Here is a 72,089-nt window from a genome sequence, read left to right as displayed (position 1 = left end):
GGAAAAAGAGTATATAGATCTTGCTCAAGATAGGGAAAGATGGAAGGCCTGTATTGCTGCAGCCATGAACCTTCGGGTTTAAGAAGGCTAGAGAGTTAGTTATATTTATGTTAGAGTGGACAGTCAAACTCCTTGAAATTATAGGGACCAATACCAAACATTTTACAGACTTTATGAAAAAAAAATTCTCGTGAGTCTGTTGTGTTGATTGTAATGAAAGAACTCTCTCAACATTTGAATTATGACCTGTAATGGCAAACAAATATTCAGCAATTACCGGAATTTAAAATGGTTCCAGATGTTTCATCTTGGGCAGTTTTTAGTTCAATAACAGGGTATCTACCAAAATAATACTTCCAGAAATCTTGACTTTTTCTGGACTATTCTAGACCCCTACTTAGGTAAAGTTGGAAATTAGTAATTAAGAAAATAAATATTTATTTAATGAAAATCCGTACCACAGGGCCAGTTAAGGTGAAAACTGAAGCTGAATAAAGGTCCCGGGTTCGATCCTCGGCCGGTTCAAATCCGGGAACATTTCTAAATTTGGAAGCGGCCTCGGCGCCCACCCAGCGTCGAATAACATGGGTACCTGGGGGAAACCCTAGGGGGGTAAAGGCGGTCAGGGGCGTGATGCTGATCACATCACCCCCACTCACGACCGGATCAAGAAAGTGTGGGGCGTTACCCCTACACCCCCTATACGCCTTCATGGCGTGGTGCTATGCACAGGGGAACACTTTACCTTTACCTTTTATTAGATCTGCTATCTCGTATTAATGCATCCTGAACTGTGTTTGGCAGACAAGCGAGTATTTGGCGTCTGAACTCACAGCCAGTATAGTCTTATGTGGGGCTTGTGTCGGTTGTCCCTATATGTTTGTGACTATCCATTCATCCATCTTATCTTACCACCATTCATCCACATCTTCGCGATTAGCCAAAGGGACAGAAAAAAAAGTGAAGTAAAATAAACTAAATCAACCAATCAATAGCAAAAATTCTTGACCACAAGTGTTCGGCAAAATTAAACTTTTTGTCGCTCCCATGAACCAAATTAGGTGATTCTTATAGATTTCGAGCTCCTGAGTTCGAATCCGCAACCCGTTTTTCTCCAAGACGTACCAGTTTTGAGGGAGGGGGTGGGGGTGGGTTTCAATTACCACGCAAAGGTGCTATTCTCCCCCCATATAAAATTGCATGCTATCATCAGAATTTCAATATAAAACAAGCAGATACAACTACATAAAGAGTAAAAGTTCAACATTTGCATGTCAATTGGTGTTCCTGCTCCTCTTGTAATTTGTACAGGGTGTCTCGCGTGTCGCATTCCAACAGAAGTCGGCCAACATATTCACACTCCATTTCCCACTGTAGCGCCTCTCCATGGTAGCTATTTGTTGATGAAACCTTTCACCGTGTCCATCGGAGACCTCACCCAAGCTGTACTGTTGAGGGAAGAAGTCCAAGTGACAATGCAGGAAATGTAACTTGAGGGACATATTAAATCCCATGGTACGAAATGAAGTAATTAACCTGCCCACAATGTCTTTGTAATTAGGTGGCTTATGATTCCCGAGATAATTCTTCAGTGATGTAGTCAAATTTCAGTTGTTCCATAAGCGACGGAATGTCACTGCAATACACCAAATCACCATCCTTTGTAAAATGAGGAACTAGGCTGACCTCTCTTTTTCTGTACATCGATATATTCACATCTCGGTCAAGTAGATTCCATTGTTGAAGTCGTGATTCAAGCAACAGGGCCTTGGTCTTCGGAAGGTTTAAGTCTCTGATCAGATCATTCAGTTCTTCCTGACTTATCACATGTGGTTCCTTAGTGTCAGACACTGGGGCGTAATTGGGATCTGAATGCGTACTCGAAGATTGTGCAACATCCTGACAAGTCGCAGGTTCTTCGTCGGATGAAACACTGCTCAGTGTGTATGAGTCTGGTGGTACGGGTACAGGCAGAACATCATCATGTGGGAGAGGTCTCCTCGCGGAATCCAAGTCAGGATACTGTATTTTATGCTTCGTGCCTTTTCAGAAACCTGTAATATTGGTCAGGCAGAAATAACAGTCTGCAACATGATCCCGGGGCTCGCGCCAAACCATAGGTACAGCGAATGGTATCGATTTATGTGTACCTTTCAACCATCCTTTTAGAGAACGCGCACACGAGTTACAACTTTGTTTGGGAGCCCAATCGCGATGCTGGTCGCCGACTTTACACCCAAAGTACAGGTGGTACGCTGTCTTTAGGAACGGTGACAATGCCCTACTTTGCTCCTTGAAGACCACTTCCCCACATATGTAGCAGAATGAATCTACCGAGTTTTTGCAAGTTCGTGGCATGTTGGTTTAACACAAATGTCAATATTTCACGCAGAAATATTTTTCCTTAACGATATAAACAGACACAGAGTAACGCGACTCTCTTACACCACGATCACCTCGGAAGTAAAATATCTGCTTCATGGGACAACGAGGTGGATGTCTTGGCACCTTTTTCCAGCCACATCCTGTTTGTCGTCTAAACAAGGGGGTGCTAACGAATGACCACAAGTTGATTACGAATCCTTTTACCTTGAAGGAAGCCGAGGTGACAGTGTAGGAAGAGTGTAACGAAAATAAAACGTTGAACTCCAATGTACACAAATAAGCCTGTCACACATAGTTAAAAATTGTAAGATACCATTCATTTTAGAGCCAGTCACTTATGGCTCATGGGACATCGTGAAAATATTTCTTCCAGTAGTAATGTTAAAATGCAATATTATTCACAATTTTGTTTTGACATTTATCTGAAATTCTCAAAAAAATGTGTGTTGTGGCAGAATTCACTGTTTTTTTTTGAGTGGGTGGGGTGTATTTGGAATTTTCTTCTATTTCGGGAGGGGGGTTGGGGGGCAGGGGAAAGAATGTTCCTAGGATATAGTAACAATTCTTGGATTGAGGTAAAAATACACAATTATGCATTCCAAGCATAAAAAGTACAATTTCATTACAAAAATACAATTTTTCGGTAATTTTTTATGGAAAATGCCCCCTAAAAAAAAAACCTTACGTGCTGGAACTTTTTCAATGCGATATTCGTAATCAGCGACTCGAAATCTATAAGGTACACCCTTTCATCCTCGTGGGAGGATTTTCATGCCGATCAGTGTAATGTATTGCCTTTTTATTGACTTCTTGACCTACTTGTTGATTTTTACTTTTTCTTGACTTCCATGACTTTCTTGACTGGCAAACACCCTGAATAACTTTGTTCTCTATACCCCTGCTTTACAATCAAATTATATTGAATATTGAATAAGAATGGGCAACACCTTGTTCCATCAGTATAAACCCTAAGGCAAGAAATTCTGCTCATGCATTGAACAGTGACGTTATCAGAAAGTGGTCCCAAAACTTTGTTCATTAATTGCTTCCGTTTTCCCGTTTGTTTAATAGCAGGACAAACGTTTTACTTTTTGTGTAATGACTGAATCAAAATAAATTTCACTCTTGAGTTTGGAAGCGCAGTCCACAGACTTGTAACTTGCATGATTTTTTTTTCTGTTACGTATTTTCCTAATTAATATTATGTGACGCTCAAAATGTAGGACATTTATGATATTTTAAAAAATCCTCCCGGACACCGGACATAAAGCTAAAATGTAGGACATGTCCGGGTAAAACCGGACGTCTGGTAACCCTAGTGCAGGGTGGAGTATTTTCGACTACCTATTTTATAATGAAGACAGAGGATTTGCTGATTACATTTACTTTTATTTTTCATTTCTAGAACAAACTTTGCACTTTTGGATTACAGAAAATGTATACATGAACAATGTGCACACAATTATTTCTTGAAAATAACACATTTCAAATGACGTCCCTGGTAGGCAACACATTGTGCAAGACGGTCTTGAAAGCTACGCATGACCCATGTTCTCTGGTGCTCTGACTGTTCTTTTTCTCCCATGCGTAAAGGCCTGCACAAGACCTGGAGCAGACCCGTTCGCGAGACATCGCTCCTGAAATGCCATGCAACCTGCGCAACACCCTCGCTTGAGCAGCTTGTATGCCCACCTGCACAGATCGTTCCTGGCAGGCATTGTAGACCCGCCGGGTACCCGCAGTCTTACGATACCTAGTAGGTCTCAGTTCGTTCTTTCCATCAACTGCAGACCCCTCCCTCTGCATGACGTAGTTGCTTCGAGTAGAAACTGCACCTGGCCCACACCGTTCTGCAGTGTTGCCAACTGCAATAGATTTTCACTACTTAAAAAAGGGAACTCGAAGCTTCGTAAGCCACATCACCAATGAAATGAGATTTACGAATGTTGCTACCCCCCCCCCCCACACACATTGAAATAGGTTTTCCGTGGCACAGGATCCATAAGTATATGTCGTAAACAACCAATATACGTATATATAGTGATATAGGACAGGACTGAAACATGTCACGTTCGACGCTGAGGTCGCGAGTCGAACAACACACTGTTCTACTGCGAACACCAGGGCCGTAGCCAGCCAGGGCCATTGCCGTTACCCTCGTTTGGGGGGTAGGGCCAAGTACTTGGATAAACGTGCCAACAAGAACAATCACAATAATAGTAATAAAGTAGCATGAAAGGCATTATAATCCTCATAAATCACGCAAAAAGGGGGTAGAAGTCGGTTCTCACGCGCATTTGTGTTGAAACAGAGGATTAGAAATATTTTTTTTCAACACGTCAATTTCACATTAGCTAATAATGGAAAACAAGCACACAAACTGTTTTTGAAAGAAAGAAAGTGCATGATAAATGCATTCCGAATGTACAGACATATGGCATGTAAAATTTCCATCTACAATATTTTCTTTTCACATGGAGCGACGTATTACATAATCAATTCATCCAACTCGTAACAAACCAACATTAATAGCAAATAATATCACGGCCAGCCATAGCATTCTCTGTTTTAAAACTTTTCTCACTTAGATCGTTCGGCGCTCAGGGCCGACTCCCGCTACCCCTTTGCTACGGCATTGAACTTGATGAGACTGGATAATATTTTATAATATATTTCTACTTTCATAAAATTTGAAATCAAGGGGTTGCAATTACCCCTCCATTCCCCCTCTGCAGGTGCCCTTGGCCGTCTGGAAGGAAAATGCAAGAAAAATATGAAAATTAATTCCATCTTGAGTACCCTTTAGCCCTGCTACTCTTAAATTCTGCTAGTCTGTTTTTTCTTGTACTTTAATGTTTGACCCCCACCCTTGCCTCTCCGCTAGACTTAATTTCCGTCCAAGGTTGTGAGCAATGCACCCTACCCCTCTGGTTGCGCCACTTCGTGCCTGGTTAAGGCACCATGCAATGAAAAGCAATTAGTTTTCAGTGAGGAGATTTTTGTTTGCTCGATCATTCATTTAAATAAATGAAGCTGTAATACTGCGTGCATTTCCTGGCAATAAGATAAAAACTGCTTACGCTGAACTGAAATCGCTAAGTATATAAATTCTCCTTGGAGGAGAGAGCTCCTCCTAGGACCTCGTAGGATTTACGACCTACGTAAGTAGGCAACACTGGCTGAAGCTGTCCACGTGGTGATGAAACACCTGGAGCGACACGCTGCCGGAGGGCTGTTTCCTTCCAGCAGGTTTTGCAGGCGCCCGGGTCTTGTTGAATGCCCAGTTACCTTGTAAGCGCAGAGCGCCTGGAAGACGAAGAACCCGGGTAAAGACGCAAGTCGACTCGTTGCCGTGGGCAGGCGAGCAGGTATACCTGTCCTCGCGGCAAGCGGGCAGTGGGTAGGTAAAATGCACATTATGCTGGCCTCTGCCCATGCGGTTTATTTTGAACACTTCCAACTTCACGCCATTGTTTCCACCATTCATTGATTGTTTTCCTGTTAGGAACTCGTCCACGGCATTGTTGATCACCATTCTCCCTGCGGAATGCACGCTGCACCGCTACAATTGACTTCGTCAACACTTACTACTCCACACAAAACATACGTTCTGTCGAGTTCAACGCTCCATTGCTACTGAACAAGGAATATAGAAGTATATTAGGAAGAGCATTCCGAGACACGGAGCTCTCCCATTGGCCAGAAGCCGCAACGAGCTCTGACGTGACCGAGGGGATCTGTCAAGTGGCGAGGCTCGCGTAGCAATGGAAGCTTACGGGAAATATTTTCATTTTTAATTGTCTATATCTTGGTTCTATTAACCATTTGAGGCAGAATAATAAGCAAAACGCAAGGAATGAGAACTAGGCAATAATATGAAGAAGTTTACAGCACGCAATTACAATAAATGGCGTTATACAAATCAAACAAAAAGTAATCACGACTATCCTCTTATATCGTCCCTACATTGAAATCTGAAGTTGCGTATGGGTAAATAAATACAATTTTACGTATTAAATATTTCGCTACCACACCAATACTTATTATCCTTCATACCTTCTAATTTTCACAGATGTTTGTTATTAATAATTTGTTCATTATAATTTATATATCTAGTATACATAGGATGTCGCTGTTGTTATATGACGTCGCTTTTCTACGTTTTTAGGGTAACCGCAACAATAAAAATGAATGATGAAATGATAAATTTGATGGGAGCGTAGGCTAGATGAGTGTAGCAAGCACTGGCGTACGCAAGGGGGCTTAAGGGGCTGCAGCCCGCCGAAATTCTTAGAAAATCAAAAAATCAAATGAAGACAGTCATGAAGTAAAAAAAACAACTTTAAAATGACCCACAATAACTATTTTTGTGTTTGAATAACTTTTAAAACGAAGGATTAAAATGGTAATTGGAGCTCGTATCTAATGAAAATAGAACAGCGACAACGGGATATCAGCGAAATTGATTTTCGGCGATACATTCTTTGAACCAATCTCATTCTGTTCAGTAAAGGTTAGATTCATGGCACTGAACCCGCGTACAATTTGAATTGAATTAACATAATTCTTGAGTGAGGTGGAAATGGGTTTTGATTTTTTTTTTTTTTTTTTTTTTTTGTAGATGTGAAAATCTTTAACTAGTGATGCACACATGCTTTCGCTTACATTAAAGTTTACACTATGGTAAAATTGCAGAAATATTCTACCTAAACTGATTTGTGTTTAAAAAACCGTAACATCAAAATATGTTTTTTAGAACTTAATAAATAAATAATAAATGGATAAAATGCAATGTCGTGGGAAAGCGTAATCCCTTAATAAATTCAAGAAAACTCGTGCCAGCTCGATGGCGAATCTGGTCAACCGCGTGTTCGACTTTGAATCCCATCACTGAAGTTCCCGACTTGGAGTCACGTCGTGGGCATTGATGTTCTTTGTGCCTGCCCTTTCATCAATTTTATGTGATCAACACTCATCGCCGCGATTAACCAAAAGTGGTAAAAAAGCGACGTCAAATAACAAATACATGAACAATAGGCCTGGCCTCTGTCTTGGTTTAGCAATGTGATTTGTTAATCACTATAGGGGCTATCCACGAGTAAACAAAAACATATCGAACGGCACAATCGATTGTCGAACTGTAGCACAACAACTTCCGGTTCACGGCGGCCGGGTAATTCAAGCGTGTACTTGTGGCATTTCTTCTCGTTTTGTATACCGGATGAAATGGATCATATAAAAGCACTTGACGAGGAGGAGAATAAGAGATATCAGGGCAAAGTAGAGGCCTTTGCATATCAATTGGATGAGCAACTAGGAAGTAATACGGCATTATTCCAAGATGAGATCCATTTGCTGATCGTCGTTTCATTGGCGATATTTGTAGCCTACATATTAAATAGAAAGTATTTTTTCCTACAGAGCGAGAGCGCTTAAATGCATACATTTATGTTTTAAGTGAAAAAGTGCGAGATGTACGGACATATAAAAAACGGAAAAAGGAGCTTCTTCTCTTCTTTCTTCAGTCAGGACGAGTCAGAGGGATGCGATAATGCACACTTGCTGGTTTCGTTCTCGTTTGAACGCAGAAATACAAAACGCTCATTGTTTTTTTAAGTCAATTTTCTGCTATTTGTGTTAAACATGACGATGAAGATGAATAATAAACTGGAAAAATTAATGATGGGACAAACACAATGACACACCATTGCCTCACCATGGTGTTCAAACCTAGGACCTCTTCTCCATCAATGTTGATTTGATTGATTGAGTTGGTGTTTTAAGTCCACTTTGTGCACAGTAAGGCTAATCGGGACTGGACCTACAGTTTAAATTGGGATCCGAACCACAATATGCCTCCACCGGGAATCGAACCCGGAACCCCTTGATTACAAGGCGACGAGGCTACCACAGCGCCATCGGGGAGGCACTCTATCTATCAATGTTGAAAAGATTTCCATTGCAAAAGACGAAAATTAATAATAGTACCCGCAATTAATTTTCTGGCTACACAAAAAAATATTTCCTCTGGTTACACACACACAAAAATAATCTGGTTACACAAAAATTTAAGACAGTTCGTGTGTACTTCAAGAACTTAACGTGTAACCTATCTGGTCATGACCGAGCATCTTTTGAAAGGAAAAGTAATATTTTTGCTCATATCACTAAAACAGAGAGAAAATCGAGATTTGAATGATTTCTCTTCACTTTTAATGAAGTGCAAGTGGTGCGGGACGCAAAATTTTTGGTTGGGAAGGAAACAGGACGGGGTATTTTTAAAGTCCTGACGTTCAAAACGGGAAAAATAATGTTATTTCCCGACTAAATTGGGAGATTATAGGAGCAGAAAATATTCAACATTACCCGATACTAAAAAAAAAAATAATAATTATACACACAATTTCACCCTCGGGTGATGATTTATTTTGCATTCTGGAATAAAAACTGCTAATTTCAATAAATTTCGGACATTTAGTACAAAAAAATGCAGGGAATAAACTACTTTTAAACTATCATTTTTTCCGAAGTCTGGATCGGAATGTGTTTTTTTTTCGTTCCGTTGTCATTACTGCGCAGTCCACTCCTGCTAATGGTCTTCCAATTTTCACGCCTGACAGCTTCAATGCAATAATTTTGGCGCCTAGATCTCCAGGAAATGGATGAAGAGAGATCCATGAAAGATTATTTAGCCCTGATCATAGTTTCCATCCTCCTTGTACACACCCATTCGTTCCTTTCATACATGACACAATCTCAGCTCCCTTTAGCGGCATGTTGTGAGCCTACGAACCGGAAGTTGTTGTGCTACAAGTATGGCGTCCGCGCGAAGGCACTTCCTTCCGGTGGATAGCCCCTATACGGTGGAGGCCGAGGCGGAAATAAATATCAGTAAGAATAAAAATTCATTACAACTTACCCTTCCTGGAGACTTATGATTTTGAAGACGATGCTACCTACTGTCGTCTTTTTCTCGCTGCACTTGCTTGCATGGACTTGAGTTTCATTAGTTTATTCAAATGTCGAATTCCAATAAAAGTTCTTGTTCTGACATACAGGGAAATAATATTTTCGTTAACTTCAGGAAATTTTGACTGAAGTACTGTCTTTAGAGTGTCCATAACTTTATGTTGCTTGGAAACAGTTGACCCATGGAAGGATGCAAACACAATCTCAAATTGAATAACTTTTTCCATATCCGAACCACTACGTGCCTCCACCGGGTACCGAACCGGAATCCCTCGATTATAAGGCGATGACGCCACCACTACGCCATCGGGGAGGCCCTCAAAATAGAAATAGATGTGGTGCCAGATTCCTTAAAGCCCCAATTGGTACACTCTGCAACAGCACAAGAATGTTTACCTTTGGCACGTTTATTCATGGTACAGACACCGAATAAACGTAATACGACCTAAAATTACTCGTTTTAATATTCAAGACAAACAGCACAAGCACTTCTGTAAAGGAATACCTGATCGCTACTACTGGACCTGCAGATTTTTCTGACATCTGGGAGAAATCTGTGCCTCGAAGTTGGCTTATACCGAACAATGAAAGCCATGTCGCTTTCGGAAACTGGAAGAAATTACTTTCCATTTGAATGTTCCCAACTGCACTTATGAACCCCCTCGGTGTACGTCAAATCGTCTATCGAATATCCCTTACCTGGAGGAATCGCCAGCGTAACGCTCTATGAACTCAGAAGCGAACCTTGGTTGAGGCATGGGTGTGTATCGTTGTGTGTCTTATCTATTTCATCTTTCATTTTCATTGCATTGCCCTAGTTTGCTCTATATGTCAAAAAGCGACGTGAAATAATAAAACAGATGGATTGAATTGGCGTTTTAAGTCCAGTTTATGTACATTGAGGCTAATTGTACCTACAGTTTAAAGTGGGATCCGAACCACTACGTGCCTCCACCGGGTACCGAACCCGGGATCCCTCGATTATAAGGCGATGACGCCACCACTACGCCATCCGGGAGGCCCTCAAAATTGAAATAGATGAGAACGTTAATTGGTTCAGTAACGATCTCGCTACCCAGCGGAGGTTTAAGGCTCGAGTCCCGCCTGGACATTGTGTCCCTTTGCGGGTGTCCATCAATTTCATCTATTCGTTACTCATCCTCGCCTTCCAATTAGGTAAAAGTTACAGGAAAGCAACCCAAAAATAAGAAAAAAATATTTGTCTCGTAATGACGCAATTTGACAAGGACGACCGCAAGATTTTTTCACATGAGAGGCAGCAGTGCTCAAGGAGGGAAAGGTTTTGGAATGCTATCTCTCTAGTTAAGAAAATCCTCTTAAAGAAAATTCCCCCACTAGGATAAATTGCATAGACATCCTCCACCCACTGCATTTTGTCTATGATTTTGCAATATACTCGTACTTATTATGTTATGCAGCAGTAACTTCAATTAATTCTTGTCAACAATAAGTCGCCCCTGCAAAGAAGTTGCTGAAATTCTACTGCTGGAAATTTTTAAAATACAACACTACCTGAATATATGTACAATATATTGACATAATTTAATGCATGTTTCTTCTGTATAAAAAAAAACAAACTACGTGTTAAATAAAAATTAAATGTAAGGAGGATACTGTTATAGACATTCGTATTATTGAAACTGATGGCAATATTCTCATTCATACGGCTTAGACGTTTATTATTGCGTAACTGTAACTTCATAATAATAATAGTTTTATTCACACGCACACAACACCGAAATTTTGGAGCTTCCCGTGGATGCAACTCGACAGGACTCATACCACTGCATTTTACATACTAGTGACTAGCGAGGCTCTGGCGTCTGGACTCGTGGCCATTATAATCCTTGGTGGGGCTCGTATTGTGTTGTCCTTACATGTTTATGATTGTCCCTTCATCCGCCTCATCTTATCACGATTCATCCTTATCTTCGCGATTAGCCAGAAGTAGCAGAAAAACGAAATAATAATAAATCAATATGTATGTATCTGTCGTTCATTTAAATAGGAATTTCTACTGGGTTGATCGCTACTATGAGGATGAATGATGAACTAATGAGTGGAGAATGAGACAAACATTGCTATATGCCTTACTATGATTCAAACTGGGGCCTCTGGCTTCCTAAAGCGTTATGCTGTCATGGAGACCCGTTATATACATGTAGAGGGAGTTACTTAATCCTTTCCGTTCAATCTTACTCTCTCGATCCTGTTGCAGTTATGTCCACACTATAATTAATTAAGTTAGTAAACTATTTGCATGAAAATATGCGCACGAGACTCTACTCCCACCCCCCCTCAAGCACACACAGGCATTTCAAATTGTTTCACTTTTCGATTTTTCGGGTGTTCTCTATTGTGCTCGTCTCAAGACGAGCCTCTCATCTAATAATCATTTAACTTCATTGCTATGTCTCGTAATCAAGGGGTCCCGGGGTCGATACCCGGTGAAGGCACATGGTGGTTCGGATTCCACTTTAACATGTAGGTCCAGTCCCGATTAGCCTTACTGTGCATAAAGTGGACTTAAAACACCAAATCAACCAATCAACCAACCAACCAACTTTATTGCTGCGTGTAGAAGTGTAGACAAATAGTGTTAAAGAACCAAATACATTGATTCCCTTTTTGCTGAATTCAGCATGAATTTGTTCGTTTGCCATCCTCAGTTAACTTGAGAAGGTACGGGAAAGCAGTGAAGAAGAACTACATGTTATAAACATTGCTTCCCAAGAGTTATAATCGCCTCCATGAGGCGATAAACTTGTATGATTTTACATGTTATTAAGCGGCCCGCAGCTGAGGGATCCCCTTTTTGACGTCACTCTAGCAGAAGACCTTCACGTGCCGCCGTAGCGCGGGAAACCGGAATAGCACCCCCTGGCTACTGAAATCTAAAATCCCAGGCTACACGAGGCAGGAGGAAACCGCCCTCCCAATGCATTTGTTTTGCAGTGTTGCCAACCTCAAACTGTGTAGTCGAAAATGCTCCGCCCTGTAGTTGCGTGTCCAAGGAAGAGTGGTCAAAAAGATGGCAAAATTAGGACTGATTACGATAAGAAATGTACGTACGTAACCACCTCCTTTAGAAATTCCTGGGCACGTCACTGCGAACGGGTGACCAAAATCGATTTCTTTGCATGCTTATATTCGGCGACAGTTGACAAAAAAAGAAGAAACTTTTTATACAAAAGTAGTTTTAAATTAACAAACCTATTTAACGAGATGTCACTCTACCCTCTTCACCATTTCACCCTTCTGGAAAGATCCCTCTCCCACAGGAGCATCACATAAGTTTAAAATACGACCTCTCGTGTGGGTGGCCTTGTGCGATTTTACGAAGTATGTAGTGTGTAGTTTGTGCTGCTGTTTCAAACAATTAGCCCCTTGTAAAGTTACATACTCACCCTGCATATATTCCGCTTGATATACAGGGCATTTCGTGTTGCAAGGTTTTCATAAGTACAGACTACATCAAAGTTGTGATAAAATATAAATTTAAAATTATATAAAACATTTCTTAAATTCTTCTCTATTTCAATAATTGGTACAATATTAGTCACAAATAGAAATAGGATAAATTGAAATTGAGTGTTAAAAAATTGTAGATCTCTTTAGAAGCTTCTTTAAATTCTAATAGTGGAAAAACATTCAAAATATCATTATTGGATTTTGTGCATTCTATGGTCATGGGAACCAGGGCCGGATTAAGGTGGGTGCTATTGATGCTGGAGCATTAGGCCCATTCCTGAAATAGGCCCAGATGAAAACAGACGAGAATTTTCCGAAAGCTGAACATTTTTTTTTTTTTTTTATATATTAACCTTAAAATAAATCTTAGAATGAAATTTGGAGCCCCAATCTCGGACGCTTAGACACAGGTAGTAAAATTTTCACCTTGAAAGTTAGTTGTATACAAAAAAATCGACGGTGTGCATCATCAGAAAGTCAAATTCAATGCCTTAAAAAATGAACCGAATGTGAATTTAGACTGCAGAAAAACATAACTATTGATGAGCAACAGGGACTGTGAATTTCACAGGAAAAGCAGCATAAGCGTGAGGCCTTGAAACGAATACTAGGCCTATATGTCATCAAGTATTTGGCAGAACATGATCTTACATTACGGGGCCTGGGGCATAAAATATTCGCGGGACGTACTATATATATATTTCAATTTTTCTTCCTTAGTCTGAAGTACAGGTGTCCTACAAAATCATACTGTAAACACTATTACATTTTCATTTAGTTTTCATTCATTTCATACATCAGTACGTCCTTACCAGGTGGAGGCACATGGCACAGTCGTTCAGATTCCACTTTAAACTGCAGGTTCAGTACCGATTAGCCTCTCTGGGCATAAAGTGGACTTACAACAACAAATCAATCAATCTGACGTTCATTATATTTAATTGCAAAAACAGGAATGTTTAATATCATATTGTTACTTTAACTAAAAAGTAGCAATATTTAATCATATCCAACAACATAATTGTTTTCTTTACTTTCCATTGAATGTTGACACTGTAGTGAATTTGCATTGCTTCCATAAAATAATATTTTCATATCACATTTCAATCTATAAGTAAGCAAACAATAGCCTATATGTTAAATATTTTTGATACAAATATTTGTAACACTATCTTTATGTCGTGGCCACTTTGTTTATGATTTCAGTAATTTTGGATATATTTAAGCATGCAGGCTATATCAAATTAGTTACTTAATTGGAAGCACGAGCATCCTATAAACTCGTTAAAGAAACGCACACAAGCGTTAGAGAATAATTTTACAAGAAACGGATGTTATCGATATTTTAACATTACATAATACAAGGGCCTCGCGTTCCCTAACGGCGGCCTGGGTGGAAGAGCATTCAGGAAGTCCTGGATGAGTTTTCGGCAGATAAGGAGCAGAAGGCAGATACGAGAAACCAGAGCGCGGGATTTTCACGCAGGATGAACGAACTTGGCATAAGACGATATTTGTAAAACATTCGGATTTATCTCGGAGCTAACGTCATTGAGCGTTGAGCAGATCGAGGAAAAAGCAAAGAATCTCGGTGGCTGAGCTGGTACAATTTGCTACATTTATGCGCACTCAGAAACCGGTGACTGTGAACGAATCAGCTGAGCTTACCATGTGCAGGCTTCTGTCATCGTTGAATCTTTCTCCGACATTTCCAAACTTCGAGATTGCGTTGCGCATCTATCTGTGGATGATGGTGTCCAATGCCTCCGGCGAACGGAGCTTCTCAAAGTTGGGAATAGTCAAAGGAGAGCTGCGGTCTTCAATGGGGCAGGAAAGGCTAAGCATTGAGCATGAGCTGCTGCGCAGCCTTGACTTCACTGACACGACACGCTTGCTAAGGCTCGAAATACAGCAATATAGGTAAGCAGCACTAGCGCACCTCTCATAATCATTTCATGGCACATTATCATAATCACAATAATAATAATAATAATAAAAACATAAAAAAACAAGAAAAACATTAAAATAGTAAAACTATATACATACATACATACACACACACACACACACACACACACACACACACACACATATATATATATACATATATATATATATATATATATATATATATATATATATATATATATATATATATATATATATATATTAATCACAGCATGTAAGTGCATCAGGCCCTATTTGCGCTGCAGCATGAGGCTCAATTTCGTCTTAATCCGGCCCTGATGGGAACCAAGACACTACTCCCCCCCCATACGCTTAACTTGGTTCTGTTCGGCGCCTCACCAAATAAATAAAACCTCCACCCATGCCCAAGTTCATTATGTGTCAGAAAGCATCCAGGCTGAAAAAAGAATAATTTATTTCGAATGGTACTATATCTAGCAAACCAAACCAAACCCTTCACGACATTTACAATATTAGGAGACAATTTGATCCTAGTTGTAAGGTATTTATTGTCGAGAATAAAACTCTTAATGGTACTTTACATGCTTAATTAAGGAAAGAAGGTATGACCAAAATAGCACTTGATTCAATGCAGGCCTCTGCTCAACATTTCACTCTTCTTATTGTAGTAGGCCAGTTTCGCTCTTTTAATTTGCATTTCCAGATCGTGTTCCTCGTCCAACACTTCCAGCCTCCTCTCAGCTTCCCTCTTCTCCAGTTCCAGCAAGCTGGAGCGCTGGGAAGTTCCACATGCGCAGGGAGAAGGTCTCTGAGAAGACTTCGACGTCCCGCCTTCCGTTTCTTCTTCAGACGAACTTGTATCATTCTTGAAATAAAGTAATCAATGCTGGTTAGTTACACCACAAAGTACAAATTCGTCGAATCGGACATTTTCGTGGTTTCAGTTCTGAGTAAAAGAAAGCAACCCCAACTAAAACACAAATAATTAATAGTATAAAAGAAATAATAGTTACTAATAAATCCAATATCATTTACTTGAAAAATAACAGCGACAAGGAACATATTTGATCGAAACGTTGATCAAACTGTTGGTATCTAATAATTATTATGTGCTAGTGCAAAATGATGAGAAAATATGCTTATTGTGTGATGATAACTTAAAATGCAGTGCCATTCTTAATTTAAAAGATTAATTTCATCATGTACATTGTAGTGCAATACTGCACTAGAATTATTATCATTTAGACTTTATCTTCTGTTCGTTTATGGACTTATAGCTTCTCGCTATCTATAAGCTATTAATATGTTTGATTAAGCAGCCATGTGTAGTGTGATTTACTTACTTATTTAAAATCATTACATGTGCAATATCAATGTATTTAAGAGAAACTGAAAGAAAGCCGAATGTTATCTTCACTGATTGAGTTTGCACATTTTATGAAATGTACACACAGACAAATTTAAAACATTTACTGCCCGACCCTGTGGTCGAGTATGATGTGTACGTAAGTCGCACGGTGATTCAATGACTGTAAACTCGCGTTTAGTGTTTTGATATGTTTTACATTTAAGATATACATACACGTTGTGAAAACGATGCGTTAACTTGCAGTGATTAGTTGCATATGTATCTTTACTTATCTTAGAAGAACACATGAAGCAATGTACATGATAGTGGTATCCAGCTGAATAATTCTTGTACTACTGGACAAGTTCTGCTGTCTCTAATTGAGCAGTATGTTAAAAAGTTTTCATGTATCCGTGCTAATTTATTTAGTACAAGTAGTACTTGTGACTTGTCTTGCAGTAGAAGCATTTCATGGGGAATCACTTGTTCAAGGGCCAAATATATTACCAGGAGCGAGATTATTACTGTCCTTTCGGCCCCATAGAAATGAATCGAATACAACAATAACGAACAAGTTGCAACAAAGACAAAATGGAAACGAAAAGACATCATCAGGTGATCCACAAGGAAAATATAATGCAACCGGTGAAGCTGAAGTAAAGTCTGAAAATAATTCTGCTGTGAATAGTACCTTAAATAACTTTGTGGGAAAGTTATCTAGAGTGAACTCTGGTGCCGTGCTGCGGGGCTTCTATGTTTTTGTTGGACTGAGTGTAATAGTTGTTGCATATTTTGTTGTTAGGGCTGTGAGGTTGCGACGTCGAAGGACTAAAGTGAGAAAATATGGCATTGTTGCTAACAGGGAGGATTTAGAAATGACACCTCTAGGGGCAGATGAGGAGGAAGATGATAACACAGTATTTGATCTAAGCAACCACTCCTCCAGGCCATAAAAGGAGTGGTTTTATCTTGGGTCTTCGTAAGACTGCTGCAATTTTAAAAGACTGGATCACATTATACCTTAGTTTCAGTCTGTCCTTCTTCACCTGAAATTGCGTGGACAGGTTTCATTTCTTGATGTCCATATACATCACTTTTCCTCGAAAAAAGGATTCCTATGTTGGCTTGCTGAAAAAAAAAGTACACTGTACCATACAGTTGAAGATTGCAAGCTTGCCTATAAAATATTAATAGATAATTTTTTGTCTTCAGTTTATTGTAAATATCTCGAAACTAAATGCTTAACTTGCATTCGCCAACCTAAACATATGGTAAGTTTACAAAATGTGATGAAGCAAGTATATGTTATTTAGTGGTGGTATTTTGTCAAGATTTAACTGTGTAATATTTTTATAATTTATTGTAAAAAGAAAGATGCAAATAAGTGTATAATTGTCAACATCATTACTTGAAATTTTTCCATGTTTACAGGCAGCTTGTTACTTTTCTGAATTCATTTTATGGTGTCAAGTTATTCAGTTATTAATTTTAAACTTTTCACTCTTTTTTTCATTTTAAGATATATTAGTTGTTTATATAGTATAAATTGAATCCTGCATGTCATTATTTTCCCACAAAATGTGGGGCTCTTATTGTATACGCATATACAGTGATAAAATGTTTATCTTTGAGGTGTGTATTTTTTTTTTTCTTTTTAAAGTCCTGTCAGAAATAATGGTCAGTTAAATATCACCTTGCAATGGAAATTTTGTTGGTCATTGTCACATGTTGATTCTTACATAATTTATCAGAATTGGTTCATGTTAATGCATATTTATTGATTATACAAGATAAATATATTCTGTTTAATGAAAAAAAAAGTGGTTAGCACATCGCGCTGCGACGCCAAGGGTCCCGGGTTCGAATCCCGGTCGGACTTGGTTGTTTGTGAATGTCCATTCATCAATTTGATCATTTCATCACTCATCCCCATCTTCGCAAATTAGCCAAGAGGCACAAAACGCGAAGTAAAATAAATCAAATCAAATCAAATCAAATTAAAACATTTACTAGTGTACTCTACAATGTGAGCTAACATACGATACTTATATTAATATGCATCAAGATAACAAGCATGCTACATTGATTAAATATAGGATTTCCAAGAGTTCCTGTACTCTGTCTGTGATACTGAACATGTACCACTTTATTATTATTATTGTAAAATGTACTGAGGAAGCCTGTCTCGTCCTAAGCCTTGCTTCAAGATGCAAATACCTCCAAAGTTCTAAACTCGTTTCAACATTTAATCTTCGATTTCGTTCTCGGCAAGAAATCGAAGAGAAAGTGTAGATCTTGTATCTTTGTTGCCTAATGTCTGGGAATAATAACAGACAAAATATAGAAATAATACAAGTATTAATAAGTTTGTTAAATCAAACTAAAAACGTAACTACTTTTACCATAATCCTATCTGGTATGTCTGAATAAATCGCACAGTAAAGCTAAATACACATAATTCATGACTTTAAATTTGTCATAATACAATTGCCATCATTATAGAAACCTTTGTTTCCTCTAATCAAGAACAGTTGACGAACACTTGTAACTTCTTACAGTACCAAAAACCGAAAATATATGCTTCGATTTGTCAGTCTGAGAACATTTCTCGTAGATAACAGTAAAATCATATTTGTCTCACATTCATTGTACCGAGATCAATTTGTTGCAAATCAATCTTATTTGCAAAATATCATTAAAACTTCGATGGCCAATGTACGGACAAAGTTAACAAAGAAATGACAGCTTGCTTGATGCCAAGGTCAATTATTATAATTTTTCTTTTGTCATGTACACAAGTTTATATCTACGAATTTTAACATTTACGTAAATTAGGTAAAGTAACTAAGCAACTACTTACATCTCCAGTTCTAGTTTCTATTTTCTCTCCTGAACCGGTGGATGGATCTAGAAATGGAGAACAATGATAATTTAACAGATAGAGCTCCTAATGGAAATTTACAATGTTTGGATAAGAAATCTCAATTGAAAATTTTAATAGAGTGTTATTTATTGCTTATAATCATGTTCACTCATGCATTATCATGAATAGAATGTTTCCCCTAAACGGGTCTTTTACAACATAATTTGCAGGCAAACCTAGAGTGATTCTCTGAATGTTAGTGACAATGGTTCTTTATTAGCATGCTATGTTAATTGGACATTATCTGGTGCTTTTATGGCATCCTCTTCTCAGAAAATAGAAGTAGTAGCATAAGAAGAGGAAAATATGGTCACATCTCCTCAGAAAATAGAACTAGTATAAGTGGAGTAAAAAACAGTACAGAATTCCGGAGAATGACGTGGAGTAGATGTTAAACTCATCGGATTTGTAGTAAAATCACAGGTCTGTCTTAGGTTCGATCCCCACCATCGGCAAAAATAAATTTGTTCACCTGAAGACATTCTAAACATAGCGTTAGAACGAATAAGTATACATATAATCACCAGACAATGAATAATGTCCAAATAACATTGCACGCTAAAGCTAGATTGTTTGCTCTAGAAATTCACATAGCTAACGTTTTCTGACCACCGTCATCACATTATTATTATAATGCTTATTATTATTATTATTACTATTTTAATACACTCAGTCACGTATTTAGGATTACCAATAACTTCCATGTAGATCTGTTTGTATATGGTTTCCAAATGGGGGTACTCCGTTGACACTATACACCCGTACATCCCTGAGCTTGTTGTAGTTAAGTTCTTGAGAATGATGTGGGTACCATTTGATTTTTCCTTCAACAATAAAAATAGAAGATTATAGTTAATAAAGTGGTAACTAATGTCCTCATAAACATAATAATTGAATAAAAATTAAATACACATAATTCATGACTTTAAATTTGTTACAATACATTTTTAAAAACTTAAATACGTTTATAACAATATATTTGTTGTCGATCCCAATAACTGGTACTATGACATCAAATAACAGATATAGCTCCAGTTAATTATGCATAAGAATAAATCTCGATTTTACTAGTATTTTACTATATACCTTTGTATTATAGATTGCCATTGTGTTTGTAAACTTATGGTTCTGATATCGAGCTATTCTGAAAAATGTAACCACATGAGAGACACACACAAAAAACACAACGTGGTAACATGATCAATAATGTTGCCAACCCTGAGAAGAGTTGTATAGGGTGAGGCAGTCAAACGGGAAGATTTAAAAAAAATCACAAAAATAGAGAAAGCAAATATTAGTTAATTTTTTAACATGAATGTACTGTACACGAGTTGAAATTACTAGTGTACCTGAAAAATGTTCATTTTTTTAATATGGTGTCAGTAATAAGGCGTCCTAGGTGTTGCACACATTGTCGGAGTCTCAGAGTAAATCCGCCCAGGACGCTTCGTAGCATCTCCAGCGGAATGTTGTGGATCTCTTGCCGAATTTGCTCCTTCAAATTATCCCTGGTTCTTGGGAGGGTTGTCCTTGAATACTTTGGATTTGAGGTAACCCCAAAGGAGAAAGTCAGGAGCCGTCAAATCGGGTGAACGTGCAGGCCACGAAATATCGCCGAATGTGCTGATGAGATGACCATGAAATGCAAGTCGAAGCACACATAGACACTCTGGCAGTATAGCTAGATGCACCATCTTGCTGGAAGAGTGTTTCTTCATCTGGGTCATAGTCATCGAGGACAGGCAGGAAAAAGGTTACCAATATGTCAGCATAACGTAATTGGCGGATTTACTCTGAGACTCCGACAATGTGTGCAAAACCAAGGACGCCATCTTACTGACACCATATTAAAAGAAATGAATATTTTTCAGGTACACTAGCAATTTCAAATCATGTACAGTATATTCATGTTAAAAAATTAACTAATATTTGCTTTCTATATTTTTTGTGATTTTTTTTAAATCTTCCCATTTGACTGCCTCACCCTATATTTAGTTTTATAGCATATTTATTTAGTCTACATTCTGAACTTAGCAAATTGATACTACTAACTTTCTACATTTTGAATATATTCGAATTTTATGTATCGAAACACCTAAAGAGAAGAAGGTAAGAATTGAAGTTTGTCTAGGATCATAAATATTGGTTCACATTGTTACTATTATAATACGATGTAGCAGTGGCGGCGAGGGGGGGCAAGGTGCCAAAACCTGGGGGGGCAAAGACAGTATATTTCTCTTTGTACATAAGGTTTAGCATAGTACAGGGGCAAAAGTGGCGAAAAGTGGGGGTTAACTGCCCCCCTCGCCCCCACTAATCGCCGCCACTGGATGTAGATGTATGCACAAAACTGGGTATTATATTTGGCAAACCATGGAGAAAAACTGTAATATATTCAACACTTTTCGAGTTTTTCAGTAAGGTAAAAACGATAACACTTGAAAGCACTATTTGGTCCTCTACGGCATTTACCAAGGTATACTATATTTAAGAAAAAAGTACTGATTTGTACTAACGCTTAGTTGATGTCTGTTTTTTCCACGTGTAAGATTTCTGACTGTGTTAACAATGCTATGCGTCAAACAAGTTTCATATATACGCACGTTATTCGTTCACTGTTATTTTGATTTTCGACGCGTTGGTCGTCTATCTTCTAGTATATTTATAACAATAGTTCCTTTTTTTACATGAATTGTAGCAAGGTCTTTGCTTGTGTATACAGTACCGTACAAAGTGCTTGTAAGATAATGAAGCGCGCTTGTTAAGGGGTTAGTCATGTGTGAAACGATATACGTACGTGTGCGGTTCGTAATGCAGGACCAGAGGATCGTTATGCGAGATATTTTCCGGCCCGTACGCACGTTCGTTGTGTGAGGCGTTCGTTACCAGTGTATTTGTCTCCTTGTTTCACATTACTTTTGCACCTATTAACATATTGAATACGACACACAATCAATTTACTTTAGATTTCTCAAGGTAAAACATACTTACATCGACATCAATTCCTTCCATAGGGAAATACTTTATGGAAGGGTGATTTCGCGGTGTGTACCTGAAGAATTCATTATTTCCTTTGTACCACTGCAAATTGTACAATGTGTCATTTTGTATTCTATATGTGCATATTAACTTTGCCGTTCCGTGAAGATGGGCCTCTGAAGGGACGACCAAATTCGAAGTCATTGCCGATGTCACTGCAACATAAAAGAACCAGAACTGGTGAAACGCATCAAACTACAGGATCTGATTGTGTGAATGGAACAGGAAATATATCACAGTAGTAGTAGGCATGGGCGTATTTAAGGGAGGGGTTCAACGGGTCGAACCCCCCCCTTATGGTTCAATAAAATTACCAGATTAGGCTACCTGTTCTATCCGCTTGTTCATAAAAATTACCTCGGACTTATTTTATTCTCCTAAATTCGAGACGTATAGGACGGGATACGGATGGGAAGAAAATTACGTAATTTCACACACTAGATGGGACTGCAGACCAAATGTCTGCAATTTCCTGATAGTTTTGGCATTTGTGCTATAAGAAATTGCATTCGCACTGTCAAATCAGTTATATTTTTTTCCTTCGAGTTTTCTTAAAGGAATTTGGTTTTCGAAAACGCAGTGCAAGAAAACCAAGGAAACACCGTAACATTCTCAAGGTGTTTGACGCAAGATGAACAGAAAAGCATCAATACTAAGTAGCGTGGCCTGTGGAATTATATTCACTAATTATCAGAGCTAGGAATTTTAGGTGCTGCACCTTAATTTTTTTTGTGTGAAAATGGGTAAAAAAGTGACTCATCCCCAAAATAAGCACGTATTGAACTCTACTCATGGTGTTTCGGTTGCACCTTTTTGCACCTTTTTCACAATCTCAGAACCTTTTCCACCTTTTTCACAATCTCAGAACCTTTTGCACCTTTTCGCCCTTTTTGCATCTTTATCATTTTTTTAAATACAACTCGCGCGCTGTTTAACCCCACCCACATTCGACACACGGCTTCTTGGCATGCGATTCTTGTTTACCGTACAACAATGAATCGGCTTTCTTCAATTCTTGGACGTTAATGTAGTAAGCGCATGGACTTTAAACAGTGTCAACAATGACGCGTTACAATTGCTAGAAGTTGTGCTCTTTTTGTCCTATGCTGTATTGTTTACGAATTGTTGTAGGAAAGCTGTTTTGTTTTCGTTTCCTTCTCCCGTCTCGGCGACCAAGGTAACTGCAGTCTGTGATCGACTGATCGATGCATCGGATTTGCTTGTTCACCATGCCAAAACATATAGTAAATATTGGGAAACTGCAGGACATCGTTAAACAGTTTAGCGGTGACGGCATTCAGAGTGATGGATCTGTTCTGAGGTGTGATGTGTGTGATATTTCTATTGCTGTTGATGACAAACACCAACGCACTCGGGTTGTGCAGCATCTACAAAGTGGGAAGCACGTCAGGAATAAAGAACTACGAGATGGTAAAGGTGGGAAGCGACAGCAATTCATTGGTGAGGCGCTTGCATCTTTGAGTTCCAGAAATACAAATGAATTTTTCAGTGAGACAGCAAGGACATTTATAGCGTGTGGAATACCTCTTTCGAAACTTAACAATCCTGTCATGAAATCATATTTGCAAAAATATACTGGGAAGTCAGTTCCAGATGAGAGCACCTTAAGAAAATCTTACCTTCAACCTCTTTATGAAGCTAAAATCTCGCAGATCAGGCAAGTAGTAGCTGACCATCCAGTCTATTTCATACTAGATGAGACCACAGATAGGCAAAACAGGTACGTTTTGAACATTTTAGTAGCACCTCTCAATGGACATCAAGTGAAACCCATGCTTTTAAAAACTTATTTTCTCGGCAAAACAGACAATGCAAGTGTAATGCAAAGTTTCAATGATGCATGTTTTGTATTTTGGCCAGAGGGCGTAAAATATGATAGTGTGTGGTTAGTTCTTACAGATCAAGCATCTTACATGTTAGCTGCATTTTCTAATCTGAACAATATGTATCCTAACTTAAAACATGTGACCTGCATTGTTCATGCTTTGCATCGAGTTTGTGAAGCTCTTAAAGATGAATATACATATAGTAGAATGACAGCATTTTGTTCCTACGCGTCAGCAAAAATTTGATGCGCCTGGTGTTATGTTACATCCGGTTGTAGCGGGCCACGAGTGATTTTATTGTTGAGTCAGCAGAACGTGTCTGATCACCTTGAAGACATCGGAAGCGGTGGGGGGGAGGGGGGTCAATGGGTTTGTCACGTTGTTTCTTGATGTATGCTAACCTAACACGTGCCTATGTTTGTGTGTGTGTGGAGGAAATGCGCGCGCAACCATTGCGTATGATTCAAAGACATGAAGAAATGATTTAAAGATGGCGCCGAAGGTGCTTTACCCCCGAAAGTTTAGCGGCTAAGGTTATTGCTCTGTAAAACAAGAGGCGTCGAGGGTTCGATTCCTGGTAGAGTCAATATTGATTGGTTGATAGATTGAGTTAGTTTTTTTAAGTCCGTTTTATGCACGGCAAAACTAATCAGGATTGGAGCTACAGTTGAAAAGTGGTGATTCGGACCACTATGTGCCTCCACCGAGTATCGAACCTGGGACCTGTTGATTACAAGGCGACGATGTCAATATTGAATGGTCTCGATTAGCCTGTGTGTAAATAAAGGCAACAAAATGGTTGAGTTCGAAAATCGAGTTGGGTTAGTGGTTAATGTTGTCACCTGGCAATGAAGAGGTCGCGGGTTCGATTCTCTAGGTAGTTAAATTAGGCCAATTGTTTTGTCCCGCCATTATAGGTCCCGATTAGTCCATCTGTGCATAAATAGTATTTGAATAAAATCAAAATGGCGGCCGCGTTTTGTGTTTAGCGGCGGCGGCGACAGGGGCGCGGCGCGGGGCGGGGCGGGGCGGGGCGGCGCGGGGGGTGTTTTTTATTCCGCGAGATGTTTTAACCAAGTGGTTGAGGGTTCGATTCCCAATGTTGGTGAAAATTGGATATTCAATTGTATTTGTTTAAAAGTTCCGATTAGCTTTTTGTGCACAAAGAGAAAATGAACTAATTGGAAATAGGATGTTTATGCTGTAATGAAAAGGTCCCCGGGTTCGATTCACAATGTCAAATTGGCTGATAATGATGTTGTTTAAAAAAAAAAAAAGAAGTGTGTTGAGTCCCCATTAGTATTTAGGCAGGAACAGATATTAAAAATCAAAACAAAATGCCTTTTGATTACAACGCAAAGACTTTACCGCTAATGTATAAAGATAAATTAGAATCTGTTGTTTTGCCGTGTGGGGCCCCAGTACCGATTAGCTTAAATGCATAAAGAGTAGGTAAAATAACCAAGATGGCCGTCACTATTGTTTTGTGATCAAAGAGGAGTCACAGGTTCGATTCAATCAAAGGAGGCAAGATTCTATGTTTCAATTCCATGTAAAAGTCTAAAGTTATGTTTCGATTAACCTCAATGCATAAAGAGGAATTAAACAAAAACAAGCAAAATGGCGACAGATGTGATAAAAGAAAAATTGAATTAGTTTTTTATAGTGACAAGAAAAAATAGCGAATCATTGTTAGAAATAGAATGAAAATAAAGATACTTGCCTTTGCGTGTCCAGCGCTGTGCAGAAAAGCTCTCATGCTTTATCTCCGACAAGTCCACAATACACATTTTTTTATTGTATAGTTAATTATTAATGTTGTTATTAATACAGATTCTTACCAGTGTGAAGAAAAGCTCTCATGCTTTATCTCCGACAAATCCACAATACACACTTTTTCATTATATAGTTAATTATTAATGTTGTTATTAACACCGAGTTTTACCAGTGTGAAGAAAAGCTCTCATGCTTTATCTTCGACAAGTCCACAATACACACTTTTTCATTATATAGTTAATTATTAATGTTGTTATTAACGATTGTTACCAGTAAAAATATAAACCATGAGGATTTTTAAAGGGGTGATAAGTGAAAAAAAGCCAAGACATATATTTTATCCCTGTTTATTACCAATATTTACAAAATTCAAAAGAGCCGCACACACACACACACACACATACATATGTAAAATGTTTATATTGTGTCACCAGTTTATCAGCATGTTATTTAACAAGTTTTTATTCTTCAAGTTTGTTCACTCACCCACATAAGGAATTGTGTCACTATCATATCCATTTTCTGCTGCAACCACTGAATTAAAATGTTTCACTATTTTTTTCCACAAGCATGTTCTCGCAAAAAACAAACACTTCTTTGGAAAGTCTTTTTCCGTCGATGTTTTGTATAGACAAAGGCTCAGGTTTTGTACATCCATGTAGATGGGAAAGCACAAACTTCTCCTTATGACATGCATGGACAGGGGAAATATCTGTGCAACCGAAACATTGTTCGCGAAGGTCGAGAATGCAAGATTCCACACAGTTTCCAAAATATGATTTCAGATACGGCGACACTGTTTCACACATAACTTTCGCATGCTCGATGCACACAAATATCTTCATAAAGTTCCGCCACGAACTTTCTGCGATGAACACTATCTCCAGGGAACCGTAAGCTGGTTTCTTCCTTATAATGATCTGACGGCGATTGTACAGTGTGGTTATCAGCAATTCATGTTGCTCACTTAGTGGGTAGAAAACACGAGGCTGCTCACCTGGAATAGCGATGTAATTGTCGATTACTGGAAACAATTCCTGAAGAGCGTGCCACTCCTGCAACTGTAGTTCAACACCGGCCGCCCCGCTTCTGTGTAGCCTGACCACAGGTTGGAAATCCAGATGAGAGGAAAGTCCGATTGAGATAACTTTTGTTTTCGAAGCATTCAAATAGTAGACGTGATCAAATAATAGCGACTGGCGTATAAGACTAGTTACTTGTTTTTGTTCTTCAGGTAAATGCTGATCGCTCTCTTTCTGAAGAACCCCCTTGAAATTAGTGTACGGTTGAAATCTTTTTTTCAGCGGCATCGAAATAGAGGATTCCATGACTAAGAACTGCGAGATACTGCATGTCGCAGCGTGCAGGTATACATTTGAAGAAATGCGTGGGTGTGTTTTTGAGACGCATGCGCGCGTAGCAAACCAAGCATGTGCTGGACAAAAAAGGTGGAGGGGGCGGGGCATTACAAAGATCAATGGTGAGAGAAAAATCAGCAGAATATCATAAACGTCATATTGAGAAAATATTGGATAACAAATATTAATTAATTTAATTAAAACATCAACCGCATTGTCGATCTGAAATTAGGTTTATAGACAGGGGGCAAAATGGAAAATATCGACGATGTTCTAGTATTGGATTGTTTCTGTATTTCCATCGGTATAATCCTCCACCACATTTGAAGCATACTGTTTTATCCTCTTTTTGAATGTAAAATAATCCTGCTTCGGACAGAGCTTCTACAAACGGGAATTCTTTTGATTGCCAGTTTCTGAAAGAGGACAATCTAGCATTGAAAGATCCCATCTCTGGATATTGCGTCATTGTTCTGTAAAGACACAAAACAAGATAAATATTATAAGTAAGCTGTTGTAAACTGTAACGCTACAAAATTATTAATATACTATTAGGACTATATGTAACTTGTATAAAATTTCAAACAGTATTTACTGTCAATATTTTCTAGTATACGTACCGAGTATTATAAATTTAATTTACGAGTCAGCAAATAAGTTGATATAATATTGTCGTTTTTTATCGGTACTGGGAATAAAATTTGAAATTTATGCATGGGTTTACCAGAGGCTCTATGGAATAAATACAGAAAACAGTAATGCCCACAGTACACAGACCCGTAACTTTGTATCTGATGAGTGTTGTACGTATAGAATTTAGAGTTATTTTCCAAAAATCGCAAATGGTTATGCACATGTGGAGGTTTTCCGTAACTATCAAAAAATTCCCCCCGGGAGTTACTGTCTATGTAAATTGCTACCCAGTGCTTCCCGGGGCTATCTTTGGGATCTGTATTTACAATCAACGCTGCTGGTAGTTCCACATGTACAGGTAATTCATTAGCTGCGAAAACACCAACATGATGATTGTCAAAGGCTCTATTTGATATTAACCCGTGAAGCAAATTTAAAGTCGACAGCATTGCTGGACACTAAATAGTAATATTGTGCAACTCACCTTTTTATACTTCAAAGTAGACGGTACACGTCACAGTAGATTCCAGAACCAATTTGATCTGGGTCACCAAGCTGTTTATCGTTGTTGAAACAATGGAGAGCTATCTAACACAACGCAGATGCTCGGAATATGTAGGCGGGGTTTACAAACGCGCATGCGTACAATGCTATCTGGCATTTGATGTGCTGTTGTAAAATGAATTTTGTACTATAAGAAAATTGTCTGTATGTGTGTGTGTGTATATATATATATATATATATATATATATACAGACACACACGCATATTTATTTATTGCTGAAGTGTGTGTATATATATATATATATAATACAATACAATATAATATATATATATGTAATTTGAAGATACAACATATCAGTAAAATCTAACAACTAGCAAAATATTCATAACATTCGACTTTTATATTATATGTAATTTAAAACATTCTTCACAGTTTGAGAAATGGAGTGCTTGTGGAAACACCCGTTCTCTGCAATATTGGCTGGTCCATCAGGATGTGGAAAGACATATTTTGTGAAGCATTTTCTCCAGTGTTTACCCCAAATGGTAAATGTAAAATTCAACAATATTTTGGTGTGCTACGGGGAATGGCAATCTGCATACAATGATTTCCCTGGTTTTGTACAATTTCGGGAAGGAATGCCTAATATTGACCAATTTGTGCCAAATTCTGGACCTCATCTTATTATTATCGATGATCAGATGAGGGAATGCGATCAAAGAGTCACAGATTTATTTACAAAAGGGTGTCATCATCGTGATATTAGTCTTTTCTTTATCACTCAAAATCTATTCCATCAGGGAAAAGGGAATAGGGATATATCTTTAAATAGTCATTATATTGTATGCTTCAAATATCCAAGAGACAGAGCCCAAATTAATTATTTATCTAGACAAGTATACCCGGAGAATCCAAATTTTATAAAAGATGCATATTACAATGCCACCGCTGAACCCCATGGATCTAATCAATCTAAACAATTATAATAGAATAAAGCGAGAAGTTAACCGCACGTTTAGAAGTAAAAAAAGAGATTACTTGAAAAGCAAAATTAACGAAATTGAAACAAACAGCAAAAATAAAAATATCAGAGATTTATATAAAGGTGTAAATGAGTTTAGAAAGGGGTGGCAACCTAAAGTAAACTTGATAAAAGATAAAGACGGTAATTTTCTAGCTGACCCAAGCGATATTCTAAATAGATGGAAGAACTACTTTAATGACCTTTTAAATGTCCATGTAGGAGATAAATCAGAAGTGAATGAAGTACACACAGCAGAACCTTTAGTCCCAGAACCTAACTTGACTGAAGTTAAAGATGCTATTAAAAGGCTAAAGAATAACAAAGCACCTGGCATTGATTTAATACCAGCTGAGTTAATTAAATATGGTGGAAATTCATTAATTTGTCAAATTCATAAATTAATTTGTTTAATATGGAATAAAGAAGAAATCCCTCAACAGTGGAAAGAATCCATAATTGTTCCTGTGTTTAAAAAAGGTGATAAAATGAACTGCAATAATTACCGTGGAATTTCTCTACTCTCAACAACATATAAAATATTATCTAACATTCTTTTAACCAGACTAACCCCATATGCTAATGAAATTATAGGTGATTATCAATGTGGATTTAAACGCAACAGATCAACTACAGATCAAATTTTTCACATCAGACAGACACTTGAAAAAAAGTGGGAATATAATCAAAATGTCCATCAGCTATTCATTGATTTCAAAAAAGCATATGATTCGGTCAAAAGAGATAAATTATATAATATATTAGTAGAGTTTGGAATACCTAAGAAGCTTGTTAGTATGATAAAAATATGCACCAGTGAAACAGAAAGTAAAATTCGTGTGGGTATTAATATGTCTGACAAATTTACAATTCATGATGGGTTAAAACAAGGAGATGCATTATCTCCATTGCTCTTTAATTTTGCCTTAGAATATGCTGTTAGGAAGGTAAACGAAACTGAAGAAGGACTAAAATTAAATGGTGTGACTCAGTTGTTAGCATATGCAGATGATGTAGACTTACTGGGGGATGATGTGAATACAATTAAGAATAATGCTAAAATATTTTTCAAAACTGCTAAAGAGATAGGTTTGGAAGTTAACAAAGAGAAAACTAAATATATGCTTACAGGCCGAAACCAAGTGTTAGGTAATAATCAAAATCTAATTATTGATAACAACTCGTTTGAACCAGTTTCCAAATTCAAATACTTAGGAGTAATATTAACAAATGAAAATTATATTAAAGAGGAAATAAAAAGTAGGCTTAATTCAGGAAATGCATGTTACTTCTCTCTTCATAAACTTTTGTCTTCTCGTTTAATATCTAAGAATCTAAAAGTTAAAATATACAAAACCGTAATTTTGCCTGTAGTATTATATGGGTGTGAAACTTGGTCCCTTACATTGAAAGAGGAACATAAATTGAGAGTATTTGAAAATAGGATCCTTAGGAAAATATTTGGACCTAAAAGGGATGAGGAGACAGGTGAGTGGAGAAGGTTACATAATTTAGAACTACATAATTTGTATTCATGTCCAGACATTATTAGAATAATGAAATCAAGAAGACTTAGGTGGGCAGGCCATGTGGCACGAATGGGAGAGGAAAGAGGAGTTTTCAGGATTCTTGTTGGGAAACCTGATGGTAAGAGACCAGTAGGAAGGCCAAGACGAAGATGGAGGGACAACGTCGAGATGGACCTAAGGGAAATCGGTAGGGATGGAAAAGAGTATATAGATCTTGCTCAAGATAGGGACAGATGGAAGGCCTGTGTTGCTGCAGCCATGAACCTTCGGGTTTAAGAAGGCTAGAGAGTTAGTTAGTTAGTTAGAACCCCATGGATATTTGCTGTTTGATCTGAAGCAGAACACTCCGGAAGAAGTACGTTTTCGGTCGCGGATATTTCCCGACGATGATATCAATTATGTATATATTCCTACAAAAAAGCAAGCATAATCACTAGTCGTTTATTCTGTCATCATGGCTCCAAGAGTGAAACACGCTAAAGTGCTCCAAGTTTTGTCGGATGCTAAACCAGCTCTTCGCACAGCTATATTACAAGCTGCTGATTCTTCCTTAGTTAATTCAATCTGTGAGTGTTGTTACAATGTTCTAAAAGGGAATGTTCCTCTTTCAACACCTCAGAAAACAAGATTGAGCCGGTACAAGAAGGTGATACGTAATCTCTCTGCCAAAGGACACTCTACAAAGCAGAAGAAACAGATACTAGTGCAACACGGAGGATTTCTACCTGCATTATTAGCCCCTTTAATAGGAGGTGTGTTATCAAGTTTATTTAAGTGAAAAAAAAATCTGAACATGGAGCATGCCAAAAAATGGTTATAATACCTCAAGAATTTATGGATAACATGAGACATCCTGTTATGTCTGCACCGTCTACATCCTTATCGCAATTGGATCAGGATATGCAAGTAATTTTGAATCTCAAAGGTCTTTCGAATGATGAAAAATGGAATCGTTACAGTATTGTGCTCCAAAAATTTCTGTCTATTACTCGAAAACAAAGAGAACCTGTGTCGCTACCGATTACAGAATCTACTGAGAAGTTGACTGATATGAAAGAAGAAATTCTAGCTGCTACACCTAGCATGTATCGTAGAAAAGCCGAACTGTTGTATGAACGTCTTTTACATAATAGTAATATTGATTGGGATAAATATGGGGCAGTTTTTATTAACAATAATAAAATTGAAGGCTCAAATATTGTCGATCTAGTATCGGATATAATTCGACCACGAAAAACAAGCAATCCTGTTGGGTGGCAACTATTCAATAGAGCTCTGGCGTTATCTAATATCCCTCAAGAATATATTGGAAACCCCCGGAGACAGGAGTTTATTCAACAGATTGTTTTTGGCAACCCCGGACGCCATGTTCCGCTGTCCGGAGCTAACCAAGAAGAGGCACAAGAATTAACAGAAGCAGAAGAAGAAGAAGAAAAGGAACCAATTTCTTTTGTATCATCATTTCCAGGGCACAAACGTAAACGTACTGTTCCAGTTTGGTCAAGATACAAACCATGAGCGAAAAAATATTAGAGAATATCTGGTACAATCCATCTCATCCAGCATCCTATTCTACAGCTTCAACACTATGGAAAGCTGTAAAAAAATCCATACCATTGTCAACAATCAAACATTGGTTGACAAAGCAAACTGCATACACTTTGCATAGACCTGTAAAGCGTCGATTTCCGAGAAACTTTTATTTTGTGCATAATATCGATGACTAATGGCAGGCTGACTTGAATGACATGCAGAGTTTGCGGAATCACAACAAAGGGTACAGATATATACTCACAGTTATCGATATTTTTAGCAGGCATGCTTGGGCTGTCCCTGTAAAAAATAAAACTGGTGTATGTATAAAAAAGGCTTTCCAGCAAATTTTCAAACAAAGCAAAAGAAAACCTTTGCAATTACAAACTGACAAAGGCCGTGAGTTTACCAACAGTATTGTGCAGGAATATCTCAAAAAACAAAATGTAATTTATTTTACAACAAAGAATCCTGATATTAAAGCTAGTATTGTTGAAAGATTCAACAGAACTTTAAAGGAACGCATGTGGAAGTATTTTACTAAGCAAAGAACCAGCTGTTATGTTAATGTACTCCCAAAGCTTTTGAAAGCTTATAATCATAAAATTCACTCGAGTATTAAAATGGCACCAGCAGATGTTACTCCTGAGAAGGTTTTGAAAGTATGGCACAATATGTATGACAAAAAACTCAAATCTGATTCATCTCCACTATTGTCATTGAAGATGCCATTCAAAATAGGAGATACAGTGAGAATAACAAAAACCAAAAAAACGCTTTGACAAAGGTTACATGGAAAATTGGACAAGAGAAATATTTGTGGTGGAACGTATTTTGAAAAGAAATCCTCAAGTGTATGAATTAAAAGATCTACAAGGACATAAAATCGATGGAACATTTTATACGGAAGAGTTGCAATTGGTCCGCTTACCGGATATGCATGAAATTGATAAAATCCTTGCGACCAAAGGTAAAGGAGCCAGTAAAAAGTTGTTATTTCATTGGAAAGGTTACTCCAGATTATTTGACAGTTGGATTAGCGCATAGTTTTTGGAGTCAAAAAAAGAGAGAGAGAGGCATAATTTTTTGTAGGTATTCTCATCAGTGGTACAAATAACCTTCATAACACATCATGAGAAAAGCAAACGCTTTCTACCTTACTTTGCCTAGTAACAGTTCCATGAAATATTTCCCAAGTAATACTCTAACTAATTACACCACAAAGCTTCAGAACCGTGTGGAGTTGGACACCAACAAATGAGAGATGGCATTGGTAGAAGTGCATTATCCTTATTCAATACTAAACATTACAAGATTTAACAACTATATTCAATATAAATCTATGGATGATGTCAAATGGAACGAACTTCGAATATCCGAAGGCTATTACGCATCTATAAACAGCATTGTTGCAGAAATCAATAAATATTCTGAAACATTAAATTTTAGTCTCCGAAATCATCCTGCGTACAAACATGTGACTGTTGATATATCTACCAAGCAGAGAAACATAAATGTACGATTGTCACCTCAACTGGCTCGGATATTAGGTTTTAAACCGACCGATGATCTATCAGAAGTAAAAATTGGACGCTCGCCTCCAAATGTTGTGAGAGAAATTCCTTCCCAGATGTATATTTACACAGATATTGCGGAATCACATATGGTGGGAGATGCTGTCGCCCCTCTATTACGTATTATAAACATTAATCCTATGGAACATACTTTTGGAAGTGATGGTGTGCAAATTTTCGATTCACCACATTACATCCCAGTGCAGAAACATAATTTCGAACAAATAGAAATTGACTTAAGGGATAGCACTGGTGCACACATCCCATTCTCCTTCGGACTAGTGTGTTTGAAACTTCATTTTAGACGTTGTGGTGAAAAGCTCTGATTATGAATGACCCATATTTTCAATACTACCATCAACAAGCTGGATCTGGTGTGGGTAACATATATTACGGTGCTGCCTATCAAAAAGGACATGGCATTGGAAGTTTTCTTGGAGGACTTTTTCGGTCAGCTTTGCCTCTTATCAAAAAAGGAGCGAAAGCTGTAGGGAAAGAAATGTTAAAAACAGGGGTAAATATGTTAGGTGATGTTGTAGACAAAACACCCCTAAAACAGTCACTACAATCCAGAATTTCGGATGCCAGATCAAATCTTAAAAGAAAAGCTGAAACAAAGCTAAAGGAAATGATTGGTTCAGGTTATCAGGGGCATAAACATTTCAAAAGGAATCACTCTGCTTCGGGACAGCGAACTGAAAGGATCGCTCAGAGAAAGAAGAGATCCAGTGCCAATACAAACACCAAGAAAACAACCAAGCGCAACCGTAAAAAAATTCAAATAACATCAGATATTTTTGATTAGATATGGCGCTAATTAGGGAGAAATCATGTGAGTGTTTTAAAAGTGAATTGGATATTTTCTCGGTAAAACCTACTCAGACAAGCATCTTAGAACACCACACCATCGGATACAAACCTGTTAGTTCTCTGGCAGATAATGCCCCCACCGAGTTTGTAATACCTGGACATGGTGATGATTATATGGATTTAGCACACACAATGTTGAATATAGATGCCAGAATTGTAAAAGCGAATGGTCAGTTATTGCTACCCACAGATAAAACAATTGGACCTGTCAATGATTTTCTCAATGCAATGTTCAGCGAAGTACAAATCTACTTAAATAACAAACTCATCTCGTTTCCATCTCACATGCACCCATACAGGTCTTATTTTGAAGAAGCACTGAACTATAACATATCTGCAAAATCATCTCATCTCCAAAGTGCATTGTGGTACAAAGATACAGCAGGCGCTTTTGATAACGTTTCGGAAGACAACAAAGGCTTTACAAAACGTAACCAACTAACAAAACAGAGTAAAACATTTGATATGTTTGGTTACTTGCATTCTGATATTTTCAATCAAGAGAAATTTTTGATCAATGGAGTGGAAATGCGAATAAAACTGATTCCTTCGAAAAACACTTTCTGCTTGATGGGATTAGATGACAGTGAAGGCAAAGTGGAAATTCTGGATGCTACACTATATGTGAGAAAAGTATCGGTCAGTTCATCCATCAAACTTAGTCACAATCGCATATTGCAAAAACATACAGCAAAATACCCTCTAACAAGAGTACAACTTAAAGCTGTAACTATTCCAAAAGATATTGTTTCAAAAACAATTGACAATGTGATACTTGGACGTCTTCCGAAACGATTAGTTGTGGGGTTTGTTACCAACGATGCATTCAACGGCACTCTGTCTACAAACCCATTCAATTTTCAACATTTCAATTACAACTTCTTTACTTTATATGTTGATGGAGTCCAAATTCCCGGCAAACCACTTCAACCAGACTTTGAAAACAACAAGTACATAACAGCATATCACACATTATTCTCTGGAACAGGGATACACTATATGGATGAAGGAAACAATATATCGCGTGAGGAATACCCCCAGGGATACGCATTACTTGTTTTCGATATAACACCAGACGCAGCTGCAAGTGCCATATCCCACTGCAGTCTTCAACGGCAAGGGGCTGTTAGCTTGGAAGTCCACTTCAAATCGGCTTTGGAATCTACTGTGACTTGTGTTATCTACTCTGAATTTGACGCTCTCATGGAAATTAATAATCAAAGAGATATTCATCTGGATTAATTGTATAACAAGGTGAGTTGCACAATATTACTATTTAGTGTCCAGCAATGCTGTCGACTTTAAATTTGCTTCACGGGTTAATATCAAATAGAGCCTTTGACAATCATCATGTTGGTGTTTTCGCAGCTAATGAATTACCTGTACATGTGGAACTACCAGCAGCGTTGATTGTAAATACAGATCCCAAAGATAGCCCCGGGAAGCACTGGGTAGCAATTTACATAGACAGTAACTCCCGGGGGGAATTTTTTGATAGTTACGGAAAACCTCCACATGTGCATAACCATTTGCGATTTTTGGAAAATAACTCTAAATTCTATACGTACAACACTCATCAGATACAAAGTTACGGGTCTGTGTACTGTGGGCATTACTGTTTTCTGTATTTATTCCATAGAGCCTCTGGTAAACCCATGCATAAATTTCAAATTTTATTCCCAGTACCGATAAAAAACGACAATATTATATCAACTTATTTGCTGACTCGTAAATTAAATTTATAATACTCGGTACGTATACTAGAAAATATTGACAGTAAATACTGTTTGAAATTTTATACAAGTTACATATAGTCCTAATAGTATATTAATAATTTTGTAGCGTTACAGTTTACAACAGCTTACTTATAATATTTATCTTGTTTTGTGTCTTTACAGAACAATGACGCAATATCCAGAGATGGGATCTTTCAATGCTAGATTGTCCTCTTTCAGAAACTGGCAATCAAAAGAATTCCCGTTTGTAGAAGCTCTGTCCGAAGCAGGATTATTTTACATTCAAAAAGAGGATAAAACAGTATGCTTCAAATGTGGTGGAGGATTATACCGATGGAAATACAGAAACAATCCAATACTAGAACATCGTCGATATTTTCCATTTTGCCCCCTGTCTATAAACCTAATTTCAGATCGACAATGCGGTTGATGTTTTAATTAAATTAATTAATATTTGTTATCCAATATTTTCTCAATATGACGTTTATGATATTCTGCTGATTTTTCTCTCACCATTGATCTTTGTAATGCCCCGCCCCCTCCACCTTTTTTGTCCAGCACATGCTTGGTTTGCTACGCGCGCATGCGTCTCAAAAACACACCCACGCATTTCTTCAAATGTATACCTGCACGCTGCGACATGCAGTATCTCGCAGTTCTTAGTCATGGAATCCTCTATTTCGATGCCGCTGAAAAAAAGATTTCAACCGTACACTAATTTCAAGGGGGTTCTTCAGAAAGAGAGCGATCAGCATTTACCTGAAGAACAAAAACAAGTAACTAGTCTTATACGCCAGTCGCTATTATTTGATCACGTCTACTATTTGAATGCTTCGAAAACAAAAGTTATCTCAATCGGACTTTCCTCTCATCTGGATTTCCAACCTGTGGTCAGGCTACACAGAAGCGGGGCTGCCGGTGTTGAACTACAGTTGCAGGAGTGGCACGCTCTTCAGGAATTGTTTCCAGTAATCGACAATTACATCGCTATTCCAGGTGAGCAGCCTCGTGTTTCCTACCCACTAAGTGAGCAACATGAATTGCTGATAACCACACTGTACAATCGCCGTCAGATCATTATAAGGAAGAAACCAGCTTACGGTTCCCTGGAGATAGTGTTCATCGCAGAAAGTTCGTGGCGGAACTTTATGAAGATATTTGTGTGCATCGAGCATGCGAAAGTTATGTGTGAAACAGTGTCGCCGTATCTGAAATCATATTTTGGAAACTGTGTGGAATCTTGCATTCTCGACCTTCGCGAACAATGTTTCGGTTGCACAGATATTTCCCCTGTCCATGCATGTCATAAGGAGAAGTTTGTGCTTTCCCATCTACATGGATGTACAAAACCTGAGCCTTTGTCTATACAAAACATCGACGGAAAAAGACTTTCCAAAGAAGTGTTTGTTTTTTGCGAGAACATGCTTGTGGAAAAAATAGTGAAACATTTTAATTCAGTGGTTGCAGCAGAAAATGGATATGATAGTGACACAATTCCTTATGTGGGTGAGTGAACAAACTTGAAGAATAAAAACTTGTTAAATAACATGCTGATAAACTGGTGACACAATATAAACATTTTACATATGTATGTGTGTGTGTGTGTGTGTGCGGCTCTTTTGAATTTTGTAAATATTGGTAATAAACAGGGATAAAATATATGTCTTGGCTTTTTTTCACTTATCACCCCTTTAAAAATCCTCATGGTTTATATTTTTACTGGTAACAATCGTTAATAACAACATTAATAATTAACTATATAATGAAAAAGTGTGTATTGTGGACTTGTCGAAGATAAAGCATGAGAGCTTTTCTTCACACTGGTAAAACTCGGTGTTAATAACAACATTAATAATTAACTATATAATGAAAAAGTGTGTATTGTGGATTTGTCGGAGATAAAGCATGAGAGCTTTTCTTCACACTGGTAAGAATCTGTATTAATAACAACATTAATAATTAACTATACAATAAAAAAATGTGTATTGTGGACTTGTCGGAGATAAAGCATGAGAGCTTTTCTGCACAGCGCTGGACACGCAAAGGCAAGTATCTTTATTTTCATTCTATTTCTAACAATGATTCGCTATTTTTTCTTGTCACTATAAAAAACTAATTCAATTTTTCTTTTATCACATCTGTCGCCATTTTGCTTGTTTTTGTTTAATTCCTCTTTATGCATTGAGGTTAATCGAAACATAACTTTAGACTTTTACATGGAATTGAAACATAGAATCTTGCCTCCTTTGATTGAATCGAACCTGTGACTCCTCTTTGATCACAAAACAATAGTGACGGCCATCTTGGTTATTTTACCTACTCTTTATGCATTTAAGCTAATCGGTACTGGGGCCCCACACGGCAAAACAACAGATTCTAATTTATCTTTATACATTAGCGGTAAAGTCTTTGCGTTGTAATCAAAAGGCATTTTGTTTTGATTTTTAATATCTGTTCCTGCCTAAATACTAATGGGGACTCAACACACTTCTTTTTTTTTTTTAAACAACATCATTATCAGCCAATTTGACATTGTGAATCGAACCCGGGGACCTTTTCATTACAGCATAAACATCCTATTTCCAATTAGTTCATTTTCTCTTTGTGCACAAAAAGCTAATCGGAACTTTTAAACAAATACAATTGAATATCCAATTTTCACCAACATTGGGAATCGAACCCTCAACCACTTGGTTAAAACATCTCGCGGAATAAAAAACACCCCCCGCGCCGCCCCGCCCCGCCCCGCCCCGCGCCGCGCCCCTGTCGCCGCCGCCGCTAAACACAAAACGCGGCCGCCATTTTGATTTTATTCAAATACTATTTATGCACAGATGGACTAATCGGGACCTATAATGGCGGGACAAAACAATTGGCCTAATTTAACTACCTAGAGAATCGAACCCGCGACCTCTTCATTGCCAGGTGACAACATTAACCACTAACCCAACTCGATTTTCGAACTCAACCATTTTGTTGCCTTTATTTACACACAGGCTAATCGAGACCATTCAATATTGACATCGTCGCCTTGTAATCAACGGGTCCCAGGTTCGATACTCGGTGGAGGCACATAGTGGTCCGAATCACCACTTTTCAACTGTAGCTCCAATCCTGATTAGTTTTGCCGTGCATAAAACGGACTTAAAAAAACTAACTCAATCTATCAACCAATCAATATTGACTCTACCAGGAATCGAACCCTCGACGCCTCTTGTTTTACAGAGCAATAACCTTAGCCGCTAAACTTTCGGGGGTAAAGCACCTTCGGCGCCATCTTTAAATCATTTCTTCATGTCTTTGAATCATACGCAATGGTTGCGCGCGCATTTCCTCCACACACACACAAACATACGCACGTGTTAGGTTAGCATACATCAAGAAACAACGTGACAAACCCATTGACCCCCCTCCCCCCCCCACGCTTCCGATGTCTTCAAGGTGATCAGACACGTTCTGCTGACTCAACAATAAAATCACTCGTGGCCCGCTACAACCGGATGTAACATAACACCAGGCGCATCAAATTTTTGCTGACGCGTAGGAACAAAATGCTGTCATTCTACTCATATGTGAACGAATTTGTTTCTAGCATTAAGAAAATACTGAAAAAGGCTCCTTCTAGAATACAGAAGTACGTAGAAATTACGAAACTTCCACTACCACCCTCTCCCATCCTCACTAGATGGGGTACATGGTTAAAAGCTGCAGTGTTTATTTGCAATCATTTCCATACAATATCGATATTTTTAGATGCTTTGCCTAGTGATTCCTCAGCTGTAGGAAAAGCCAAAAAACTTGCACTTAAACAGGAATTGCAAGATGAACTCTATATTGTACATGGCTTCTCTTTCCTTACTACTGCAATCACAAAACTGGAGGAGCAGTGTAAAAGGAAGCACAGTGGGCTGTTTTGATGGATGTGCAACGAGAGCTGCAAGGGGTCGGGAAAGAGAAGTTAGAACAAAGTTTAGCCAAAAACCCTGATGTTCAAGAAGTCGCAACCAACAAGGATGTGGATTACCGGTTAAAAACAAAATATGCACCACTTGTGTCTGTTGATGTTGAACGTTCTTTTTCAACTTACAAGTATCTGCTTAGTGACCGCAGATGTAGTCTCACTCAGAAGAACATAGAAATTTTGAATGTTGTCTATTTTAACAGTTTTCTAGATGACTAATTCTAAGCAAGTAAGAAGAAGCATGTTTTCCTTTATGTCGCTTTCTAATGTATCAGAGAATTTTCTTTGCTTAGTTATATTAAACGATTTAAAACCAGAGAATACTCCATGTGTTTATCCAGACAAGTTGAATCATATATGTTATATTAAACGATTTAAAACCAGAGAATACTCTATGTGTTTATCCAGACAAGTTGAATCATATATGTATGCACTGCTCACAATAAACTTTACATCTGAAAATTAGCACCTATTTTAGCTCCTTTTTTGTACAAAAATTGGCACCTTTTTTGCACCTTTATTGGCAAATTTTTGCACCTAAAATTCCTAGCTCTACTAATTATAGAAACTACAGACCTTACAATTTACTAGTAGAAGAGAAATATTTCAGCAAGCTCTTCAGTTTCTTCACTGTGTAACCTGTTGGGTGTTTTGAAACATCTTCACTTGTTCTAACCAAATTGTTTTCATGCAGTGCAAGATTATGTTGGGCACCTCAAAAGGGGTACTGTGAACATGTCGGTATTCTAAATGAGATATTAAAAAAAATTGCCCCACCCTAATCATGGACGTCGTAGATTTTCTCCACGGAGGGACTAGCAAGGTATTTTCCCATGGGACATATTACCCCGATAATAGTTTTGCTCCCTCAAAAAACACCACTATTATTTGAAATTATCGCATTCCCGCATCCCCATTATAATAATTAATGTACATTACTGTAACTGAAATCAAATTATACATGTGAAATCTATACTTTTAGATTAACATTCGTTTTCTAAAGGGGAAGTGTGGCCATCCTTGTCCCCCTTCCAGATGTCCATTCCCCTGTATTATACTTTAACCTAGAAATTTAGTGTAGAGGATCTTATTGCCGTTATTAAACGATATTATGTTTTCCAGCTGAGGGAAGTTCCCTGACGGCCAAGAGAACCTGCAGTGGGGTACAGAGGGGTAATTTGCACACTCAATTTAAAATTTTACCGGGAGTTGGCCATCGGCGCCAAACAATTTAAATAAAAAAAAATGTAAAGAGAATGCCATGGCGCCCCATGATTTCTTTGCGCCCTATTAAATCAAAATAATGTTTTCAGTTTGCAAAATTTGGATGAGAATTTTTTCTTGCTCGTTTCGCTCGCATTTTACTTCTTTTCTGCACTGCATTGTAAATTACTAAGAGAGAGAGAGAGAGAGAGAGAGAAATAATAAGAACTAAGAACTTCAGACTGTTGCTGCTAAACAGTTTTGCAGGAACAATTGTTCGGATCCCGGCACCCGTGGATGTTTGAGAGTGTCCATTCATCAATTTCATCATTTCATCACTCATTCCCATCTTCGCAAAAGTGGAACAAAAAAGCAAAGTAAAATAAAACAAATCAATCAATCAATTGTTCGGAGGTAAAAGTGCGCGCACATTTCAGAGACAATTTAGTGTATCATTTTTGATGTTGATTTGTTATGGGGAGGATGAATTGGTTATGTAATATATTTACATAATATGTATAATATTTATATATAATATTATATATATATATATATATATATATATATACACACACACACACCTCAATGCAATAAAACTAAAGGAGTGAGATAAAATGAAGTTTTTCTTTCCAGACTTTCCAGACTGAAATCGCCTATGTCAATGATATACTTCGAAATAGATTTCTGTTTATTTTTAAGAAGTGTAAAGAATATGATAATGGATATGTACATACACACAACTTTGTCGGGTTCAGCACTCCCCCCCGCCTGCTCCCCAACAAGCTTCCGGTCGGCAGTGTCCCGGATTTTCACTTATGAAATATAGCAACCCTAATCATACCAAAAGTTAACCCCCCTCCCCTTTACGTGAACTATATATACTCCCATTCCAGTAGGGATGGTATCGAGACGAGACCTGACAGTGTCTCGGTTTCATCTCGATTTATAAATATTCGTCTCGTTCTCGTTTTGGTCTCGAACGTTCTCGTCTCGATTTCGGAACTGAAACTTTTATAAAAGTTCTTAACTGATAACATACGGAGTTTAACCTCTATCATAACTGATTTCTAAGAAATTTCCGATCCAGTAATCATCCCTAAATGTTCCATGAAATTTTATACTGCAAATAGTTGTACATTTCAATCTGACTAGTGAAATTATGTTTCTTCATTGGAGAGTTTGAATTTCTAAATGTACCAAACTTAAGCAGTACCTGTTTGCCACCCAATACTTACCCTAAGTCAAGCATTTTCATTTTAAATAGATAGAGTGAAAGTCAGTGTGTGTGTGTGTGTGTGTGTGTGTGCTTAAACCATTGGCAAGAATTTTTCCCTGTCTAAAAGAATTCCTAAAATTGATTTCTTGAAGTTCACATGAAGTAGTGGACTAACTCTTTCATATATCTAAAAAGACTGAAAGTGACTACCACTTTTAATTTCTTCGTAAATTCGAACATAAGCATGCTACTATGTGACTTCGAAAATGTACACTTTAAGTTTACGTGGTCCAAAATAGTCATTTGGACGCCCGCCCCTCCTGAACCACGTAATATACCTATTTCAAAGTTTCTACTACCAAATTCAAAACACTAAGTTCCTGACCAAGGCAGTTTATTAAGATTTCAAAACACTTTAGATGTAACGTTTCAACCCTGTAAAGTGTTTTTAAATATTAATAAACTGCCTTGGCCAGCAACTTAGTGTTTTAATATGAAAACAAGGCTTAACAGTGTTACAATACCAAATTCAATATAAAGAGGAATTCTCAATTCCATCAATCCATTTCAATTCAGCATCCAATGAATTGGACAGATTTTTCTCCTAGCTATACGCTACTTTTTAATTTTAATATTCGCGTGAAAACAGCAACTACCTGAACTTGTCCCCATAATAATCCATAGGAAAAATTATATAAATTCAGGTTGAACTGTGAACAAAACTCAAGATCACTTAATCACAGATTTTTCTATGGTTAAATTAGGAAGCATTGAATACAATAATTACGGCATTTTAGAAACCATACTAGCGTTTTAAATATTAATAACACCATTATCAAGGATTATTTGATAACTGACATTAATCATACATAAATACCGATAATATTTTGTGTCTGTAATGTAGATACTTTCATATCAGCGTCATGAAAAAGCCAAATCTGGATTTTCAAAATTCACCACTTCCAGAGATTCGGAATGCCCATGCACATACTAATACATTAGCTATTACCTTACATATCACATCAGCCTCAACAAATCTCATACAAGAACTGTTTTAAAGCAATAAGTCACTTCTGCATAAACTGCAGTTTTACGGACAAAGTGAGAAAGAAAAATGTTTGAATTTTACAATAATTTTGTCTAAATTAGTACGAACGCAGCAGTTAAATGTGCAAGTTTTCCGGTTTGTTATAAGGAAAATATACAGAGCGTCGGGATACCCTGGCATTGGGGGCAAAAGCACTCCCTAGGGGTGACTGCTATGACTATCTAAGTATCGTTGACAATAAAAGGTTTGACTGAGATGACAGTCACATAAGGTTAAATTTGTGAACTTTAATAGATACCTTGCAAAAATAATTTACTGTCATTAAATGTAGTAAATGTTAAGTGGAGCCGGTGTAACGGGGAATTTGGACTCCGTAGAAAAGTGACTGTACAGTCAATTTTCTACAGAGAAAAATGACTGCCCTTTTCAGTTCCCGTCAATTAAGCAGGGGGTAAAATATCCCCGTAGAAAAATGACTGCCTGTCAATTCTCACTTAAAAGAGGGGGTACAAATTCCCCGTAGAAAAGTGACTGCCCAATTAAATCCTGCTTATATTAGGAGGGGGTACAATTTCCCCGTAGAAAAGTGACTGCCCCTTTAAATCCTGCTTATATTAGGAGGGGGTACAATTTTCCCGTAGAAAAGTGACTGCCCCCTTATATCCTGCTTATATTAGGAGGGGGTACAAATTCCCCGTAGAAAAGTGACTGCCCCCTTAAATACTGCTTATATTAGGAGGGGGTATAATTTCCCCGTAGAAAAGTGACTGCCCCCTTATATCCTGCTTATATTAGGAGGGGGTACAATTTCCCCGTAGAAAAGTGACTGCCCTATTAAATCCTGCTAATATTAGAAGGGGGTACAATTTCCCCGTAGAAAAGTGACTGCCCCCTTATATCCTGCTTATATTAGGAGGGGGTACAAATTCCCCGTAGAAAAGTGACTGCCCCCTTAAATCCTGCTTATATTAGGAGGGGGTAAAATTTCCCCGTAGAAAAGTGACTGCCCCCTTAAATCCTGCTTACATTAGGAGGTGGTATAATTTCCCCGTAGAAAAGTGACTGCCCTATTAAATCCTGCTAATATTAGAAGGGGGTACAATTTCCCCGTAGAAAAGTGACTGCCCCCTTATATCCTGCTTATATTAGGAGGGAGTACAAATTCCCCGTAGAAAAGTGACTGCCCCCTTTATTCCTGCTTATATTAGGAGGGGGTATAATTTCCCCGTAGAAAAGTGACTGCCCCTTTAAATCCTGCTTATATTAGGAGGGGGTATAATTTCCCCGTAGAAAAGTGACTGCCCTACTAAAACCTGCTAATATGAGAAGGGGGTACAATTTCCCCGTAGAAAAGTGACTGCCCTATTAAATCCTGCTAATATGAGAAGGGGGTACAATTTCCCCGTAGAAAAGTGACTGCCCCCTTATATCCTGCTTATATTAGGAGGGGGTACAAATTCCCCGTAGAAAAGTGACTGCCCCCTTAAATCCTGCTTATATTAGGAGGGGGTATAATTTCCCCGTAGAAAAGTGACTGCCCGTTGAAATCCTGCTTATATTAGGAGGGGGTATAATTTCCCCGTAGAAAAGTGAATGCCCTATTAAATCCTGCTAATATGAGAAGTGAGAAGAGGGTACAATTTCCCCGTAGAAAAGTGACTGCCCCCTTATATCCAGCTTATATTAGGAGGGGGTACAAATTCCCCGTAGAAAAGTGACTGCCCCCTTAAACCCTGCTTATATTAGGAGGGGGTACAATTTCCCCGTAGAAAAGTGACTGCCCCTTTAAATCCTGCTTATATTAGGAGGGCGTATAATTTCCCCGTAGAAAAGTGACTGCCCTTTTATATCCTGCTAATATGAGAAGGGGGTACAATTTCCCCGTAGAAAAGTGACTGCCCTATTAAATCCTGCTAATATGAGAAGGAGGTACAATTTCCCCGTAGAAAAGTGACTGCCCCCTTATATCCTGCTTATATTAGGAGGGGGTACAAATTCCCCGTAGAAAAGTGACTGTCCCCTTAAATCCTGCTTATATTAGGAGGGGGTATAATTTCCCCGTAGAAAAGTGACTGCCCCTTTAAATCCTGCTTATATTAGGAGGGGGTATAATTTCCCCGTAGAAAAGTGACTGCCCTATTAAATCCTGCTAATATGAGAAGGGGGTACAATTTCCCCGTAGAAAAGTGACTGCCCTATTAAATCCTGCTTATATTAGGAGGGGGTACAATTTCCCCGTAGAAAAGTGACTGCCCTATTAAATCCTGCTAATATTAGAAGGGGGTACAATTCCCCGTAGAAAAGTGACTGCCCCCTTATATCCTGCTTATATTAGGAGGGAGTACAAATTCCCCGTAGAAAAGTGACTGCCCCCTTTATTCCTGCTAAGATTAGGAGGGGGTATAATTTCCCCGTAGAAAAGTGACTGCCCCTTTAAATCCTGCTTATATTAGGAGGGGGTATAATTTCCCCGTAGAAAAGTGACTGCCCTATTAAATCCTGCTAATATGAGAAGGGGGTACAATTTCCCCGTAGAAAAGTGACTGCCCTATTAAATCCTGCTTATATTAGGAGGGAGTACAAATTCCCCGTAGAAAAGTGACTGCCCCGTTTATTCCTGCTTATATTAGGAGGGGGTATAATTTCCCCGTAGAAAAGTGACTGCCCCTTTAAATCCTGCTTATATTAGGAGGGGGTATAATTTCCCCGTAGAAAAGTGACTACCCTATTAAATCCTGCTAATATGAGAAGGGGGTACAATTTCCCCGTAGAAAAGTGACTGCCCTATTAAATCCTGCTAATATGAGAAGGGGTACAATTTCCCCGTAGAAAAGTGACTGCCCCCTTATATCCTGCTTATATTAGGAGGGGGTACAAATTCCCCGTAGAAAAGTGACTGCCCCCTTAAATACTGCTTATATTAGGAGGGGGTACAATTTCCCCGTAGAAAAGTGACTGCCCCTTATATCCTGCTTATATTAGGAGGGGGTACAATTTCCCCGTAGAAAAGTGACTGCCCTATTAAATCCTGCTAATATTAGAAGGGGGTACAATTTCCCCGTAGAAAAGTGACTGCCCCCTTATATCCTGCTTATATTAGGAGGGGGTACAAATTCCCCGTAGAAAAGTGACTGCCCCCTTAAATCCTGCTTATATTAGGAGGGGGTAAAATTTCCCCGTAGAAAAGTGACTGCCCCCTTAAATCCTGCTTACATTAGGAGGGGGTATAATTTCCCCGTAGAAAAGTGACTGCCCTATTAAATCCTGCTAATATTAGAAGGGGGTACAATTTCCCCGTAGAAAAGTGACTGCCCCTTATATCCTGCTTATATTAGGTGGGGGTACAAATTCCCCGTAGAAAAGTGACTGCCCCCTTTATTCCTGCTTATATTAGGAGGGGGTATAATTTCCCCGTAGAAAAGTGACTGCCCCTTTAAATCCTGCTTATATTAGGAGGGGGTATAATTTCCCCGTAGAAAAGTGACTGCCCCTTTAAATCCTGCTTATATTAGGAGGGGGTATAATTTCCCCGTAGAAAAGTGACTGCCCTATTAAATCCTGCTAATATTAGAAGGGGGTACAATTTCCCCGTAGAAAAGTGACTGCCCCCTTATATCCTGCTTATATTAGGTGGGGGTACAAATTCCCCGTAGAAAAGTGACTGCCCCCTTTATTCCTGCTTATATTAGGAGGGGGTATAATTTCCCCGTAGAAAAGTGACTGCCCCTTTAAATCCTGCTTATATTAGGAGGGGGTATAATTTCCCCGTAGAAAAGTGACTGCCCCTTTAAATCCTGCTTATATTAGGAGGGCGTATAATTTCCCCGTAGAAAAGTGACTGCCCTATTAAATCCTGCTAATATGAGAAGGGGGTACAATTTCCCCGTAGAAAAGTGACTGCCCCCTTATATCCTGCTTATATTAGGAGGGGTACAAATTCCCCGTAGAAAAGTGACTGCCCCCTTAAATCCTGCTTATATTAGGAGGGGGTATAATTTCCCGTATAAAAGTGACTGCCCCTTTAAATCCTGCTTATATTATCAGGGGGTACAATTTCCCCGTAGAAAAGTGACTGCCCCCTTAAATCCTGCTTATATTAGGAGGGGGTATAATTTCCCCGTAGAAAAGTGACTGCCCCATTAAATACTGCTAATATTAGAAGGGGGTACAATTTCCCCGTAGAAAAGTGACTGCCCCTTTTATCTTTAATATATATGGGGGGGGGTACAAATTTCCCCCTAGAAAAGTTACTGTTCTAATAATTAGTTGTTACATGAGAAATTGCATACAAAATGCTACGGAGAAAAGTTGCTGCTTACTTAATTTACTTCACAAAACAGTAGGGAAATTAGATGTACTATATTGTCGTATAAAGCCTTTATAACTCTGGTATCTGGCTCATCATTGACTTAATTATTACGTACAACTTTCTCATTTGAATGTTCATCAAAACATTTGAATGAATCTACCATTTGAGTAGGGTGATAATGGTTTCCTGGGTTCAATACCCGGTGGAGGCACATAGTAATTCGGATCCAACTTTAAACTGTGGGTCCATTCTTGATTAGACTTAGTGTGCATAAATTAAAGCGCTAACTCAATCAATCCATCAATCAAGACATTTGAATTGCATTTTCTTGAAACATTTTGGACAACAAATTTGTACACAATGTGTGTGTGTACTGTCACAAATAAATAGGTTTCTCATCATAAAAATACTTCTTATATAATCTATGCATAACTAACAAAAAGTAAAACACTTTGTCCCTTGTGGTAATTATATTTATTTGAAAAGCACGACGAGAGCCCGTAGAAGCGATATTTTAACATGGAAATATTTTATAACTTGTAAAATATAATTGAAAGTGGTTGCTTCCACATATCCGTAGTAACTCTCGAATTTAAAAATTACATTGATGCATTTTATGATAGAACCTTTGATCAATTTTTAAAATAATCGAATACACACGTTATTCGTGTTATGAGGTTGATAAATCATAATTTTGTTACACAGAAACATATATTACATATAAACATACTTACACACACCAACATATTTATGTACACACTAATCATATTTTCATAGGAACAAATAACAAGATACATCTACACACAGACTATAGTTTTAATTGTAACATTTTGATCAGAATCAATACGATTCAGAAACACCAGGAGTACACAAGTCAAATAAAACAATTGTTTTAACTTCAAAAAAATTGAACAAAAAAATAATATGCAATGCATATAGCATGAGAATTATGATTTATCACTTTTCACTAAATATGTCCTGGCATGGGGACCCTGACCTCTACCAGGCGCGTCCCTCGGGTGGCGGATGAGGGATCCCACCAGATATGGTGGGGTGGTCCGAATATAGAATAAGGACCCGTGGACCAACAGGGAGCCCAGTGCCTGGGGGCTTAATACTGGGCCACCCTCTCTCTAGGGTTTAAAATATAGAGAGCCGGCCCGGAGGGCGAAGACCAACGGTTCCAGAGGCGGAAGAGGATCATAGAGAAAATCCCAACGGCAATGGAAGCGGAAGAGTTACGACCTTAGTGGCCAATATGAGCCACTAAGAAGCGGATTGGATATCTCCGTCAAATATCCAAAACCAACTGCTGCCTTGCAGGGGTGTGGGAGCACCAAAGGATATGGGAGAAAACCCTGAAAATAAAAATCAGCCTGGTCGTTGGGCTAATCCCCCACACCAGACTAAAACTAGCGGATTCAGAGAAATAAAGGTAGCCTCGGAAAGGATGGATTTAGTAGAAGACGACAAGCAAGGAAATGGAATATCCGAATTGGAACTTGGAATATTAAAACAATTAATGGAAAAGAAGTGGAAATTGTAGGAGAAATGGAAAAGTATAAACTAGCAGTACTAGGACTAAGTGAAGTAAGGAAGAAAGGCAGTGGTATAATGTGCCTTGAAAGAGGATATGTGCTGAGATATGTTGGAGTAGGTAGAGGAAGAAGAGCTAAGGAGGGAGTTGGAATAATAGTTAATGAGCAAATGGAAGAAAGGGTGGAATCATGGGAACCAGTGAATTCAAGGATAATAGTAGTTAGACTGAAAATGGAAGAAAGAATAACAATAATACAAGTTTATGCCCCGACAAATGATCAGGACATATTGGAGAAAGAAGTTTTCTATACTCAATTACAAAGAGTAGTGAATAAAGAGAATGAAGAGAATAGGAAGGTAATATTGATGGGAGATCTTAATGGTAGAACTGGAAACAATAGGATAAGGTCACATGGTTGTATGGGACCATATGGAGGGGAAAGTGTGACAAATGAAAACGGACAAAGATTAATAGAATTCTGTGTAGAGAACCAATTGCTACAAGGAAACTCCTTTTTCCAGCATAAGAAAATTCATAAAATCACTTATGAAGCTGAGGGAAGGGAGGCAAAGAGTATAATAGACTACATAATTTACGCAAGAGCACTTCGATATGCCTTTATGGATGTAAAGGTAATTCGAGGTGCTGAATTGAGTACTGACCACAGACTGCTAATAGCTATAACAAGATTTAAGAGGAATAATAGAGAAAGAGATAGGAAGTTTGAAAAGATACAAGTAAAGCAGCTGGCTAAGGAAGAGAAGAGAAAACAGTATAAGGAATTAGTAGAAGAAAGGTTGAATGAATTGGAAATAAGAGAAATGGAAATTGACAGTATGTGGGAAAAATTTAAGGAAGTGATACTGTATGCAGCAATTGAAGTATGTGGCAAAGTTAGGGTGAATACAAAAAGGAAAAGAACTAATTGGTGGACGGATGAAGTAAAGAGGAAAGTGAAAGAGAAAAAGAAAGCATGGAAGAATTACCTAGAATTAAGATCAGAGGAACATAGGTTAATATATGTGCAAAAAAGAAATGAGAGTAAATTGGCTGTAGAGGAGGCAAAGCAAAAATCATGGGAGAAGTTTGGAAATGATATTGAAGAAAGTTTTGTAGAGCATAGAAAGCAGTTCTGGAATATGGTCAAAAGTCTGAAAGGAAAATGGGGAAAAGCAGCAAGAGCTATAAGAAATAAGGAAAATTTATTAGTCATAGGAAGGGAGAATGTGATGGAGGAATGGAGAAAATACTATGAAGAAAAGTTCAAGGATAGGACAAATGAGCAAGAACAAGATGAGGAGCAGGAACAGGAGGAGGATGAGAGAATAAGAAATAGAAAAGAGGAGGATCATGTAGAAGAAGATATGATGATAACAGAGAATGAAGTGAGAGAAGTAATTAAACGGATACGAATTGGGAAAGCAGCAGGATGGGATGGAATAGCACCAGAACTTATAAAATATGGAGGACCAAGAATGGCTGAAATACTACTGAATATATTGAGGGAAGTATGGAGAACTAAGACTATACCAGAAGAGTGGAAAAGGAACATAATTGTGCCAGTACACAAGAAAGGGAGTAATAAGGAATGTGATAATTATAGAGCAATATGTCTATCATCAGTGGTATATAAGATGTATACGAATATATTGGAAAGGAGGCTGAGAAAAATCATAGAGGGAAAACTTGAAGAGGAACAAGCTGGATTTAGACCTGGGAGACAGACTCAAGATCACATTTTTATATTAAGAACAATGATGGGGAAAATGCTGGACAAAAATAAAAGAATATACTTAGCATTTCTAGATTTGAAAGCGGCATTTGACTCGGTACCTAGAAAATATCTATGGGAGGCATTAGAAAGTAAGGAAGTACCTAAGGAACTTATTAAAGCAATAAGAAGTGTATATAAGGATGTAAAAGGAATAGTAAGAATAGAAGGAAACGAGTCAAAGGAATTTCAAATAGAAAAAGGAATTAAACAGGGAGATAGTCTCAGTCCTTTACTTTTCATTAATGTAATGGATGATATAACTAAAATTTGCAAAAGAAGAACCCCAAGAGTACAAATAGGATATTGGAATATGAGAGTAGTACAACTGCAAGTACTGCTATATGCTGATGATATAGTCTTAATTGCTAGTAGTGAAGAGAATTTACAGAGGAGCGTAATAGAATGGGGAGAAGAACTTGCGAGAAAAGGGATGAAGATTAATATTAAGAAAAGTAAAGTTATGCAGGTGGCAAAAGGAGAAAAAGATCATGAAATAGCAATTAGATATGGAAACGAGAACTTGGAAGAAGTAGACGAATATGAATATTTAGGAACCATCATAACAAGTGATGGTAGGTGTGATGAAGAAATCCTAAATAGGAAAAGAAAAGCAAATACAGTATATTATCAGTTCAGTAAAACAATAATGGGAAAGAAAGAAGTGGCAGTAAAGACAAAAATGCAGCTATACAAATCAGTATTGGTCCCTACATTAACATATGGAATGGAAAGTTTACCACTTCAAGATAAACATCTGAGTAAAATTCAGGCTAGTGAAATGAAATACCTGAGAAGAGCTGTTAATAAGACTAGGAGAGATAAAGTGAGGAATGAAAGAATAAGAAGAGAAGTGGAACAGGAGTCGCTAGAGAAAATAATTGAAAAGAGACAGCTAAAGTGGTGGGGACATGTATTCAGAATGAATGAAGACAAAAAGGTAAAGCAAATTCTAGAAGTAAAGGTGCAAGGTAGGAGAGGTAAAGGAAGACCAAGGATAATGTTTGAAGACAGAATGGAAAAGATTGGAAGAGAAAGGAATAAGACAATAAATATGATGAAGAGAATGATGGGAAACAGACAGGAATGGAGGAGATGGATCGAGGCAACCAACCCTACGCTATGATGGCAGAAAGGGACTAGAGGAAGTAAGTAAGTAAGTCACTAAATATGTATTTCAATAATGCTGTAGTGCATTTTAATATAATATGTGATGTATTTCAATTTATACAAAAACTTTATCAAATACAGACATTTATAATTTCGTTGTGGTTTGCAACTAACCTATTACATATTATTCACCATGTTTAACACATGAAGGAGTCAGTGGATGATATTCTTAAGCCACATGTTTGATTTTTATGTTGTTGTTGTTGAACATACCATCATGCACAATAAGCAACCCACTGTCCAAAAAGTGCGAGACATTGTCATTTTTCTTTTCGAATGGCAGTATAATATGTACATCACTGAAGTTTTTGGCTCTCCAACCAGGTGGTCATCTGTGTAGTGATATAGTCATAAGCCACACTTTCCCGCTACGTAGGCTGTACATGCACCGTTAGAAAACATGGATTTTGGAGACAATAATGAAGGAAGTGACGAGTCACATCTTTTTGATAGTAATAGTGGAAATTTCTGGCACCCGTCAGCTAGCAGTTCAGTGTGTAACTCATCCTTCTGTACGTGTAATTATGAAATAGAGTTGTGGTTATGTTCGCTGTGGCTTGTGACTATCCGTTGAAAGTTTATATGCTGCATAAAACATTGATTACTACAATCCTCTGATCACATTAACTAAATATAAAGTATATTTTCTTTCAAGCTAGTAAATATCTATGTCAAACGTGATTAATTAAGGCAGACGTCCCATTAACTTGAGCCGACCAGCTGAAGCATTGCCACAAAAATCCACACTTTCAAGGAAAAAGCAGCTGAATCGCCCACGATAGAACCGAGAGAAAGCAAAATGGAGACGTAATAGCGGATGCCAATAAGTACCCGATAAAACAAAGAGTACGGGACATGCTGTTAGTTTAAGACATTCCTTCGCATGTTCCAAGAAATGTACGACAAAATGCTGAGAGAGTATGTAATATCTGCATTCATCTTGAGACCTGGGTGATTTTAATGAACAGAATGCTAAGCTTATGGCTGCCTGGTAATGATGCCAAAGAAAAGCAAGTGTCACAGAAAGATGGAGAACAAACAATCAACAAGATCAGTAAACTTTTCGTATTATCTACAAGTTCATGACCTTAAACTTTTCAATCCGTAAAGAGGTTATTTTGACTGTCCATGATTTGCAGAACTATGCGCAAGAGATAAATTTTCAACACCCAATGAAGGAAACTTTAACAATACCAAAACAGGAAGAGAGGGATATACTTGTTAATCATGGACATAAATTCCCCGAAAAAGTTGTACATGATTTATTAATGCCATCTCAAAATACACGTGTAATTCAGAACTGTCCCCAGAGGAAATACCTGAAAAAAGAGCAAGGAATTACATTGAAAAGGCTGACTTTGGGCTAAAGTGAATCATGGATTTAACCACTTCGCCAAAGGAAAATCCACACCATAGCAATAGATATGCAGAACGCATTTCCAAATCCAAAATCAAGTGCTCATTCTGCATTTTACGAAAGAACACTTTGGACATACAACTACGGCATACATGACTGTGGATTGACTGTCGTAGAACTGCCTTGAAAGAAGTTTGCAACAAGCTAGTTCCATGTGTAATTTTTGTAAGTTACTTGTATATATCGTGCATCATTCTACACATGATACATAAACAACTTGTAAAGAATGCATGGTACCAACGTGCTCATCTTTCGAGAAAATTAATGTAGCCCTTACTGTACCTCCCTATCATATCGCACAGCTTTTCTGTAGAATATAGTCATAAGCCAAATTCGATGTTTTCTCCAAGTTATTAGGTTAGAAACTACAGGAAGACATGGCCATTCAGGTTTACTGATTTTATGCATCATTAATAACATATTAAGGTTTACATTCACCTCAATCCCGTGTCCATAAATTACGATGCTGATTTAGCATTAAAATCACCCAGGTCTCAAGATGAATGCAGATATTACATACTCTCTCAGCATTTTGTCGTACATTTCTTGGAACAAGCGAAGGAATGTCTTAAACTAACAGCATGTCCCGTACTCTTTGTTTTATCGGGTACTTATTGGCATCCGCTATTACGTCTCCATTTTGCTTTCTCTCGGTTCTATCGTGGGCGATTCAGCTGCTTTTTCCTTGAAAGTGTGGATTTTTGTGGCAATGCTTCAGCTGGTCGGCTCAAGTTAATGGGACGTCTGCCTTAATTAATCACGTTTGACATAGATATTTACTAGCTTGAAAGAAAATATACTTTATATTTAGTTAATGTGATCAGAGGATTGTAGTAATCAATGTTTTATGCAGCATATAAACTTTCAACGGATAGTCACAAGCCACAGCGAACATAACCACAACTCTATTTCATAATTACACGTACAGAAGGATGAGTTACACACTGAACTGCTAGCTGACGGGTACCAGAAATTTCCACTATTACTATCAAAAAGATGTGACTCGTCACTTCCTTCATTATTGTCTCCAAAATCCATGTTTTCTAACGGTGCATGTACAGCCTACGTAGCGGGAAAGTGTGGCTTATGACTATATCACTACACAGATGACCACCTGGTTGGAGAGCCAAAAACTTCAGTGATGTACATATTATACTGCCATTCGAAAAGAAAAATGACAATGTCTCGCACTTTTTGGACAGTGGGTTGCTTATTGTGCATGATGGTATGTTCAACAACAACAACATAAAAATCAAACATGTGGCTTAAGAATATCATCCACTGACTCCTTCATGTGTTAAACATGGTGAATAATATGTAATAGGTTAGTTGCAAACCACAACGAAATTATAAATGTCTGTATTTGATAAAGTTTTTGTATAAATTGAAATACATCACATATTATATTAAAATACACTACAGCATTATTGAAATACATATTTAGTGAAAAGAGATAAATCATAATTCTCATGCTATATGCATTGCATATTATTTTTTTGTTCAATTTTTTTGAAGTTAAAACAATTGTTTTATTTGACTTGTGTACTCCTGGTGTTTCTGAATCGTATTGATTCTGATCAAAATGTTACAATTAAAACTATAGTCTGTGTGTAGATGTATCTTGTTATTTGTTCCTATGAAAATATGATTAGTGTGTACATAAATATGTTGGTGTGTGTAAGTATGTTTATATGTAATATATGTTTCTGTGTAACAAAATTATGATTTATCAACCTCATAACACGAATAACGTGTGTATTCGATTATTTTAAAAATTGATCAAAGGTTCTATCATAAAATGCATCAATGTAATTTTTAAATTCGAGAGTTACTACGGATATGTGGAAGCAACCACTTTCAATTATATTTTACAAGTTATAAAATATTTCCATGTTAAAATATCGCTTCTACGGGCTCTCGTCGTGCTTTTCAAATAAATATAATTACCACAAGGGACAAAGTGTTTTACTTTTTGTTAGTTATGCATAGATTATATAAGAAGTATTTTTATGATGAGAAACCTATTTATTTGTGACAGTACACACACACATTGTGTACAAATTTGTTGTCCAAAATGTTTCAAGAAAATGCAATTCAAATGTCTTGATTGATGGATTGATTGAGTTAGCGCTTTAATTTATGCACACTAAGTCTAATCAAGAATGGACCCACAGTTTAAAGTTGGATCCGAATTACTATGTGCCTCCACCGGGTATTGAACCCAGGAAACCATTATCACCCTACTCAAATGGTAGATTCATTCAAATGTTTTGATGAACATTCAAATGAGAAAGTTGTACGTAATAATTAAGTCAATGATGAGCCAGATACCAGAGTTATAAAGGCTTTATACGACAATATAGTACATCTAATTTCCCTACTGTTTTGTGAAGTAAATTAAGTAAGCAGCAACTTTTCTCCGTAGCATTTTGTATGCAATTTCTCATGTAACAACTAATTATTAGAACAGTAACTTTTCTAGGGGGAAATTTGTACCCCCCCCATATATATTAAAGATAAAAGGGGCAGTCACTTTTCTACGGGGAAATTGTACCCCCTTCTAATATTAGCAGTATTTAATGGGGCAGTCACTTTTCTACGGGGAAATTATACCCCCTCCTAATATAAGCAGGATTTAAGGGGGCAGTCACTTTTCTACGGGGAAATTGTACCCCCTGATAATATAAGCAGGATTTAAGGGGGCAGTCACTTTTATACGGGAAATTATACCCCCTCCTAATATAAGCAGGATTTAAGGGGGCAGCCACTTTTCTACGGGGAAATTATACCCCCTCCTAATATAAGCAGGATTTAAGGGGGCAGTCACTGTTCTACGGGGAAATTGTACCTCCTGATAATATAAGCAGGATTTAAGGAGGCAGTCACTTTTCTACGGGGAAATTATACCCCCTCCTAATATAAGCAGGATTTTAACGGGCAGTCACTTTTCTACGGGGAAATTATACCCCCTCCTAATATAAGCAGGAATAAAGGGGGCAGTTACTTTTCTACGGGGAATTTGTACCCCCTCCTAATATAAGCAGGATATAAGGGGGCAGTCACTTTTCTACGGGGAAATTGTACCCCCTTCTCATATTAGCAGGATTTAATAGGGCAGTCACTTTTCTACGGGGAAATTGTTCTCCCTTCTCATATTAGCAGGATTTAATAGGGCAGTCACTTTTCTACGGGGAAATTATACCCCCTCCTAATATAAGCAGGATTTAAAGGGGCAGTCGCTTTTCTACGGGGAAATTATACCCCCTCCTAATATAAGCAGGAATAAAGTGGGCGGTCACTTTTCTACGGGGAATTTGTACTCCCTCCTAATATAAGCAGGATATAAGGGGGCAGTCACTTTTCTACGGGGAAATTGTACCCCCTTCTAATATTAGCAGGATTTAATAGGGCAGTCACTTTTCTACGGGAAAATTATACCCCCTCCTAATGTAAGCAGGATTTAAGGGGGCAGTCACTTTTCTACGGGGAAATTTTACACCCTCCTAATATAAGCAGGATTTAAGGGGGCAGTCACTTTTCTACGGGGAATTTGTACCCCCTCCTAATATAAGCAGGATATAAGGAGGCAGTCACTTCTCTACGGGGAAATTGTACCCCCTTGTAATATTAGCAGTATTTAATAGGGGAGTCACTTTTCTACGGGGAAATTGTACCCCCTCCTAATATAAGCAGGATATAAGGGGGCAGTCACTTTTCTACGGGGAAATTGTACCCCCTTCTCATATTAGCAGTATTTAAGGGGGCAGTCACTTTTCTACGGGGAATTTGTACCCCCTCCTAATATAAGCAGGACATAAGGGGGCAGTCACTTTTCTACGGGGAAATTATACCCCCTCCTAATATAAGCAGGATTTAAAGGGGCAGTCAATTTTCTACGGGGAAATTATACCCCCTCCTAATATAAGCAGGATATAAGGGGGCAGTCACTTTTCTACGGGGAATATGTACCCCCTCCTAATATAAGCAGGATATAAGGGGGCAGTCACTTTTCTACGGGGAAATTGTACCCCCTTCTCATATTAGCAGGATTTAAAGGGGCAGTCACTTTTCTACGGGGAAATTGTACCCCCTTCTCATATTAGCAGGATTTAATAAGGCAGTCACTTTTCTACTTGGAAATTATACCCCCTCCTAATATAAGCAGGATTTAATAGGGCAGTTACTTTTCTACGGGGAAATTATACCCCCTCCTAATATAAGCAGGATTTAAGGGGGCAGTCACTTTTCTACGGGGAATGTGTACCCCCTCCTAATATAAGCAGTATATAAGGGGGCAGTCACTTTTCTACGGGGAAATTGTACCCCCTTCTCATATTAGCAGGATTTAACAGGGCAGTCACTTTTCTACGGGGAAATTGTACCCCCTTCTCACATTAGCAGGATTTAATAGGGCAGTCACTTTTCTACGGGGAAATTGTACCCCCTTCTCATATTAGCAGGATTTAAAAGGGCAGTCACTTTTCTACGGGGAAATTATACCCCCTCCTAATATAAGCAGGATTTAAAGGGGCAGTCACTTTTCTACGGGGAAATTGTACCCCCTCCTAATATAAGCAGGGTTTAAGGGGCAGTCACTTTTCTACGGGGAATTTGTACCCCCTCCTAATATAAGCTGGATATAAGGGGGCAGTCACTTTTCTACGGGGAATTTGTACCCCTTTCTCATATTAGCAGGATTTAATAGGGCAGTCACTTTTCTATGGGGAAATTATACCCCCTCCTAATATAAGCAGGATTTTAACGGGCAGTCACTTTTCTACGGGGAAATTATACCCCCTCCTAATATAAGCAGGATTTAAGGGGACAGTCACTTTTCTACGGGGAATTTGTACCCCCTCCTAATATAAGCAGGATATAAGGGGGCAGTCACTTTTCTACGGGGAAATTGTACCCCCTTCTCATATTAGCAGGATTTAATATGGCAGTCACTTTTGTACGGGGAAATTGTACCCCCTTCTCATATTAGCAGGATTTAATAGGGCAGTCACTTTTGTACGGGGAAATTATACCCCCTCCTAATATAAGCAGGATTTAAAGGGGCAGTCACTTTTCTACGGGGAAATTATACCCCCTCCTAATATAAGCAGGATTTAAGGGGGCAGTCACTTTTCTACGGGGAATTTGTACCCCCTCCTAATATAAGCAGGATATAAGGGGGCAGTCACTTTTCTACGGGGAAATTGTACCCCCTTCTCATATTAGCAGGATTTAATAGGGCAGTCACTTTTCTACGGGGAAATTGTACCCCCTTCTCATATTAGCAGCATTTAAAAGGGCAGTCACTTTTCTACGCGGAAATTATACCCCCTCCTAATATAAGCAGGATTTAAGGGGGCAGTCACTTTTCTACGGGGAAATTGTACCCCCTCCTAATATAAGCAGGGTTTAAGGGGGCAGTTACTTTTCTACGGGGAATTTGTACCCCCTCTTTTAAGTGGGAATTGACAGGCAGTCATTTTTCTACGGGGATATTTTACCCCCTGCTTAATTGACGGGAACTGAAAAGGGCAGTCATTTTTCTCTGTAGAAAATTGACTGTACAGTCATTTTTCTACGGAGTCAAAATTCCCCGTCACGAAAACGGGGAATTTGGACTGCGTAGAAAATTGACTGTACAGTCACTTTTCTACGGAGTCCAAATTCCCCTTTACACCGGCCTCCAAGGGGGTGGTTAACACATTGCGCTACGACGCCAGGCTTCCCGGGTTCGAATCCCGGCCTGGGCATGGGCATTTGTGAGTGTCCCCTCATCAATTTCACTGTATCATTACTCATCCCCATCCTCGCGATTAGCCAAAAGTGACAGAAAAGCGAAGTAAAATAAACAAAAAATGGTAAGCGGTGAGGAATATTTACATATAAGGGAGAGTATGATTAGAACTTTCACTTACCTGAAAAAAAACTCGAAAAAATCAATACAGCAAGGAACGGAGTGTTTGATAATGATTTCCACATTTCTTTAAAGTAAAAGTTAACTCAATAAATACAATTTAAACTCCAGCCAGATAAAATACCACTTATTAGTATTTACAAATGTCTCTCCTGAAATTCTAATGAGATTGGCTATGCTTTCTTCTAGAGATGGGAGAAAGAGCATGAAGATAAGAATAGAAGGTTACCACAAGGTCTTACTTTGGGTTCATTGGTTATCGCACGTTCTTAAAAAGAAAATCTTATTATAAACTTGATCACTGGGCGAGGTGCTGCTGTTCAAAGGACATCCGAGAGTTGGGGGAATCTCACTCTCGTCCCGAGTTTTGTTCAGGATCTCAAAGTTTGTTTGTCGACAATTGTTCTGAATTCTCTAGATTTGCAGTTTAAAGTGGAATCCGAACCGTACCTCCACAGGGATCGAACTCAGGTCTCCTTGATTATATATATATACAGGGTGTCGCAAAACTCTTTCAATAAGGCTTGGGTGCTGGTAGGTATCATAAAACAAGTAACTTTTCCCTATAAAGTTTACCTCGAAAGCGCTTAGTTTCTGCGCTATAAGCGCTTACAATCTATCCTGTACGTATGCAACCCAACTCAGCAAACGCTTACTCTGACATAACTACCAGGGGCGCGTGGCAGGGTTGCCACTAGCGTTCCTCGCTAAGAGAGACCACTTGAAAACAACAACTTGGGAGTCTCGCCTGAGCAAAATCCGAAACATTAATGATACTTGCGATGTTGTAAGAAGCATTCACAGTATTTATAAACTGACCAAGACAAATAAAAGGGCAGACTGAAAATCAAGATTACTCATTCTAAAATATTTCCATGATTGATTGATTGATTGATTGATTTGGTTTATTTTAATTCGCTTTTCTGCCTCCTTTGGCTAATCGCGAAGATGAGGATGATATGATGAAATAACAAATGACACCAATGTCTAGACCAGGATTTAAACCCGAGACACCTGGCGCCGTAGAGAGCTGTGCTAACCACGTCAGCACGAAGTGTTTCGTGTATCATGCACTATCAACATTTGCAAGGGACACGTGAGATATGGGAAATCCACGTTCGTAAGAAGTACAAACTACGTGAACGGAATTTAAGGTGTTTGGTAAATGCGTTATTATTCCAAACCTGTCCAAAGTACGAGCCGTCATGACTTATTATGTGAACCAGTACTTTTACATGTAAAAACCTCTCATTTTATTATGGGGCGTTGTCCTTATTTTAAATATAATTTAATTAGTTGAACTCTAGTAGTTCCTGGTTCTGTATATATAATATGATTAGTTATTAACACCGATACTTATAGCGCAGAAACTAAGCGCTTTCGAGGTAAACTTTATAGAGAAAAGTTACTATACATACAGAGTATCACCGCACACACTTTCACATAATATGGAGACCAGGGCTTCAGCGATGGCGCAGTGGTAGCGTCGTCGCCTTGAAATCAAGGAGTCCGGGGTTCTATACCTGGTGGAGGCACATACTGGTTCAGATTCCACTTTAAACTGTAGGTCCAGTCCCTATTAGCCTTACTGTGCATAAAGTGGACTTAAAAAGCACCAACCCAATCAATCAATCAACATGGAGGCCGTTAAGATGAACGATTTTTTTTTAAAGATTTTCTGTTTGATCCCGGTTTCGACTGTGAATCCTGTGTGTATATGCAACCACGCTGCACAGGTTCACAGTTTCCACTTATATATGGACTTGGCAATTACGACAAACAAAATATATGAGTTATCTACGAATAATTAGGTAGATATCTGCTTGGTAAGCCTGAAGCAGTAACTTGTAAAGTAAATCACGTTTATGTAAAATTTTCAAATTTTCATACTAATTCACAATTCTCCACATTAAATTTGTAGTTCGAGTCTCGGCTGTGGCCCATCTTCATCAATGTCCAGTGGCGTGCCCAAGGTGTGGGGTTGGTGCGGGTCGTAACCCCCTTTGGCCCAGTATTCCAAAAAAAAAAAAAAAGAATGTCAAAGGCAGGAAAATATGGTAAATTGAGGGGTGAATACTAAAAAGGAAATAACGTAACCCCCCTTTCTTTGGAAAATACTGGGCACGCTACTGTCAATGTCATCTTGTCGTCGTGGAAGCACATAGTAGTTTGGAGTGCACTTTAAACTGTAGGTCTAGTTCCGATTAGCGTTTCAAATAAATCATCTAATCATATCATTCATGCCAAAAGTGCAAGAAAACTAACGAAAAGAGAAGAATAATTTGGTAATTATATAGGTATATAAGTACATTATTTGGTTTGATGACTATATATATATACTTTTTCTTGAAGTTAAGAGGCCATAGTGCGGGGGCTAAAAAGCGGGGAGGGGTGGAAACTACCTTCCCAAGACCCTAATCGCCGCCACTGGCCCAATCCCATGGGCCTAGAAACCTGAAATTTTTTTGGGTGCCATTCGTCTTATGTAATAAACATCAAATAAGAAGGGATTTTTCAGAAATTCAAACTCTAAGCGTGGAAAAGAGGTCTTAATTTTTTTTGGAAATTTGTTAGGTTTACTTAGAAATATGAAAATACTTATAAACAAAAGTCCTCAACAGATACCGCTCCGTTGCTTATACATCGTATTTTTACGGTTTCTTGTGTATACGCACTCTATACAGATATCTGCAACTGTGCCATCTGTTGGCGACTACATGCTTCATGCCAGTCTTCTTTCTTGTTTGTGCTGCCACCTGTGGGTAAGTTGAATAACTGCTTTCAATGTGAGACTGAGATGAGCCTCTGTGGACAGTTTTGAAACTAGATTTATTTGCGCCAACAAACCCGGAAAATATGCACGCAAATATGCAGTAAAACTTTACAAACATACACCAAAAGATGCAAAATAACAATGAAAAATCAACACCATCACAACAAGAGTTCTATTGCTGTCCTCGAGGATAAGAAGAAAAAACTACAAGACAAACAAGACACAATATGTACGTACACTGAAATCACATACTGCACTATTCAAATATATTTCTTTAGATATACAAAATCAGTTCCTAGGTTTATTTGTACAGTCTGCAATCTGACTCCTTAACATTACGTAACACCTGTATCTATTTTCTAGATGTCTTCCTTTCAGTTCTTCATAAATACTATATATTTTAATTTTTTTTACGAAATAATGGGTATTGCCCCCTTTTATACATTTAAATCTGAACTTCAGAGGGTTCTAACTTTGAAACAGTACGATTTGAAATTTCGCCTCTGCACAACTTATAGATGAGTGTTTTCCCTACAATTAAAAACCCTTTCATTATTCTACAGCTAACATTTTTTACAAAATAAGGCGTAAATTCAGACTTTGCGATATAATATATACGTAGAACGGAATATTCTGAATGTGAAAAATGCAAATTCGAGATCTCAATTACCGGTGCCTTTTACAATGTTCATATTTGGTCTTACAAAACAACTAACACAACATCATAATTTCAATTTTTATTTCGTAATTAAATTATTTGCTCTTTCTTCCGTGAAGCTAGTTGCACCTTGCTGCGTTGCCAGGGAAACTGTTACCGCTGAATCATGATGAGAAAAACACCGCCAAACTCAAATTAAGGTGGAAATTCATGTTTCCCAGTGCCCTAGTGTTATCATACGTATAACTTCCCTTCCTTCATGAATATACAAACACTTGGCACTGATTAAAGGTGACGATGATGTATTGAAGAACTTCACACATTTTGGCAACGCAAGCAGCTGACTGCATCGCTCGCGCTCCCTCCGCTCTTACGATTGAAAAATCGAAGAGAGCGACACAGTGGTTCTCTAACCTTGGTCAAGGTGTACAGTTCCCGTCAGATGCTGTAGTTTTCTTGGGTCCAGGAAAAGATTTCCTTGGAATGCATTTATTTTCAGAAAAGTGCATGGTTTTGAAAAGCAAGTTTACACTTTCAAGTGAAACAAGGGCAAGCCATATCGCAACCAGTGAAGGTAATTGCTGAATGTCAGAGGTGTAAATAGAAGGGCAGTAGGTAAAGAAGCTTACAAAGGTATATAAGGCGCTTGTTCCGAAACGATTGTTTGTTAAATAAGCAAAACCAACGTATGACGATTAATCAAGGGTCTCCAATTGGCCATTCCCACGTCAAAAGTAAATATTCAACAATTACAATGGCCGGTGTAATGAAAGTTTAGAGACCTCTAGTTGTAAACTTTGCCCCATAAATAGAAAATGAGAAAATAGTCTTCATTAGAAATTTGAGGTCAATTAACAACATAGTCTAGCTAATTACATCTTTGAATTTTTAGTACTTTGTAGATGTCTATGATGTCAATATTTGATTAGTAATAGCCAATTGTTGAGGTCCTATTGTTTGGATATATAGAAGAGACATTGTCTGTAAGAAGTTATAACAGTTCCGTCAGATTACCAAATTTTATATTTGTAACTGTAGCTGCTTTCGAGTAATTGATAGGTATCGATTGTTGAATGGAATAAATAAATTTACGAACTAATATAGATAATTCAATTCGGTATGTGAGAAATTCGACAATCCGCAAAATTACAAATTTGTAGATTAGGCTGTTTCTGAGAGAAGAAGATGAACTCAATCAAATAAAGTTGAGTTTATTTCACCATTTATCCAAAGGGACTGACAGACACATATTGACAGTCCCCTGTCTAGGAATCGGATTCCCCAATGTCTTAGTGGCAATGATTTCATCTTGGAATCAAGTGGATCCGAGTTCGATTGCGTACAGACACATTGCACAGTGGTTCGGACTTCCCTAGAAACTGTACATTCAGTGGATTTCAAACAAACCTAGAATATCTAAATATCGAAGGTGCAGAATATATTTAAGATATGACAATAGAGATCAATTTATTTAAGTTTTTTTTTTTTATTTCGTCGTCAATGCTATACTGTACTAAATTTTGAATTTGATTTATTTGAGGAAGTTGGTTCAAAAGCTAAAAGCAGATTACAAGACCTAATTATAAAGGAAGAGAGAATAGAAGAATTGCGATCTTTTAAACATCTTGGCTCAGTAGTAAATGGCGACAACACACAATTGCAGAAGAAATTGAAGAGAGAATTATTCTGAGTAATAAAGCATATTTCGCCAACTTAGCTTTATTTAAGAGCAAATTAATATCTAAATCTGCTAAACTGAGACTTTATCATAGCATAATAAGACCCGTAATCGCATATGCATGCGTAACTTGGACCGTCAAAGTTACTCCTGTACCGTATACCGTAACGAACTGCGAGGTCCGTGGGATCAAGCCAAGAATCTTAGTCATTATGCTTGGGTGATGTAGTGTTCTCATTCATTCATCCTCACTGGTGAGCACTCGCCCTTGGCAGACAACTTAATGGTAATGGGCGAAAGGTTCCTTTACACACTTAGAAATGGCACAACACTGAACATTTGGATTTATATCTTCAAGTTTAGATCAACATGGTTAGAGAAGGATGTTACCTGTCTATTCGATGATGAATAGTTCCTCGGGGAAGACTTAGAATTGCGCTATGCAGGCTCGCTCAAGCTCCCCGATGTTTCTCGTTCCTCGATCCAAAGCAAAAGACCCCACGTCGCCCGTTACACTCTAACTTATCCTTTATTCCACCACCTGGTTATTGCTCCCTAATACCAGTTGATCAGCAACTTAATTCCAATCAACCAGGAGGATTGATTTAATACTGACCTAGCATTCTTTGAATGCTTGAGAGAGTAACGGCCGACGAAGGAGGTTATTGCTTCTGGCTTGCTACATTTCTCTAATCAGGGGAACCTGTTACACTACAGAAACTTTCAGTATTTGAAAGGAAAATCTTAAGAAGAATTTATGGACCTCCGATTGAACGTGATGGTAATTGGAGAATACGAACTAACGAAGAACTCAACAAATTAATAAGGAAAGAAAACATCGTAAATTTCATGAAATCACAAAGACTAAGATGGTTTGGGCACATAAATAGAATTCCTGATGAAAGATTAGTAAAATAAATATATAAATGGAAACCACTTGGGACACGAGCCCTAGGCAGGCCAAAGAAACGATGGGAAGATGAAATAATCAAAGATTTGAAACACATTAAAGTAAATAATTGGACGAGGACCATCCAAGATAGGAAAAGTGGAGAGATGTTGTTGAGAAGCCAAAACATTCAATGCATGAAGTTGTAGTGTCTCAAGACGAAGGAGGTCCAAATGGGTGGGTGTACATACTCCTACCAACCCATTCCCGGGTATGCTACTATTAGAAAACATACGGTGCATATTAACAGGTCTGATAGTTCATATTCTATTAACAAGATATGTCTGTTCGGTGTAGGTCACTCTAATTATAGACCAGATTCCAAATTTCCAGATCCCTGTAGCGAATTCTTGCTACTATTGGAAGACCAACTCTAAGACGTTGTTTGCGTTGATGGCTGCTGAGGACCAATTTCGAAGCGGTTCAATCCGAACCAATGGATTGGATAGAGAGAACCGATTTCATTCCCCACTCTTTTTCCTGTTGCCGGAGATAATCCCACTTGACTCCTCTCTATGGTGATACGTTGAGGATCAGATTTATCGATCTCCAATTGCAAATCTGCTTGAAGTTGGTGAAAAAAATAGCTGTTGCCATAGTTTGAGTGATGCATGGAATACTGAGTAATATTTGTCGTTGAATGAATACCGCTTGGATAAATGTTGTTCACGGTATGTTATAATTATGTAACCTTATGAGATTACGAATACTTACGAAACTGCATCGGATGTGGTCCAGATGCCGATCTACGCACCATGACGTCAAGGGTCTCTTGTTCGAATTCTGGATAATGACTGGATGTATGTACAGTGTAACTGTGCATATTGTTACACTTATTTTCCACTCTCCGTACACATCTTGTTTGATCATCATTAGTAGGGCTAAGATTTTTATTACCCAAAAATCACCAAAATATGCAAAATAAAATATGCTCTTATGACCTAAAATTTTACAAAATATGCATTATAATTTGAAAAATATGACTCTATAACTGGACTGTTTCAAACATCAATATCTACGCTGAGATATTTTCACATACGTACTATTTTTAGTTCACTTTATGGGCGCTAAGTTGCAATGCACAATGAATACTTTCTCAAAATTTTCAATAAAAATTAAAAAGATTTTGCTGCAGTCCAAAAAAAAACCTCTCGAGTAAACATGGGAGTAAAAACGAATTCACTACGAAAATGATTACATTTCTTGAAAATGCAAAAATATGCTGAATATGACCGAAAATCTATCAAAATATGCTCTATCACGCAGAAATGGCCAAATATGCCAAAATATGCCCTTAAAAAGCACCTTAATTCACTTAGTTTCTTCATAATATGAATTTCTATATATTTAGGGAACACATCATCCTTACCAAAAAAATATACTAAGTCATGAAAATCCTAGCCCTATTCATTAGTAATACGAAAATTAGATTACAGGAAGGTATAATAATTGTTTCTTTATCGCAATCCAATCTTTTAAGTTGAATTGTATCTTTTGCAAATAATCTGCATAAAGAAACAAACTGTAGATTTTTTTTCATATATGCAACAAAATACACGTGTCACTAACAGGATTTGTAATTCTGTTGGTTTAGATATTAGAGTTAGAATCTAAACTTCAACTGTTAGCGACCGCCATATAGCGCTGAATTTCCATAGCAGGAATATTCAGTCGCCAATATTAGATTTAATAGCAAACTATGCCGTCTCCGTGGCGGAGAGTTTAGCACAGCGCGCTGCGACGCCAGGGGTCTCGGGTTCGAATCCTGTCCTGGGCATCCATCAATTTCATATCATTCACTCTCTCTGGCTTTCTCGAAACAATGAAAACAACTGACAATTATAGTAAATTCATGATAGAACCACAAAGATTGTCCAAAACCCCATTCATGAATATGAAAGTTCTTTAAAAGTTAACCACAAAATGATTCGCTTCTAAAGGCTTGTAGCGATGCCAAAGTGAAAGTTACTTTCGATAAACCCAAATTCTGTTTTGGATCTTGCTGTGTGGTCCTAAGGTGCCGTGCTGTTAGCGAACGTGCTCGTATCGAACACGTGCTCTTAGCGAACACACGCAAACTTGTCCTGTCTTATTTGTCCCTGAAACTGGTCAGCATGCAAGTGTTGCCAGTGATAAGCCAACTTGCGTGGAGAAACACCTCAGTGGCCGGTGCCTCTTGACCTGACCTGACTCACCCCTGATCATTCTTTAATCGGGTCTTCCTTGTCGGACAACAGTTTCGCTACCTTGTGTTCTGACGTCAGACGAGGAATGCCTACGAGGTTAGGTTAGGCCTGTTAGGTTAGGTTCCATTAGCATAAATACAATGACAAATTATTATTTAGGCTAAGAGAACTAAACATAGCTAGCCTAACCTAACAATGTAGGCATCTAGCGTAATATTAAAAAGCTTTCTCCCGTGACGTCAGAACACAAGGTTGCTCAAGTGTTGTGCGATAAGTGAAACCCTTCTTCAATCGACTGTGAAACCAGCAAGATGAGTGAAATAGAATTAAAAATATATAGCTAAATGTATAATTGGGTATTTGTAATTTCAGGTTGGCAACACCGTCCCAATGCTTAATCGGGATGAAAACTCCGAGTATATTCCATTTAATAATCAAATTTAAAAGAGGAAGCGGTACATCCATTTTGCAAATTAGGTAGGGAGAACTTGGAGTGTCTAGCGGTAAAAGGAAGAAGACTTACATGAACATCGACACCCGGATAAAAACAGCTTTGGAACAACTGAAAATTGATAATAACATTTAGAAATGTCTTAAGAAGTTGTCCTTTGTACAAAAAATAACATAGGTTGATTAACATTTACATTTCCTATGTAAAATTTGATTTGAAGGAAGATGAAATATATCAACATTTTAACAAAAACTTTCATGTAGTTAACCTAAATTGTTCCGGATCCTTCATTTAGCTAATTTCAAACACAGAATGATTATAAGGTATCACTGGCAACACTTGCATGTTGGCCACTTTCAAGGACAAACAAGACAGGGCAAGTTTGTGTGTTCGCTAACAGCACGCACCTGCAAATCCTTTCCTTCCGGTGTTCGCTACAAGCATGGAATCGGTCCTAAGAGGAGCAATTGATTTGTGTTCTCCCATACACCGGTTTCGTTATTTCATAATTTGCTACTGATTGATTGATTTCGAATATTTTATTTCGCTTTTCTCGCCCTCTTTTGGTTAATAGCAAAGACGAGAATGGGTGAAGATGATATGATGAAATTGATGAATTGATTGATTTGGTTTATTTTACTTCGCTCTTCTGCAACTTTTGGCGGATCACGAAGATGAGAATGATGAAATTAATATAGGGACACTTGCAAAGAACACTTTACCCAGGCCGGGCTAGCTAACCACTCCGTCACGGAGATCAGCTGTTACTATAAAGAAAATCTGATATAAATGCTCTACAACTAATAGCTGATATTTTGCACTCTTTCTGTAATGTCCTACTACACACACATACACACCCCCCCCCCCCACACACACACACACGCACACGCACACCCCCACGCACACGCACACACATACACACACACACACACACAATATATATATATATATATATATATATATATATATATATATATATATATATATATATATATATAGTGACACTAAATAAACATTTCAATACTAAATGATATCCTGAAAATTTCAACCTGCAACAAGAACGCACACCAGCAATAATACATGCAACTCCCTCATGAAGCAAGCCCATAATCTCCAGCCAAAAACCGAAAGCATTAATATGCAAAAATCTCTACATGTCCCCACCATTCAATCACGTTCCCCCAGCCAGTGCTGATATTTTGTTAGTCGTTCATTGTCCAATTGACGTGATAATAAAAGCAGCAGAATTAAATTTTCCACGGTACAGACCCGTAATAAAATCTACATGGCTGGTGGGAGGGGGGAGAATGCATTATCGAATAGCCTAACCGACCTACAGCCACGGTCCCTCCCCCCAGCTGAGCAATAATTCCCCAGAAATCCCCTCCCCGTGTCAATTCTGAATCCGCGCATAATGATGATTCATGGCCTGGTGCTACTGTCGATCAACCGGCAACATGGGAGTTGTCGCTTAGAATATATGGCAACGGTGGGACCCCCCAGGCACCAATGTGTCAATAATGCAAGCCCGAAATGTAGTCATTGAGGATGATTAGAGGAAATGGGGCTATTAATATTCATTCATGCGTATTCCTTTGCTTCAGTTTTTCTGTGCCAGTAACTCCAGATTTCTCTCGATTATTTTCATGTATTACAGTAGACTCATTGACACTGACAGTTTTAGCCTAGTTAAAGATGTCTTAAATTTTCTGTTTATACAGCTAGAATTCAGTACAGTGCAATCAATATCTATACAACAGACACTGATATACAACTATTAAGGTATAAGCTATTCGAAAGAAGCTCAGGGCCCTATAAATGCTCGATTTACGTTTAATGTTTTATTAAATGTATACGTAACACATGAACTGCATATTCACTAATTTCACGAGCATTTTCGAAATAGCTACTTCATATTTGGTGCATGACTAACTAACTAACTCTCTAGCCTTCTTAAACCCGAAGGTTCATGGCTGCAGCAACACAGGCCTTCCATCTGTCCCTATCTTGAGCAAGATCTATATACTCTTTTCCATCCCTACCGATTTCCTTTAAATCCATCTCAACGTTGTCCCTCCATCTTTGTCTTGGCCTTCCTACAGGTCTCTTATCATCAGGTTTCCCAACAAGAATCCTGTAAACTCCTCTCTCATTCGTGCCACATGGCCTGCCCACCTAAGTCTTCTTGATTTAATTATTCTAATAATATCTGGACATGAATACAAATTATGTAGTTCTAAATTATGCAACCTTCTCCACTCACCTGTCTCCTCATCCCTTTTAGGTCCAAATTTTTTCCTAAGGATCTTATTTTCAAATACACTCTCAATTTATGTTCCTCTTTCAATGTAAGGGACCAAGTTTCACACCCATATAATACTAAAGTAAAAGGTAAAGTAAAGTAAAGTGTTCCCCTGTGCTTAGCACCACGCCATGAAGGCGTATAGGGGGTGTGGGGGTAACGCCCCACACTTTCTTGATCCGGTCGTGAGTGGGGGTGATGTTATCTATAATACTACAGGCAAAATTACTGTTTTGTATATTTTAACTTTTAGTTTCTTAGATATTAAACAAGAAGACAAAAGTTTATGAAGAGAGACGTATTTGGTGCATGATTTCTTATTTTTCAGATGCCTCATAACTGAAATTCTGAAGTTACACATTAAGTACAGTACGCCCTCGCAAATGGACATACCAAAAGGGATACACTCACGTAAAATATTAGGAAGTCTTAAAGTTTAGTAGGTACTACAATATGATTTTTACTTTCAGTGAAAAAGGACTTAGATGGGAGTTTTAATACAACACGAGTTATTCGAGGTCAGTTATCATAGTTGATACACTCTTTGTTGGATTTTGCTGAAAACAATCCGACGATGCAGGGTTGACGTATTTAATTGTACTGGTTTATGCACCTTATATCCAAATTACTGGCAGTCTTTGGAAGTAACTAATTACTTGTAACGCTGTTACTTTGCCAGGCAATGACAAATGAAGAGTTACTATGTTAATTTATGTTTTACGTTTTGGCATAGATTTTTGTAACATCTTAATGAAATGTGCACGTAAGTTAATGGGCACGTTTTTGTGATTATTAAAACTAATTTTTAACACACTTTTACTCTGAAAATTGCACCATGTGCCCCAAGATGTATTTACTACACCTAGATGATAGAAGTATATATTTTCCGTCTTCGCTGGACAGTATTCGGATGGGTGACTGTCGCAATACCAGGTTTAATTTACAACAATATATTGAGTAAACCACTTAGGACAAGGGCAGAAGAAATACAAAGGCAAATATATGTAATAGAACAGAAATCAGGTTTAGCTACTTAGCTAATTCTAGTATAATATAACTCCCACAATGTAATACAATGT

The 72,089-nt window shown here is 38.0% G+C and overlaps 2 protein-coding genes across 3 annotated transcripts in view; one reads left to right on the top strand and one right to left on the bottom strand.

The window, feature by feature from the left end:
* Positions 1-2,080, top strand: part of LOC145986971 (uncharacterized) — a 12,511-nt gene extending 10,431 nt beyond the window's left edge. The window contains exon 3 of the mRNA XM_083121434.1: positions 2,051-2,080. Within this exon, the coding sequence (XP_082977560.1) occupies positions 2,051-2,080 (30 nt within the window). The remainder of the gene's footprint in view (positions 1-2,050) is intronic.
* A 13,218-nt stretch (positions 2,081-15,298) lies between these two features.
* On the bottom strand, positions 15,299-60,197 carry LOC145986576 (uncharacterized). Of its 2 annotated transcripts, XM_083120739.1 has the most exons (6): positions 60,015-60,197; positions 22,038-22,240; positions 19,738-19,870; positions 18,984-19,030; positions 17,144-17,251; positions 15,299-15,640 (listed from the first exon to the last, which is right to left on the bottom strand). In XM_083120739.1, exons 1-6 carry the CDS (start codon positions 60,076-60,078, stop codon positions 15,401-15,403), a joined length of 795 nt encoding a protein of 264 aa, XP_082976865.1. In that variant the 5' UTR covers positions 60,079-60,197; the 3' UTR covers positions 15,299-15,400. The 2 variants fall into 2 exon arrangements, with proteins under 2 accessions (XP_082976865.1, XP_082976866.1); XM_083120740.1 differs by lacking the exon at positions 17,144-17,251.
* Between the last annotated feature and the right edge of the window lie 11,892 nt (positions 60,198-72,089).

This window comes from Lepisma saccharinum, chromosome 4 (genome assembly GCF_977018435.1).
Source record: "Lepisma saccharinum chromosome 4, izLepSacc3.1, whole genome shotgun sequence".
Lineage (NCBI taxonomy): Eukaryota > Metazoa > Arthropoda > Insecta > Zygentoma > Lepismatidae > Lepisma > Lepisma saccharinum.
The sequence above is the reverse complement of the archived record's forward strand: the minus strand, read 5'-3'. Positions and strand labels throughout refer to the sequence as shown.

Bases quoted from the DNA above. Each gene is read 5' to 3' on its own strand.
- LOC145986576 (XM_083120739.1), bottom strand. From the start codon at position 60,078: ATGTGGAAATCATTATCAAACACTCCGTTCCTTGCTGTATTGATTTTT. The intron at 22,241-60,014 runs GTAAGTGAAAGT...TTTATGTTGCAG, and splicing joins TTTTTCGAGTTTTTTTTCAG to TGACATCGGCAATGACTTCG. The intron at 15,641-17,143 runs GTATAATGTGAT...CTTTATTTCAAG, and splicing joins AAGGACAGACTGAAACTAAG to AATGATACAAGTTCGTCTGA.